The sequence below is a fragment of the Falco punctatus genome, assembly GCF_963210335.1.
Source record: "Falco punctatus genome assembly, contig: scaffold_33, whole genome shotgun sequence".
Classification (NCBI taxonomy): Eukaryota; Metazoa; Chordata; class Aves; order Falconiformes; family Falconidae; genus Falco; species Falco punctatus.
The window spans coordinates 627549-698879 of record NW_027660146.1 but is presented as its reverse complement, the minus strand read 5'-3'; the positions used below and the strand labels follow the sequence as shown (position 1 = coordinate 698879).

General features: G+C 50.3%; 1 protein-coding gene and 1 long non-coding RNA gene across 2 annotated transcripts; both read left to right on the top strand.

The window, feature by feature from the left end:
- The first annotated feature begins 11771 nt into the window (after window positions 1-11771).
- LOC308057801 (olfactory receptor 14C36-like) lies at window positions 11772-19987 on the top strand. The gene has a single exon (XM_080411846.1). It carries the CDS (start codon window positions 13952-13954, stop codon window positions 14885-14887), a length of 936 nt encoding a protein of 311 aa, XP_080267972.1. The 5' UTR covers window positions 11772-13951; the 3' UTR covers window positions 14888-19987.
- A 27531-nt stretch (window positions 19988-47518) lies between these two features.
- Window positions 47519-66486, top strand: LOC308057808. The gene is made up of 3 exons (XR_013925466.1): window positions 47519-47801; window positions 52919-53116; window positions 64670-66486. It is a non-coding gene; the product is annotated as an uncharacterized lncRNA (long non-coding RNA).
- Window positions 66487-71331: the final 4845 nt, after the last annotated feature.

Genomic DNA, 71331 nt, shown 5'->3' with positions numbered 1-71331 from the left:
GTTGTTTTGTGAGTCTGTGTATTAAGAAGAAAATTAAGAGGTATAATATTGTGTTATATGTTTGCCTTTTTTGTTGTTTTGTGAGTTTGTGTATTAAGAAGAAAATTAAGAGGTATAAAATTGTGTTATATGCTTGTTTAAAGCAACTGTGGGAAAGTGTGAGTGTGGTTGTAAGGGTGAGACGTATAATTGAAAATGAAAGCGAGTGTGGAGTGTGGATCCGCGGATCGGAGTGACAGAGTTGGATAATTGTGTATTGTACTGTGGGTAATTACACCATGGCAGCTAAGTTAACTCGGTTGTTTAAAAGTAGAAGCTTGGGTAATCTTGTGTTAAATGATAAAATCCCGAAAAATTCTCCATTGGGATGTTTGTTAGCGCATTGGGGAGATTTATATGAGGATTTGCCAAAAAGCCAGATGATTGAGTATTGTAATAATTGGTGGCCACTATATATACTAGAAGATCAGGAAAAGTGGCCCATGAACGGGACACTGAATTATAACACTATTTTGCAGTTAATGTTGTATTGTAAAAGAGAAGGGAAATGGAGTGAAATGCCGTATGTGGATTTGTTCTTTTACTTGAGACAAAGAAAGGATTGGCAGGAGGAATGTAAGTTAACTACTGGAGATAATTTAGTAATGGCTGTAACCGCTGATAATAAGAAAGTGAAAAAGTGTTGTACAACTTGTGAGATTGGGAAAGGTTGTTTGAAGAAAAGGACTGCTATTGAGAATGACGATGGACCAGAGTTAGATATATCCCCTCCTAGGAGAGAAATGAATCAGGGTCGAGAATTAAGGATACAAGAACCGGCGACTGAACCAGATAGCAGTGGAACAGGAGATGTGAGAGAGAGATTATCGGAGATTGTAATTCATACTCCTGTTTCACGGAGAACTCGGCAACAGACCCATACAATAGCTCCCCTGCGACAGGGAGTTGGCAGCGACGGACCAGTCTATGTGAAAATACCTTTTACAGCTACGGATTTGATGACTTGGAAACAGGCAGCAGGAAACTATAGAGAAGATCCTGAAAAAGTGGGCAAGGTGGTAGATACTATAATTAGAACACAGAATCCAGACTGGAGTGATTTACAGGTGATTTTGGATAATTTGTTAGATGATACAGAGAAACAAATGGTATTAAAAGCTGGCAAAACACAGGCAGAGTTGGATGTGATGAGTGGAACAACAGGTGGAACAATAGAACAGAATTTTCCATCTGGGGATCCGCAGTGGGATCCAAATAATGTGGCACATAGAGAAAGATTAAAGCGGTATCAAAAGTGGGTTTTGTATGGGATTAGACATGCCATGCCTAAATCTTTGAATTGGTCTAAATTATATGAAGTAAGACAAGATAAAAATGAATCTCCCTCAGCATTTTTGGAAAGATTAAAGGAAGCTGCTAGAAAATACACTGATTTGAGAGTGGAAACAGAGGCAGCACAGATACAATTGGCTTTGATTTTTATGGGGCAATCGGCACCAGATATAAGAAAAAAACTCCAGAAACTGGAGGGAGAGAATTCAAGAAGTTTAAATGCAATGTTGGAAGTGGCATGGAGGGTATATGAATTGTGGTGATCGGAAATTTAATACCCTCTTAGGAATAAATCAGTGTGCCTTGTGTAAAGAGGAAGGACACTGGAAAAAGGACTGCCCCAGAAACAGGAGTGCTTCTCACGACCTTGCCAAAATAATGGTTTTAGATGACTGAAGGGGACCGGAGGGGAGCCCAGCTGAACCTCTGGTTAAAATTAAGCTGGGAGATAAAGAAGTTAAATTTTTAGTAGATACAGGGGTGACACTTTCAGTATTAAATACTTGTAAAGGAAAAATTGGAACAAAGACAGCCAATATAAAAGGAGCAACAGGGAAAGAAGAAAACAGGCCATTCCTACAACCCATAGATTTGAAATTTGGAAATAAAATAATTACACATGAATTTTTATATGTACCAGAATGTCCGGTACCTTTGTTAGGGAGAGATTTGTTATCTAAATTAAATGCACAAATTGTTTTTGATGAAGGAGAATTCTTTTTGAAAATACCCGAGTCAAAAACGGGAGAAGTTTTGATGATACAAGAAAAGGTAAAGGAACAAGAAATTCCACCGGAGGTGGATTTGGCAGTGATCCCTACTGTATGGGAGACAAATATTACTGGTAAATCGAAACTAGCAGAACCAGTTAAAATAGATTTGAAGGAAGGCGCAGGAACAGTGAGAATTAAACAATATCCAATCAAACCGGAAGTGAGACAGGAATTGAAGAAATTGATTGATAAATTTTTGGAGTATAAAATTTTAGAAGAATGTGAATCTGAGTATAATACTCCTATTTACCAGTCAGAAAACCTTTGGGTGAATATAGACTGGTACAAGACTTGAGAGCAGTAAATCAAATAGTTAAGGACATTTATCCTGTGGTAGCAAACCCTTATACACTGTTAACAGCATTAAGGGAGACTTATCAGTGGTTTACAGTGCTTGATTTAAAAGATGCTTTCTTTTGTATACCTTTGGAAAAGGAAAGCAGAAAACTGTTTGCTTTTGAATGGGAAAATCCACAAACTGGGCGAAAGATGCAGCTGACATGGACTAGATTACCCCAAGGATTTAAAAACAGTCCAACTATTTTTGGAAATCAATTAGCAAAGGAACTTGAAATCTGGAAACAGGATAAATCAAGGCCTGGACATTTACTCCTACAGTATGTAGATGACATACTGATTGCTACAGAAGAAAGACTTACCTGTATACAGGTGACTATTGACCTCTTAAATTTTCTGGGACTAAATGGATACAAAGTGTCCAGGAAGAAAGCCCAAATAGCCTGCCAGACTGTGATATATCTGGGCTTTGAGATTTTAAAAGGACAACGACAATTAGGAAGAAATTGCAAAGAAGCTATTTGTGGTATACCTGAGCCGAGAAATATTCATGAACTCAGAGCATTTCTGGGAATGACTGGGTGGTGTCGCCTTTGGATCATGAACTATGGGCTAATAGCTAAACCGCTGTACGAGGCCCAGAAGAACTCTCCCTTTGTGTGGGGCCCACAACAGCAAAAGGCTTTTGTAGAATTGAAACGTGCCTTAATGTCTGCACCTGCCTTGGGACTGCCGGATCTAACCAAAGATTTCCAGTTGTTCGTACATGAAAGACAACACCTGGCACTGGGCGTGTTAACCCAGAGGATAGGAAGCTGGAAACGACCAGTCAGATATTTCTCTAAACAACTGGATACAGTGAGTAAAGGGTGGCCAAACTGCCTTCGAGCAGTGACAGCAACAGTGATGCTCATACAAGAAGCTCGGAAATTGACTTTGGGAAGAACAATAACAGTCTATGTCCCACACATGGTGATAGCTGTCCTAGAACAGAAGGGGGGACATTGGCTGTCCCCCAGCCGGATGATGAAATACCAGGTGGTATTGACTGAACAAGATGATGTGATTCTAAAAACAACTAACCTGGTAAATCCTGCAGTGTTTTTAAATTCCATACAGGAAGAAGGATGACTGGAACATGACTGCTTGGCTACTATCAAGTATGTTTATTCCAGTCGTGAAGATCTGAAGGATGTGACATTGGAGCGACCAGACTGGGAATTGTATACTAATGGAAGCAGCTTTATGGAAGAAGGAGTCCGATATGCCGGATATGCGGTAACAACAGAGACTACAGCTATAGAAGCCAGAGCATTGGCGAGTACCACATCAGCCCAAAAGGCAGAACTCATCGCTTTAATTCGAGCCTTGGAATTAAACAAAGACAAGAGAGTAAATATCTGGACTGATTCAAAATATGCCTTTGGGGCAGTGCATGTCCATGGAGCTTTGTGGAAAGAGAGGGGGCTATTGTCCTCTCAAGGATCAAACATTAAGCATCAAACAGAAATATTACGATTATTACAAGCAGTTCAAAAGCCAGATCAAGTAACAATCATGCACTGTAAGGCACACCAGATTGGGAATATAAAAATAATAGCTGGGAATAATTTAGCTGATAGAACAAAAAAAAAAACAAAAAAACAAAACCCAAAAACAAACAAACAAACAAAAAGTTAGCAAAGAAACAAGCATTGCAAATGGCAATAATTCCTTCTAAAACAGTAACCCTTCCTAGGGAAAAACCGAGATATTCAGAGGAAGATGACAAATTGGGTCAGTTATTAAATGCTAAGAAAAACTTAGCGGGATGGTGGGTAACTCCTAATGGGCAAGTAGTTATTCCACCTCTTTTGATGAGAGAGATAATTCAAATGAGACACCAAGAATGTCATTGGGGAGCAGAAGCCTTAGTAACATCTTTACGAAAGCAAATAGTATCAGTTAAGATGTTGGGAATAGCTAAAATGGTAACTGCAAAGTGTGAAGTATGTTTGAAAAATAATCCAGTGATTAAGAAAAAGGTTCAAATGGGTAGACTGAAATCTGGTACAGAACCTGGAGATTATTGGCAAGTAGATTTTTCAGAGTTACCTAGACAAAATGGGTACCGGTACATCCTGGTAAGGGTTGATACTTGTACAGGATGGCCAGAAGCCCTTCCCTGTCGCACCACACAAACAAAAGAAGTTGTAAAGTGGTTATTACAAGAAATAATTCCAAGATTTGGAGTTCCTATTGGAATTTCCTCTGACAGAGGTCTACACTTTGTGGCTGAAGTAGTCCAAAGTGTTAGCAAAGCATTGGGTATTAATTGGGATTTACATTCATCTTGGAGGCCACAATCTAGTGGGAAAGTGGAAAGGATGAATCAAACGTTAAAACGACAAATAAGTAAAATTTGTCAAGAAACCAGTCCAAAGTGGCCTCAGGCACTTTCATCGGCATTATTATGAATCAGGGTACAGCCAAAGAGTGGAACCTCAGTCAGTCCTTATGAATTATTATATGGAAAACCATATGAGTCTCTAGAACCAAATCTAAACATACATGTAAAAGGAAAACAAGATGTGTATAACTATTTGTTTTTTTCCAAGGAAAACTTTGGCTGTGATTTGAGGTGTAGTAATTTGGAATAGACCTTTATCCCTGGAAAATTCAGTGCATGATTTCCAACTAGGAGACTATGTCTATGTGAAGACTTGGACCTCTGAACCGTTGCAGGAGCACTGGAGAGGACCTTTCCAGATACTGCTAACCATTTTACAGCTATCAAAATTGCAGAATCGGATGCTTGGATACATTATACTCGAGTGAAGAAAGCACCGTGAAGAAAGCATCTACTCCGTGGAATATTGCTAATCGTGACCCAGAGACTTAAAAATTGACTTTGAAACATGTCTAATTTTTTTTATCAGGTTATGATTGGGTTTTGGATTTTTTTTTCTTTTGGTTGGTAATGTTGGTGGGATCATGGGCTGGCTTGGTGGACAGGAACAAAAGACAAATAGAAACAGAACAAGTGATTGACATTCCTAAACAAACGGCAGAGGAAAATTTGTTAGTAGGATTGACTAAAGAATTTGCCAATTTACAAAATGTCACGCAGATCACTGCTTGTTTGCCAATACCGAGGGCAGTAGGTGAATCTATTCCATGGGGAATTTTAACTATGAATTTGACTAACCTGGAACATAAAAATGAAACCAATTATTGTGAACAGAGGCCAGTGACTCAATGGTATGAACAAGTGAAAGTCACTAGAAAACAATGGAAAACTCCAGGTAGTCTGGCAGATTGTGAAAAATTGTTAAATCATGTTTTTACCAAAATAGGGAGATTTAAGAATGTAGGATGGTGTTCTTATGATGAACAATTTAAAACCAATGTGAGCAAAAGTGTTATGGAATGGAAGTGTAACGAAACTGGCCAAAGCACCCAATTAGTAGACCAGTGGGACTCTATATGGTCTATGTCCATATTTTCCCATTTTCAATATATAGCAAAAACTCCTTGGTGTTTTACATGGGATGGAAAAGTTTTTTTAGTATTACCCTGGGTAGATGATAGGTCAACTACATTGGGAGAGAAAGAAAATAAAATAGTGCCATGGTGGAAATGTGAAAAAAGTGTATGATTGTAGTAATGCAGACTTAGTAATCCAAAGAATTCCTCCGTTGGCTGCTGCTTTGAAATATGGTTGTTTTTGTCGAGGTATTAAGAATACTCTAAATTTAACCAGCGCTTTTACAGTCAGAAGAGGAACTTTGTTTAGTTGTAGAAAATCTACTATTCGAAGTCCAGGACATTTAGTTTGGGCATTAAGTGATGGAACCTGGACAACACACCTACCATTAGATGGTAAGGTGAAACAAATCACGTTAGGCATGCCAACATTGTGTCCAATCTGGAAGAAATCACCATTTAAAGGATCTCTAGAGAATTTAGAATTGAAACGAATAAAGAGATCAGGGATAAATAATGATGTTTGGAATGAACCATCTACAGGAGTGAAAATTGGCTGGGCACTGGAATCACTTTTAAATCCTATAGCTTCATATAGAAACAGAGCATGGCTCTATCATTTAACTGGTCAAGTGGAAAAATTGGCAAATGTTACCAAGAAGGGGTTTAAGGAATTGAATATACAACTACAGGCAACTTCCAGAATGACTTTACAAATAGAATGGCACTAGATATTGCTGCGGGCATTTCGGGCAAGCGGGAGTCAGATTCAAATACTCATGGAGTTCAAGATCTGATCCGTTTATTGTACAAACCAGGTAAACTTTTATAAGGCATTCTATAAACGTGCGATAATGTGATTGGCTATCTTACAAGCGTAAAATAATATGATTGGTTAACAATTGTTTATTGGCAAGATTTCTGTTTCTGCTCATTCTGGCACGTAGGCTCCCTTCTGCGGTTTCCTAGCTCCTCTTATCGCGTCCTGCTGGCCCTGGTTTTGTGCAAGCATCTGCAATTTGTTCCTCCCTCTTCATTCCACTGTTCTGGTCGTGACCTCGTCTTATTTCTTCAGTATTTTTCTACTTACTTCAAAGTTCAGTATAATCATTCAATACAGCAAGAGCCCCAACACCTCCCCCTTTCTTTTTAAATACAGCATTAATACTGCGTTCCACACAGCTCTGAAAACATTGTAAAAGGCAAGGCACTAAAAGTAACAAAAGAATAACAAACAACAATATAGACAGACCTTGTTTCAATAAATCCCTCAACCAAAGGAGCCCTTGCGCATGCCTCTGTCGTTTGAGTGATGGATGCCCCAGGGGGTAAGGATGCTATAAGTTGTTTACAAGTGGCATTTGCATTTTGTACAGCGATTTCTTTAGTCAAAACAATCTTGAGATCTGGAGTGACGTTAGGAGCATTATCAATGGCCTCTCTTAACCTGTCAACAAAACTAAAAAAAGATTCATTAGGTTTCTGCAAGATTTTGGTATATGGTAAGGTTGGTGTATGCAATTGAGGTAACGCCAAGAAAGCTGCTAACCCAGCTTGTTTCGATTGTTGTAAAACCCTGGTATGTAACGCTGCTTGTGCAGCTCCATCACGATAAGGACCTGTACCCATTAAGGCATCTAACGGCGCTACTCGTAAGGGATCTCCTTGTGGCAAATGAATATTATCTATAAGTTTTACCTCTAGATTCTCCTGCCACTTTGCTAACCAAAGCATGAATGTTGTTGGAGACAGGATAAGCTCCATAACTACTCTTAGGTCGGCCGGCACCAACTCAGTATACTTAATTAAGGCTGTTACTTGATTTCTCACTAATTTATTATTATGGCCATACTGCATTATAGCTTTTTGAATGCCCTGCACCAATTTCCAATCCAGGGGTTCCCATGTCGGTTGACCCTGATGCAACACTACAGGGGCAGCTAATGGGGTAAACGAAAAATCCCCTTCTATGCTACAATTCTCTACCAAGCCCCTGTATCGCCTTCGGGGGTCAAAATTAGGGTCTATAGGTACCACGCGCGCATCTTGTTCAATTTTATCCCCCAGAGCCTCTAACCCCTCAATTATAGCCTTATGGGCACTTTTATACGTCTTTTTAACATCTTTCTTTTTAGAGTCCTTGTCGAGCCTCTCCATATGATGTAGTAGGTCGGACATCTTCTTTTCCTGCTCTCGCAGCTCTTTCCGTAATGCCGAATAAGGCGTCGGTGCTGCCTCTTCATCACTACTGCAAAGACTGCCACTTTTGGGAGGTAAAGGAGGCAGATTGCCAAACGGTTCAGGCTCAGTCTCCATTTCCTCCTCTAGTGGAGCTGTGGGCTGTGTCGTTCCCATCCCAGCAGTCTTACATCTAGTACTCGTAGCTGCCGGTATTAATGTCTGTCTGCCGCTTGCCGTTTGTTCCTTTTCAGGACACCAGGGTGGCAATTCATCATCTAATCCCCACACTATTCGTTCAGCAGTAGTCACTACTGGATAAGCTTTGGATATATAATCAGGGGGATTTTCACACGGAGGTTGCCCCTCTGGCTCTTCCTCCAGCTGAGCGGTAGGATTGCCGGGAGACCGTACTGCAGCTTTAACAGCTGCAGCGACTTGCGCTTCGCCGTGTAACTGCGCGACCATACCCCGTACAGCCCGATACGTGCGAGCCAAAGTCTTTACCCCCTTAGTCCTGACTTGCACAGATTCCCATAAGTCCTCTCCCACTTTCTTCCATGTTTCATTATTATATACATCTTGCGTAGAAGCAAGGTAACCACGGCGGCAACTCCAACATAGCAGATCAACTACTGCCTGCCGTGAGACTGGCGTTTCAGTTTTTTCTGCCAGTTTCATTAAACTGTCTACGATTGCTTTTTCCACCGCTGATGCAGTGATCCCCATCCTGCTTAAATTTCCTGACTCACCGGTCAGCCGTGCACGTTCCGCCTTTCTTCGGGCGCCCAGCTCTCTCTCCGCTGGCAGCAGGATCCTCGCCGGCTCCGCAGCTTGTAACACGATCCTTAATGAATCCTCCTGACTTTTTGACCGATCCTGTCGACCCTCACCGGATCACGTCGGGGTCACCAGATGCTGCGGGCATTTTGGGCAAGCGGGAGTCAGATTCAAATACTCATGGAGTTCAAGATCTGATCCGTTTATTGTACAAACCAGGTAAACTTTTATAAGGCATTCTATAAACGTGCGATAATGTGATTGGCTATCTTACAAGCATAAAATAATATGATTGGTTAACAATTGTTTATTGGCAAGATTTCTGTTTCTGCTCATTCTGGCACGTAGGCTCCCTTCTGCGGTTTCCTAGCTCCTCTTATCACGTCCTGCTGGCCCTGGTTTTGTGCAAGCATCTGCAATTTGTTCCTCCCTCTTCATTCCACTGTTCTGGTCGTGACCTCGTCTTATTTCTTCAGTATTTTTCCACTTACTTCAAAGTTCAGTATAATCATTCAATACAGCAAGAGCCCCAACAAGATATGCTCCTGCTTAAAGAACATGGAGTGTGTGGATATCTCAAAGATAAACTGGACCACTGTTGTATCCACATTCTAAATGTCACTCAGGATGTGGAACATGATCTAGATTTATTGGGAAAAATTGAAGAAGAAACTGAAACAATTCAAAAGGATATGTCAGAAGATTGGTTTGGAAAAATTTTTAACAAACTGGGATGGAATTTGAGCTCTTGGATACAATCTATAATTAAAACTTTGTTTCTGTTACTAGTTGTCTTTTTGATGAGCATGCTAGTATATGCATGTCTGAAGAAACAGTTTACTAATAGAATTGCAGTGAATTGTATGATTATGAGAGAAGTACCAACCATTTCACCAAGATATGATCCATCACCAAAATATGTTGAAACAAAAGATATATGAATAATGTGAAAGTATTGAAATAATGATTTTCAACACTTTCAAAGGGGGGAAATGTTATCGATTTGTTAATAAGTTAAGATTGATTGATTATATTAGATTGATTGATTGATTTTATAAAATCATTTAATAGAATTAAAATATAGAAGAATAAGAAAATTTTTATGGAAAATTTACAGCTATATAGTAGAAGTAGTTATGAGATCTTTTGTACGTCTTGCACCAAGGCTAGAAGAGGGGCCTGGAACTATTGTGAAAACTTAGGTAATAACTTTAGGGTTGAAAGGTTCCTTTGTACTTAACCAGTCTTCTGTACGCAGAGGTGCATTGAAATGTCAGAGTATGAGATTAATGGGAACTGGGGAGAGTCGACTGGAACAGCTTGTAGGTGCCTGCCAAGAAACTGTGAACTTTAGTAAAAGGTAATTCCGGCAGGGGGAGATCGCGACCACCGACTCATATACCACCTACCCAAATCGTACCCTAGACCCATTTCTAGACCTTTCTAAGCTTTACTGCGCAGAATCGGATATAGGAGGAGAGTATGTAAATGATTTACGGGAAATGTTATGATTATGCATGAATAACTAATGAATATGTATGAATAAGTTCTATATATGGAATCTGAGTTTGGGACCTGGTGTGCGTTGATCGTGAGAGGACTCGCTCACGCACCCGGCCGTCAATAAAGAAGTGTCTGCTTATCTACATCACATTGGTGTCGATAAGTTCTTCATTCCGAGATTTCGGTAACAGTACGAGGTGGGGGTGGGCTCCCTGATATAACCCCAGATAGCCCATTATGCCTAATGATTCAATATTGGGATGCCTCCCTTTCTCAAAAGGGGAAGTCCAGGGAAAAAATGATCCATTATTGTATGGAAGTATGGGGAGGAAAACAAATAAGAAAGGATTTATATTGGCCTATTTTTGGATCCCTTGAGAATTGAATATATCAACAACTGAATATATATGTTAACAATAAACAGCCATTTAATAAGGAGGAGAGGGAATATGCCTTTTTATGGATCCTGGGTACAGCCCAGACCGCTAATTTGTTCCCATTAAAAGAAAAGAAAAAGGATAGGAAGAAAAGGCGGGAGGAAGACGAACTTCCATTATCTCCCCCACCCTATATTCCCCCTCCTCCGTCACCACAGGGTCCTGATCCTCCTCCAACAGCACCCCCCAACCTGAGGAAGAGGCCCTTCCTAATCGAATAATGACTAGAAGTCAAACTAGAGAAAGGAGGGAGGAAAATCTATTATATCCATTAAGGGAGACTGCTATGGGGGGACCACAACCCGCAGTCAGATTTGTATCTGTACCCCTCAACTCTGGGGATGTGAGAGAATTTAAGAAAGAAATGGGACGCTTGTTAGAAGACCCATTAGGGGTAGCAGAACGTTTTGATCAATTCCTCGGCCCTAATATTTATACTTGGGCTGAGATGGAGGCTATTTTAAAGATCTTGTTTACAAATGAAGAACGAGGGATGATCAGAACGGCAGGCATGAGACATTGGGATCAGAGACACCAACATGGCCCAGCTGGAGATTTAAAATGGCCCTTACAGCGGCCCAATTGGGACAATCAAGATCCTGCACATAGAAATAATATGGTCGATCTCCGGTATATGATAATTCAGGGAATTAGGGACTCTGTACCCAGAGGACAAAATATTAATAAAGCCTTCAGTGAACAACAGAAAAAAGATGAAACCCCCACCGAATGGCTAGAAAGACTGAGAAGGAGTTTCCAGCTGTATTCTGGACTAGACCCTGATAGTCACGTGGGTCAAGCCCTGCTGAAAACTCAAGTTTGTGGCTAAATCTTGGATCGATATAAGGAAAAAGTTAGAGAGTCAGAAGAGACAGGTGAGAATCTTGGTGGCAGCTGTAAGAGAAGGACAAAATCTGGACAGGAGAGGAGAAAGGCCCCGGAAGGGCCCAGAAAATCCTAAAAGAAAGGGAACTGGCTCACAAGGGCTTCCCTGCTGCAGCGTGGGAGGGCCAGGGCATGTGGGCTGCCTTGTGCCATGGCTGGCTGCAGGGCTGTGAAGGTGGCTGTGCAGGCAGGGGTGCCCAGGGCTGTCCTTGCCAGCAGGGTCCCTGCAGCCGCGGGGGCTGTGTGCTGGGGCAGGGGCTCTGCCGCCTGCCAGGGGCAGCTCTCAGCCTGCCGGGGAGCTTCCCACAGTTCGGTGGTGAAACCAAATGACACCCAGTAGGGAAGGATTCCTTTCCTTTTGCCTGGATGCTGCATGGTTCAGAGCTGCTCTCAGGTCTAGGTTACCCTGAGGACATGTCTCGAAGACTGATTTCATGAGGAAGGTCAGGGCAGAGATCACTATCATAATACAGAGCTCTCCTCAGTGTGCGATTTCATTTTCCTGCTCTTGGGGGCAGGAGCAGGAAGGGAGAGATGAAAAAGGAGGTTTCAAGCTGGAAGAGGTCACTTAGACTCCTAGCTGGAACTGTGAGTGATGAGGAGATCTGTCAGGAGCCTCCTGAAGTGCCCTCAGCACTCCTCTGTCTATGAACAGCAGCAGCAGCACCTTTGCTGGAGCCATCAGGGTCGTTCTGAGCTGCCCTTTTCCCCTGCGGACAGGACCCTGCGCCCAGCCAGTGCCCTGCAGAGAGGCACGTTTGTGCGGGGCCAGTGCACAGAGGCACAGAGGCTGGGATGGGGTCTATGAGCACTGACAGGGAAAGACCTGGCACAGGGAAACACCTCCCAGGAGGGAAATCCTGTGCCAGCTGGGATAATATCAGGGACTGAGAGAGCCCTTCCTCTGAGGCGTCCCCCTGGCCTGCTCTCCCCGCAGCAAAGCCTCTGCCCTCAGGGCTGGGGGTCCCGAGGCATGAGCCACCCCCTCTGCAGCCAGAGCTCCAGCAGAGCCGCGGTGCAGCTCTGCAGCCACGTGCCCCGGTCCCTCTGCAGAGCACAGGGGCTGAGAGCAGCTGCCCGGCAATGTTGGTGTGTGGGAGGTGGCGAGCAGAGCTGGGCAAGGGCAACGCTGCCCTCAGTGCCCGGCACACTCGCCCTGGCCTCTCTCAGCCGCACCGTCACTCTGTTTTGCCTCCTTTCTCCATTGTCTCTGTTATTTGTTACTGTTCCCTTGCTCTTGCTGTCAGGCTCTCTGGGGATGGGTGTTTCAGCTGCAGAGTCACACACTGATCTTGTGGGTCCATTCCTGCAGCTGTGTCCATGGGAACAAGTGTCCCAGCTTTCCTGCCACCTGGGGGTCTGTGGGCAATGCCTTCTGTGGGGATGGGCATTGAGCTGGTTGCCCCTGAATTAGATGCTATATTTAGGGTCCTTTTGTACCTCCCTGACATTTGCTTCCAAGCAGTGAGTTGCCCTCCAGAATACAAACCTGTCCCCTCCCACCCTTTGTGGTCTGAAAGCCCCACGGAGAAGCGCAGGGATGCTGTGACAGAGAAAATGCAGTTGGGTGGGTGAAATGAGCCCTGTGTGTCCTTGGCTGCAAGTGGGGTGCTGAGACCTCAAGAAAGGGTGAGGGGTCTGTGGTGGGTCAGGCTGCTCTCAGTGGTGCCTGGTGGATTTTCAGGGTGACATGGCAGTGTGGTCACCCTCCACCCTTAGGAAGGTGCAAGCCCAGAGACACTGGGAACCAGATGGACAGACCACCTCCCCACACTGGGCGCTCACCCACAGGCAATCCTCTTGCCTCACAGAGCTCGCTGTGTTCCCCCTGAGGGCAGCAGCAATGCTGAGAGTTTCTGACATCCAAGAATACTCACCAAAAGGAGAGAGGGTAGAGATTTTAAACAAGAATATTCTCAAAGTGTCTTCACCATTCCCATTCTGTAGCCCTGGCAGTGCAGGTGCTGACAGGCATTTCTACTCTGGCACAGGTTTCACATGACAAAGTTGAAATCAGGACTGGTCCCTGCCCCCCCCCCCAAATCTGCAGAGTGGGGCTGACTGATCAAGAGCCCGTGGGCACATGCCCTGCTCTTCATCACCCACAGGACCAGCACCAAGCAGGGCTCCAGCCACACAGCTGAAGGAAGGTCTGCTAGGAAGAGTAAAGGATGTCTGTGTGCGAAAAGGGGCAGGGGAATGGTCTGTGGGAAATGGCATTGATTTTGCTCAGGGAAGTCTCCCTTCACTTGTCACTGTCTTTTTTTTCCTGTGACAGGTTCCCATGCCCAGAGGCACCAGATGTCCAACAGTAGCTCCATCACCCACTTCCTCCTCCTGGCATTGGCAGACACGCGGGAGCTGCAGCTCTTATCCTTCTGGCTCTTCCTGGGCATCTACCTGGCTGCCCTCATGGCCAACGGCCTCATCATCACCGTCGTAGCCTGTTACCAAATCCTTCATACCCCCATGTACTTCTTCCTCCTCAACCTGTCTCTCCTTGACCTGGGCTCCATCTCCACCATTGTCCCCAAAGCCATGGCCAACTCCCTCTGGGACACATGGGACATCTCCTACTCAGGATGTGCTGCACAGCTCTTCTTGATTGTCTTTTTCCTTTCAGCAGAGTATTCTCTCCTCACCGTCATGTCCTATGACCGCTTTGTGGCCATCTGCCAGCCCCTGCACTACGGGACCCTGCTGGGCAGCAGAGCTTGTGTCCACATGGCAGCAGCTGCCTGGGCCAGTGGGTTTCTCTATGCTGCTCTGCACACGGCCAATACACTGTCACTGCCGCTCTGCCAAGGCAATGCCCTGGGACAGTTCTTCTGTGAAATCCCCCAGATCCTCAAGCTCTCCTGCTCACACACCTACCTCAGGGAAGTGGGGCTAATTGTGGCTAGTGCCTTCATAGCATTTGGTTGTTATGTTTCCACCATGCTGTCCTACATGCAGATCTTCAGGGCTGTGCTGAGGATCCCCTCTGAGCAGGGACAGCACAAAGCCTTTTCCACATGCCTCCCTCACTTGGCCGTGGTCTCCCTCTTTCTCAGCACTGGCATGTTTGCCTACCTGAAGCCCCCTGCCATCTCTTCCACATCCCTGGACCTGGTTGTGACAGTTCTGTACGCAGTGGTGCCTCCAGCAGTGAACCCCCTCATCTACAGCATGAGGAACCAGGAGCTCAAGGGCGCACTGAAGAAGCTGATGCAGTCAGGTGTGTCTCAGCAGCAATAAGCTGCCTGTTTTTTCACAAGGCATTTCCAATTCCTCTCTGAAATCTCCTGTGCACCTGAGATCTGTACTTGGAAACTGGATGCTTTTACTCTCAGCAGTGCCCAGTTCCTTCTCTGTGAAACATCTGGGGTGGTAGTCCTGCAGGTCAAGGAGCTGCCAGCACAGGGCACCTGGGACCAGGGCGGGTGGACAGCCTGGCTGTCCTCAGTCTGCACAAATGGACTGTCTCTTTGCCTTTCAGGATCCACATGATGGCACCTGGAGTGCAGCAGAAATGACAGTGCCAAAACCACTCCTCAGCTGTGGTGGGGCAACCAGAACAAAATACACAGAGAAAAATCCCCTAAACTCCACTCGGTGGTGGGGTGAATTGGAGGTGACAATGCTGAAAAGCCCTTCGATGCCATGAGTGGATTTAATCTTCCGTCACCCCATGTTCCTATTACCTGTTGTAATAGGGCAGGACTGACTCCTCCAGAGCCCACAGCAGAGCCCCCTGCTTCCTGTAGCTCCCTCAGTCAGAACCAACTCTTGAGATGGACCTGCCCAAGGTCTTCCAAAAAGCGGAGAGGCCATTTCAGTGGGCTTTCTCTGAGAAAGGTGTTAGGTTTTGATCAGAGAAGTCTTCCCTAACAGCTCATTATATTTTCCTTCATGGACAGTCCCCCGGCCCAGAGGCAGCAGATGCCCAACAGCAGCTCCATCACCCACTTCCTCCTCCTAGCACTGGCAGACACATGGGAGCTGCAGCTCTTGCACTTCTGGCTCTTGCTGGGCATCTACCTGGCTGCCCTCATGGCCAACGGCCTCATCATCACCACTGTAATCTGTGACCACTGCCTCCACACCCCCATGTTCTTCTTCCCCGTCAACCTGTCCCTCCTCAACGTGGGCTCCATCTCCACCACTTTCCCCAAAGCCATGGCCAACTCCCTCTGGGACACATGGGACATCTCCTACTCAGGATGTGTTGCCCAAGTCTTTCTCTTTCTCTTTTCTATTTCAGCAGCGTTTTCTCTGCTCACTGTCATGTCCTATGACCGCTACGCGGCCATCTGCCAACCCCTGCACTACGGGACCCTGCTGGGCAGCAGAGCTTGTGTCCACGTGGCAGCAGCTGCCTGGGATGGTGGTATCCTCAATTGTCTCCTGTATTCTGTGAATACACTTTCACTGCTGCTCTGCCAAGGCAATGCGCTGGACCGTCTCTGTGAAATCCCTCAGATCCTCAAGCTCTCCTGCTCACACACCTACCTTAGGGAAGTTTGGGCTTATTGAGGTTAGTGCCTGTTTATTTATTGGTTGTTTTCTTTCCATTGTTCTGTCCTATGTGCAGATCTCAGGGGCCGTGCTGGGGATCCCCTCTGAGCAGGGATGGCACAAAGCCTTTTCCACGTGCCTCCCACACCTGGCCGTCATCTCCCTTTTTGTCAGCACTGCCATATCTGCCTAACAGAAGCCCCCCTCCACCTCCTCCCCATCCCTGGACTTGAGGGTGTCAGTCCCGTACTCAGTGGTGCCTCCAGCAGTGAACCCTGTAATCTACAGCATGAGGAACCAGGAGCTCAAGGCTGCACTGAAGAAACTGAGGCAGGCAGGTGTCTCCCAGCAGACATAAACTGTTTACATATATACAGAAGGAATTTTTAATTAATGTGTGGAAACTCCTGTGCTATTAGCATTCTATCTGAGACAGTCCTGTTTGTCTCAGGATGTCTGCATCCACTCCACTTCCTGAAAGGCAGGAGCCCAGACTGTCTGACCCAGCAGCCTTTAAACATGTGTCTTCGAGGATGATGCACCTGGTTTCTGTTTCACATCTCTGTAATAAAAGGCAGTTTTCTCAGTGCCCATGTCTGGTGGTTGGGCTCTTCTTCCAAAGCTGAGCTCAGGAACAGGCTGAAGGAATTGCCCCCAGGAGCGTGCTGCTGGGCTTGGGTTCCCCATGGCTCAGGGCAGGAGGGCATGGGGCAGTGTGTTAGGGCATGGGCCTGTGTTGAGCCTTCGCGTGTGGGTGCCCAGTGCCCATGGGAATGGTGGGTGACCAAGAGGGATGTGCCTGGGACCATCTCCCTGGGCTTTCAGGCACCGCTGCCCTGCACAGCAGCACCGCCTGCTCAGGGCCATGCCTGAGACCACATCCCTGGGCAAGAGCAGGTGTCTCTGTGTATGTCCCAGCTGGGGCAGGCTGCTGTGTCCCTGGGGCAGCAGGAGGTGCCTGGGGAGCCCCCAGGCCAGCAGCCTGGTGCTGGGGACAGGGACTGGCCCCGAGGGGCTGCCAGGAGTGGGCAATCAGGGTCCCTGTGAGAGAGGAGCAGAAGACACAGGGAGACACTGGCCTCTGTGTTCTCATGCCGTGGCTGGTGCCAGCTCTGGGGCTGACTGGCAGGATGAGACCCCTCTTTGCCCACTAGCATCTGCTGTGCCCTTGTTAGGGTTATTGGGGTGAGTGCCCAGAGCTCTGCAGCCCCCTTTGGGTGGGCAATTGCATGGGGCCAGCCCAGCGTGGGCTGCTGTGTCTGCCTGGGCTGGGGAGAGGGCAGGGGAGGTGGGCAGAGCTGGGGGGGGGCTGGTCTGGGAAGGGCCTGGGAGAGGGAAACACCAGTGTAGAGCTCAGCTGTGTGAGTGTGCAGGGTGGGGGCACAGAGCAGGGTGGTCCTGGTGCATGAATGGTGAATGAAGCGAGGCACCAAAGGAGCGGGACTGAGGAGCCTGGTCTGTGCCATGTACCTTGGACACCTTGGGGAAGATGTAGCAGGGAAATTTTTCCTCAAGAAGTCCCAAACACTGCTCATTTCCATTTGTGGTCATACATCGTAGCCCCAAAAAGGGACCTTTCCTTCATCATCACCTCTGTCATCCGCTGTGACTTAGTGACATCAAACTGCATTGCCATTTTGAAATATAATGGGAGCCAGTTTCCTGCTGACACTTGTTCCACACATGTCCCATAGCTCTTGCCACAGTTGGTCTCTCAGCCAATGGTGTGGTCAGACACCTTCAGCCACATCATGTGCTCATGGCTGTGTTTTTAGAAATATTGATACAGGCCATTGAGTGAGGTCCCACCAGATGGCCTGGGTCCAGTACTCCAGTCTCTCACTCTTAACAATTTCTCAGATAAAATCCCAACTTTGAGTGTCCTTGTCCATAATGCGTTCGAGGCCCCAACCATTCTTCTGGCATCTGCAGGACTTGCCCAAATGTGTCAGGGTCTTTCTTTTGTTAGAGAGCCCCGTTCTGGGCATAGCAGTCCAGTGTGGTCCTGTGGTGGGTTAACCTTAGGCAGTGGCCAGTCAGTCCCCCGCTGTTCATCCATTCCCCTGAGTCCACAAGACAAAGGAGAAAATAAACCAGCAATTCTCATTGGTCAAGATAAAGACGGAGAGATTATTAGCTGATCACTGTCATAGCCAATGGCGTGTTGTCGTTCCAAAGATCAACTTAATTTATTGCTAATTCAACCAGATTTTGATTGTGAGAAACAAGGACCAAAATATTAAAGACGATGCCCCTCACAGTTTCTCCAGGGGCCAAATTACACCATTGTTCCCAGTTCATCTACACACCCACAGCCATGGAGGCACTAGGGGGATAGCAAAGAGGGGGTTGATGCTACAGAACGTCTCTACTGCTCCTTTCTCCTCACACTTTTGCCCTTCTCCAGATTGGTTCCTCTTCAGGGACCCCAACATCTTTGTGCTCAAAGGGTATGTGGTGTTCATTTTTTCTGTCTACTTTTCCTCTTGATACTCACAGAATTACAGAAATGTTGACATTGGAAGCGACCTCTCAAGATCATCCAGTGAAATGTGCTAGCCGAGGTACAGTCAGCTCAAGCAGGTTGTTCAAGGCCTTGGCTAGATAGGTTTGGAGTATCTCCAGGGATGGACATTCCACAAACTCTCTTGGCAACTCTTCCAGTGGCTGATCATCCTCAGAGTCAAAAAGTGTTTTCTTGGGTTCAGATGGAACTCTGTATACATTCATAAGAACCTCACAAGGATTTTTTTTCTTCTCCTGACTAAACAGTTGCAGTTCTCTCACCCTTTCTTCCTGGGAAAGATGTTCCAGTCCCTTCAAGCAGCTTGGTGGCCCTTTGCAGAACTTGCTTTAGTAGGTCAACAGATTTTTTGCCCTGGGAAGCCCAGCCCTAGGCACAGCACTCCAGATGTGGCCTTAGTAGTGCTTGCAGGAGGGGGCCTGGAAATCAGGGCCATAAGTAGCAATCAGTTAGCTGAAAGGAATGTCCTGGAGCTTGTAGGCCACAAACCCGGGGAGGACAAGGAGGGTGAATAGATAACAACCCACAGAATGCTGGCTGCTGAGTCATGCAGAGAAAAGATAAGGAGATGAGGAAAGGTGGCACCAAGGAGAAGTAACAAGTTGCTGTTAATTGATGACTGTAAAAACTTACTGAAAGTGTCCTTTGTTTGTTGTTAACCAATTAGGGATTGCCTAGTACGTAATGCTTAGCTTAAAGAACCAATCAGTTTAAAGCACGTGGCCTCTGATAACATATATAAACTCATGATTGTGTACAATAAATCAACATTTGCTTGCATCAAGCAGCGTCCCGTCTCTCCATTGCAGCAGTGCTGAGAGGAGGGGAAGGGTCACCTCCTTCCATCGGCCAGCGATGCTTTTCCTAATACCGTCCCCACAGCTGTTGGCCTTTGCCATGAGGGTGCATCGATGTCTCATGCTCAGCTGCTTGTCCTCTGGCACCCAAAGGTCCTTCTCTGCAGAGCTGCTCTCTAGCTGGCATGCCACCGGCAGGATAGCCACAGGGGGGCTGGATCACAGCCTGGCCTCCCCCAGGGACTTGCTCGGCAGCAGCAGCAGCAGCAGCTTTTCCTTCTTGGAGATGAGCTTCACCTCTGGCACAGGCCACATGGTGCTACAGAGTCACCTGGGAGAGCAAAGCCCTCTCCTGCCAGGGCTGCACAGCCCAGGCCTGTTTCCCTCTGGCTTTGGCCACTGCAGCCTTTGCTCTCGTGGTGGGAACCTCCTTCATCCTTCTGCTGCCCCCTGCCACCTGCTCCAGCATCCTCCGCTGGGAAGCAAACCCTTCCCACACAAGGGCTCCCATCCCTGGGACGCGGGCAGCAGGAGCCCTCTGTGCCACCACAGAGCTGTGACATCAGTGCCGTAAGCGCTGAGGAGGGGCAGGACAGCTAAAGAGGATCCCAGAAAGGAGTCAGCCGAGTAATGGCAATTACACCAATATGGCTACATGTTGTCCTCCTTTATTCAGCAACTTTGTCTTATTTATACTTCTAATGCACTGTTCACGCAGCAGCAATTACGTATTCATGCCATTTTTTGATTGGTTGTCAATTACGTATTCATGTTGCAAGCGCCTAATAAGGATGTGCTAGCTTAGTGGTTTTCATATCTTGCTTGGCATCTGGCCTTGTTCTTGTACAATACTCATTATTCATTATTCTGCCTATTCAAGGACAGTACAAGATTTTCAAAGTAACTTTGCAATCTGCAGGCCAGGGATGTCCAACTCCTGCAAGGGTACAGTATGTCCTTGTTCTGTCAGGAATTCCCCTATCACATCCCCCTTTTTCTTTTTGGACAAGCCAGGCTCGATCAACAACTGATTCCAAACCTTTCTTCATACAGGAGAAAATACAACAAAAGATAACAAGCACAGCAAAGATAATAACAAAAAATCGAAACCCGTCCACCAATAGGGTTTTCAACCAGCCGGTGATTCCTCACCTCTTAAGCCAACCGTCAAAAGGATTTTCAACAAGTGAGTTTCTTCGTATTATCTTGCAGTTGGAAAAGCTTTTTGTGAATGGACTCAGAATGATCAGAAAGATTCACAGAGCACATTCCCTCAAGATCCTCACAGCCGTGTCCTTGTGCTAATAACAGAAAATCAATAGCACCTCAATTTTGTATTAAAGCATGTCGTATACTGTCGTCATCAGTGGTGAGCTCATCTAATACTTTGAGGTAATGTTAATTTGTTTTCCTGTCTGACAAACTAACCGTCTCAACTGAGTGAGAGCCTTGGCAGAAGCAACTTGTGGTGTAAAGAGTGATGCTGAAATGACAGATGGACGTTCCCAGAACTCAACATCATGTTTACATTCAGGTCCCAATTGGTATACACTACGTCTGACACGTTTAAACTTGTTACTTATGTTAAGCATTTGATGGACACTAGGGGCAAATAATGTTAGTTTGCCAAAGTAGCATGGTCCTCCCTGTGCGCTTGCAGGTACGGCGGGCCAGGCACCATCTCCACAAACGAGGAATACTCCCGGAGGCAACATCTTTGCTTTCTCGTTTGTCTCACCAGACCATGAAACAGGCCAAGTCCAATTGTTACAGTAACCGGTGATGTTAGAATGCCAGGGGGACCCAGGGGCAATCCAAGTATTGTAATTTCTTGGTTTGTGACTGTGTCAAAATTACTGGAGTCAATGTCTTTCTTGTAAAACCCAAAAATCAAACAGCAGTTTCCCGGCATAGATCCTAAGATGTCAAGCTCCTGAGGTTCCATGCCGATAACATTCCGGCCCTGAGCAATTTTGAACGCTTGAGCCCCCAAGGGCCTTCTTGGAATACCAAGTGATTGGCACCAATCGGCTTGCACAGACCCACTGTTGATGGTCTAAAAGTCATTTGTTGCTTGGTCGAGGTAGTCGGAGTATATTTTACCTGTTTTCCAGTGCCCAAACTCCTTCATATGGTTTAAAGGGACCCCAGTCAAACAGGTACGAAATGGGTCAGATGGGGTAGCTAACGGTAAGCAAAATGGATCTTGCCCTGTCTTGTTGGCCCAGGTAACCCACATGGTCGTTTGTGGTTGGGCAGGAGCCCACACTGTTCTTGTGAGGGCATGTTGATTATTCCTACCAGCCCTATAATCAAAGCAGGCAATGTCATTAACTCGCAATTCTTGTTCCCAACTGACAAAACAAGCACCACAAACCAAGAGCTTGTGTTTTCTTTGTAGCTAAAACAACAGTTAAGGCTTTGGTCACGGCCCACCAAGAGATAGCTTCACTTCTGCTGTCAAAATTTTCTGGCATCCATATTTCTGGAAAATGTTGATTTGGCTTAAGGTTCAAAAATTCCCTACAAACATTTTCAAAAGTAATATTAGCAAAGCTGTTTTGACAATGAAACACAAAGCATAAGCATTACGTAAGTGGCTACAATATATAACAAAAATCTGTCTACAGTTACCACAACTTAATATTATTGCTGGTGGTTCCCTACAGTTTCTGCAAAGAGCATTTTTGGTATTACAAAATCTTTTCAACACAACATTACAAGCTCGTGGCCCAAATGATTGTCTTCTCACTGCTAACAACAGCACATCTTCTATGGTGGATGGGACTGGCTCAAGTTCTACACGGAGTTTGTTGAAGACTGGTTGGAGGTAAAGCTGTCGTCTATATTTTCTCCGTTCTTCTGGAGTTGACATGCAGGGCGAACAGATCTGCTAGGGACCCATAGAGGTCCTTTATCTTGTTTAATCACTTGGTTACATCAGTCTCCTCTGGCATCTTTTTGCCACCTTGCTGTTGTCCATGCGGCATCACACTCCATTTGATTAGTCCTGGTGTGGCGCCCACACACTGCTCTCCCCTTGTGCCGGCGTCCTGTTTTTACACACCTTTCTGTCCAGCTCCCTTATCTCTCTGCGAATACACAGTCTCTTTGTCTCCCTTGGCCTTGCATATGTCCTTCACAACACCTGCTGCTTGTTACAGCTGTGGCCTGCTCGGCCTGCTATTACAACAAAGTTACGTGGTCTGCATTGCTCATAATATGTCCGTTGTCTTTCAGCCACTCCACACTACCCGGCACTGCACCTTCCTGGTCCCTCAGGGCAACCTGGGTGCCAGTGGGGAAGCTGGGAATTGCCCTTGGCCAGGGCCTCTCCCTGGAGTTGCCAGAGGAGGAATTCCTTGTGGATGGCAGGGATGCCAAAGCTTGAGGAGTTCCCCATTGGATGGCAGAGATGGGGCGTAGAGCACCTGCCATGTGGAGCCACCATCAGCATCCCCTCAGCCATGGCCACAGTCAAGGAGAAGCTCACCGAGGAGCTCATCCGCATCGTTGACGGCACCCTCACAGTGACCAGGCAGTACCAAAAGTTCCTGCAAAAAATGATGGCCAAGTGTCGAGAGGCGGCCTGTGGTGGGACACACACCACACACACCGCCTCCCCGCAGTTGCCTCCCTCCACCCTGCCAGGAAAGAGGAGCAGCTCTAGCCGGGGCTGCTGGAGCCCAGAGGGTGGCCCCAGGGCCTTAGAGTGGAGCTGCTGAGGGCAGATGCGCACATGGAGAAGACTGCGGATGAGGACAAAGATCAAGGGGAGGACACGTGGCCAAGCAGAAACAGCCCTGTGCAGGTGGGTAGAAGGAGTCCACTGGGGGTGAGGAAGAGGAGCCCCATGACGCCAGACAGAATCATCTCCATGGGCCTGGGCAGCACCATCCACGTGGGGCCAGGCAGCAGCACCCCAGCAGAGCCCAGGCCCAGCACTGTGTGTGTGCCCGTGGGAATGGCATGTGGCCAGGTGTCCTCAGGACTGTGCTGGCCAGGACTGTGCCTGCAGGAGGGCTGCTCCCGCCTGTGCGGCTGCCCAAAGGCTTGGTGGAGATGCGACTGCCGGCACCACTGTGTCTGTTTCTGCAAGCCCCCGTGGTGGCAGCGCTGCTCCCACAAGAGCAATGGGTTCCCGTGCCAGTAAGCAGCTGGTGGGGTGCAGGCCTGGGACACCCCTGGCGTGCCCCTTCATCTGAAATGTTCAATCTTTTCTCTATCCATGGTTCTATCTATGGAACTCATCCATCCATCCCGCATCTGGGGCTGCATCACCCTCAGTGCCTGAACCCAGTGGGGATGGTCTGGCATTGGGCACCGCTGGTACCCACAAAATGGGGGGTAGGGGTGTCTGGTACCACAGTGGGTGTGCTGGCAGCTGGGGACCGAGTCTGGCTGGAGAAAGGGCGCAGCAGGGACCCCATCAGGTCCAAAAAGTGCTGAGTCCAGCCCCTGGGGAGGAACAAGCCCAGGCCCCGGCACAGGCGGGGGCTACCTTGCTGGAAAGCAGCTTAGCAGAGAAGTCTTGGTGGGCCCCTCAACCAGCTGCCTACTGGTCAGGGGATCTGGACCCCTGGCAAAGGGGGGATCCAGTATGTATTGAGACCCCATGGTGAATCCGTGCACCACAAATAGGAAGGCATGTTATCCCCAGGTTGGCATTTCAAATGCCTAACAAATGGGGTATGGCCTTGGTCCCTTGAACGTTTCTCGTCCAAACCAGATAATAGGGTTGAAACATGGCAAATCAATCCCCTACCCTATCCGAATACTCCCCTCAGGAATTGTTCATGAACAATTTGATGTGAGTCGTGAAATAGAACCACGGTATACCCCAGAAGCGCGAAGCCTTATTCCAGGCATGTGTTCTTGTTAGGGTTTTCTGGCACCAGTGTTTAAACCTGGAGATCGTATGTGTTATGCAAAAACTACCAATCCAGGAAACGCACTGAAATATGTAGTTTTGCTTACTCACAAAACAAAATGGAATTTTGTGTGGGAAGGGAAAACAAACAAGCTACCACCCATCAGCACGCTCCACCAGTCAATATCCAGCCCCTCAGGGTCCGTTCTGGGCATGTTCAGATGGGAAGATGTACTTTGCACTAACTACTTCCTAAAAGTTATTTACATATGCATAAGGCACTTGCCTATGTCCCTTTGCTCCTGGGGGGTCTTTAATGGGGTCTTTGGAGAGCGCTGGTGGTCAACAGCTTGGTGAACTTCAGATGAACTTTCCTGGGGCACCTGCACTCTACTTGTTCTTATAGAACTTCATTTCTTCTCTGTGCTCTATGCTTTGGAAGGCAACGCTCCATTACCCCACTTCCCTTGGCTACTGTTATAGCGCAGCTGCCTCAGAAGGCTTGCCACCCCTTGGTGAGCTAATTCAATAGGTGGAGTTAATCACTGCTGTAGCTGCAGCCTCTCCTAGTGATTCTTTGTAACTTCATCCCATCAGCGAGGAGAAGCACCCAGCTCTGCCGCTGAAGGGCAGAGCCCCAGCAGGGCCCCAGCCCAGCCCAGGCTGCGCCTGCCCAGCTCGACATGGCTGCTGGGAGGCTGAGGGTGGGCAATGGCAGCTCCCAGCATGCCACGGGAACAACATGGCTGCCCTGCAGCACCGGGCCTACAGCTCCCAGCATGCCCTGGGAACAACCTGGCCATGGGGCTGTCCCCGGCCTACAGCTCCCAGCATGCCCCGGGGCACGCCTTCTCCCAGCAGCCTCCCCAGGCAAGAGAGGGGAAACACCAGCCGTCCCCAGGGGCAGGGGTCAACAAAAGCCACCCAAGCGAGTTGGTGGCCAAACTGGATGCCTCAAGGTCAGGGTTTGTCTCGGCGGGTAGATGAAATTCCTTGGCAGCGGACCTGTCAGAGCCCAGGTGCTTTGCTCCACGAGTCTGACGTGCACAGTCCTGTAGCTGAGAAGAGTGGCAAAGAAACCCTGCGCAATGGACGGTGCCAGCCACAGCTGTGCACGGGCAGCTTCCAGCCCTGGGCAGGAGTTTCCTCCTCTGGCTGTGCGGCGCAGGGAAGAGGTGGGAGCTGTGCCGGCGGCCAAACAGCCCTTCGCCAGCAGCACGTGGGGAAGCCCAGCGGCAGCCACCTGCTGGCTGCAGGAGAGGTGGTGGCTGCGTGGCCACCGTGTGTCCCCGTGCAGCCTCGTGTCACAAAGGGGCAGTGATGCGGCACCCACCCGGAACTTGTGACCTCACCTGGCCAGGCCTGGACATCCTCAGCAGCGGGCCAGTTGGGCCGAGCTGTCCGTTGGGATAACTCCTTCTTGAGCTACTTGCGTGGCTACCTCTTTCTAAACATTTCTCCTTTCCTGCTGACCCCTCCTCACCTTCCACCCTCTTTCAAAGGTAAGTTGGCTTTGACTTTTGGCACAGATCCTACAGGAGGTAGATCGGGAATAAAAGTGGAGGCCGCTCTCTGCCTCCCAACCTCTAGGCTGAGCTCTTCCACCCTTCTAGGCTGGCCAGACAGGCGCTATGGGGAGCGTTCCCCTTGGCTAATTCCTATGTCTTTCCCATCGCCTAGGCTAGGGAAGTAGGGAGGTGGCAGGCCGAGGCATTGAGCTCAGCGTAGCCTGACCCGAAGCCCATCTTGACTGATGGGTCAGGAAGGGAGACCAGAAACACAGCCCAGCAATGGCAACCGTTAAAGGAGCGGCCAAAAGGCGGTCACTCCTGCAGACAGGGTGGGCAAATGTGGGCTGGAGAGCCAGAGGGCTCTGCTGCCAACAGTCGCTACAGGCAGTAAAAACGACCACTGGAACACGTTTGATGGTGACTGCTGGCCTCTGGGTTTTTTGGTGCTTGAATGATTTTCTTGAGCTCCGCTTCTTTCTTTGCAACCAGGTGACAAGATTGGAGCTGATCTTCTTTTTCTGGACTGTGTCCGGACATCCTTTGTCAGCCAAAGCTTCCCGCTGTGCTGCTGAGAGGAGCGATGGCCACAATGGGGAACAACTCCTGTGAGTAACGGTTTCACCAGCAGGCTTGGCCTTGGTGAATCCCCAAATGCAATGGGCACGGCTGGTGTTCCATCCTGCAACGTTGCTGTGGGGACAACCTCAAGGGAATTCTGGGGCTTTTCCTGAGAGTAGCCAGGCCTACCCAGGGTTTTTGTGCAACAAAACCATCATTTCCCTGCAGTCGTTGCCGAGGGAATGGCTCCACCACAAAGGATCCTCTTTCCCCCGGAGAAGATTTGCATGGGCTGGCAGCAAAGGCAGAGAGCTGGAGCAGGCCTCTACAACCTGGGCAATACGTGCTTCCTCAACTCCGTGCTGCAGTGCCTGACGTACACCCCACCTCTGGCCAACTACCTGCTCTCTTGTGAGCACAGCGACTCCTGTGAGTACTTTCTGGAAGATCTCCTTGTCAGTCTGTTGGGCACTTCCCAAGGACCCCCAGAACCTGCAACGGGATGTAGGAGAAAAGCAGCCCTTCTTTCTCAGCCACCGCCAAGGTGGTGCTCTTGGAACACTCAAGCCTACAAGCCGCTTGGCCTATCGAGGCGTGCTTGCTGTCACAAAGATGCCTCTTTCTAGTGCTGCCTGTCGTTCCCTGTTCCTACATATAACCTACATATTTGCTGGTTGCACAGAAAACTTCTGTCAGCGAGGCATCCCTCTCAAGCATGTTTTCTGTGTACTGAGATGTCGTGGGCTTGCTGGGCCATTGGCACCTGGGGACGACTAGGAGACTGTCCTAGCAGAACTCCAAGGTCTCCATGAGGTTTCCCATCACAATGGCTCTTTGACTGACCTGACCAGCTTGCTTCCTTCCCTTGCTCCTTCCCTCCCTCCCTCCCTCTTCAGGTCAGCAGGAAGGCTTCTGCATGATGTGCATCATGGAAGCGCACGTTAACGATGCCTTGTCCACCTCAGCATGTGCCATCCAGCCCAGGGCCGTCATCAATGCCCTCTCACGTAAGTCATCTCAGCTGCTTTGACTTGCTGTCCTCTGTTGGTAGAGGACTGAAGTACTACCTTCCTCTTGATTAGGAATAGGAGGGCATTTCATGCTTGGCATGCAGGAAGACGCCCACGACTTCTTACGCTGTACTGTCACTGCCATGCAGAGAGCTTGTCTGGCTGGAAGCAGCGCGTAAGCACAAGCAAACGACCTTTCAATGTTGCCCAGCGTTTTGGCCTCCTTGATGTACCCCATCAAGGAAAGCCTATGCCCAGGGCTTTCAGGCACAGGAAAACTCTTGGAGGAGATAACTCTCTGCCTTACCATTTCCTTCCAGCTGGGACATCTCTTCTCAATATACTACCATCGTCCATCAAATATTTGGGGGCTTCCTGAGGTCCAGAGGTATGTTTCCACAACTGTTGCTCTCCTTACACTTGCCTGTGCCCTGCCGTGTGTCTGTGAGAGACAGCTGAGCATGGGGCTGGCTCGAGTAGGGATGAAGAGCATAAACGGGCACGGTCAATCGACTTTGCCTGTCGCTGATCATTTCCGTTTGCCTTCCAGTCACGTGCTGCAGCTGCAAAGCAGTTTCCGATTCCTACGAGGCCTTCCTGGATGTGCCTTTGGATATCCAAGTAAGAGGGTTTCTCACTGGGCTTCAAGTCGTCCCAAGCTCCTTGTGGCTTCCCAGAATCTGCGCAGCTGGCTTTGAAAAGTGCACTGTGAACACAGAAGAGTTGTGGGGGTGGTGGGAAGTGGTATGGGTGGTGTCCTCCTGCAACGGCCGTGGCAGTGGACTCCTTGTAGATGCTGGCTTTAAAACTGGACAAGCACGCATTATCCTCTCTGCACCCCTGAAGGACTCTCAGCCACCTTCTCTTTGCCCTCCCTCAACACTCAACTGGCTCCTAGGCTGATGGCTCGTGTTGTTTTCATTCCTGATGACCCTGCACACCATCAGTATCTGAACTGAGCGGTGGCACGGTGAGGTAGCTCTTAATAGTGCCGGCCGGGAATCTCTGGGAAGGGAGGGAAATGTTCGGCATCATACCCTCTTTCTGCCTCCCTCTGGCCAAGGTTTGCAGGGTCACAGTGGATCTCCTCAGCGGCAGCTCCTTAGGTCTTGTGGGCAACTCCTCCTGAGTGCTTGGGCGAGGGCATTTCCCCCAGCTTAGAGCTCTCCTTTCTCACCCCTCCAGGCAGCCTCATCTGTCACCGCAGCTCTGGAGGACTTTGTCAAACCCGAGCAGCTGGCTGGTGAGAACAGCTTTCGATGTGACAGGTAAGAGGATGACTAACACCAGATTAAGACTTGTAGCTGTGTGGAGATGCTGCGTGTCATCGAGCCTCAGGAGGTTCGATGCACAATCAGGAGGCACAGCTTTTCTTTCTTCCAGCCTAATGGTTCTGAAGAGTCATGAAATGGTGTGAGGATGTGTGAGGTGGAAAAGGTTGTCTGGCCGCCGTGGGGCAAGCTAGGGTGCATTTCAGTGCTTTTCTCTCTGCTTGCTTTCAAGCTGTGGCAAGAAGGTTACTGCCCTCAAGAGGTTTACAATCGAGCGCGCGCCCAGGGTTCTCACGCTGTGCCTGAAACGCTTTGATTTCTCCGGCAAGAAGATCGGCAAGGTGTGTACGCAATTGGAGAGCCACTCTCTTTCTCGTCCTGGAGCAGGAGATTTCCCAAAGCAGCACGCTCTGTCACAAGCTGTTCAGGTGGAGCTTTTGGTGTTCCCTTCTGGGGAGAGGAGAGCTCCTGTGGCAAGGCAAGCACATGCTCTGCTGCGACAGAGCTGCTCTGGCCGAGAACAGTTTCCTGCCACCCAAGGCGTCACCTGCTGCTTCAGGGACAAGCGAGTGTTGATGAGCCCCAGAGATGTATTTCTACACAGCTGGGCCCCGGTCTTGCCAGGCTCTTTCACGTCGTATGCCAGGATCCCTTATGAGCCCTCTTGGTCTCTCCACAGTTTGTGCAGTATCCCCAGTACTTGGATCTCCAGCCATACATGTCTCAGGGAGCTGCAGAACCGCCCCTCTACACCTTATACGCTGTCCTGGTGCACAGCGGTGGCAGCTCCTTGGCAGGACACTATTTCTGCTACACAAAGGTAAAGAGCCACTTCCTTCATCTCGGGGACTATGTGTGCTGGGGAAGGCAAACTTTGGCGGCGCTCTTTCTGGCAACCAAGGTTCTGGGAGAGAAGGTCTCCTGACCAGCTGGATGGGATTTGCGTTGGCGGACTCTTGCTTGTGTAGTTTTCTGCCTGTGTCGTTCGGGAGGAACCATGCAGTTCATCTCCACATGTCCTTGCCTTTCTTTGACAGGCCAGCAATGGACTCTGGTACCAGATGGATGATACGTCTGTGGCTTACTGTGACCGCAACACAGCTCTCGGGCAGCAAGCCTACTTACTGTTTTATATCAGGTAACAGCCAGGACTAACAGGTGTTCAGAACACGTTTCCTTTTCAGGGTTTTGCTGTTTCTCTTCTGATCCTCCTGAGTCATTCTGTCCCAGGAGGCAATTACTACCCGCACCACTCAGGGCTCTCGAACGTGACCTACCTGCCGCCAGTCCTTCCCTTCCCTTGCTGGGCTTTAGGCTGCTGCCCCCATGTAAACTGCTATTTGTCTGCTCTCTGTAGGTGGCTGATAGAGAGCAGAGTCCCTAAAGGGGCCTACAGGGAAGCTGGGGCGGGGGGGGAGGAGGACAGGACTCCTGCTCAGGAAGAGTAGTGATAGGGTGAGGGCCATTAGTTTTCAACTTAAGGAATGTAAATTTAGATTTAATGTTAGGAAGAATTACTTTATGGCAGGGGTGGGGTGACCGTGGAAGTGGTTGCCCAGAGAAGCTGTGGATGCCCCCTCCCTGGAAGTGTTCCAGGCGAGCTTGGACAGGGCTTTGAGCAAGTCGGTCTAGTGGAAGGTGTCCCTGCCTGTGGCAAGGGACATGACCTAAATGATCGCCAAGGTCCCTTCCAACGCAAACTGTTCTGTGATTTTACGATTCCACGAAATGGAGGCCATAGCGGGTATGAAGAGGAGGTCTTGCTGTGACAGGGGCAGAGTTGGTGGGAAGACCCCAAGTGAAGTCCCCATTTGTAGCCTGACATGTCTTCTCTCTGTCATACAAACCGCTCCAAGTCAATGAGTGAAGCCCAGTGGAGGTTGCAAGAGCAGCCCTAAGTGGACATCACTCTTTTTTCTTATTTTCCCCAGATGCTCTGATGGGAAATCTGGTCAACAGGCGTCAATGTCACCAGCACCATCATATGCCCGCTCCTTCTTCGGTCAGCAGCGGGGCGGCAGGCAGCAGGCAGACCCTGTGGGACCACGGGATCAGCCTGATTGGACTAAGGTAACTCTGGGGAGGTGGGTCAGGGCAGAAGATGGACAGCGGGTTTCTTTCGGGGGTCTTGGCATTGCTCTCCTTGCCCCCACACACTGCAGCTTTCTTCAGAGCCACCACGCTGCTCCGTCTCAAAGCATCGCCCCTAGATCCAACCTACTTGTGTGCCTTTGGCCCCTCTGCCTTTGCAGCCCTCAAGGAGGGCCTCTGGGAGGTCTTTAGTTGTCGCCTCAGAGAGCTCTGGAGGTTTCCCACTGCTCCATCCCCTCCAGGAGGAAAGGACAAGACCTTTTCACAGCTCTCTTGGCAGGATATGGCGATGGGCATGGAGGACTCTGCAGAGGACAGCAGCTCCTGGCCAGGCGGGCTCAGCTTCACCTCCCATGTGGACATGCCCTTGCATCACTCCTGCGTCTGTAGGAGGCTGGAGTCCTGCACTAGAGCTGCATGCCCACACTGCCATCCACCATCTGACCATGTGCTGCACACTGCGCGAGAAGACAGCCACCAAGAGGAGCAGCGATTCAGCCCTTCTTCCCGCTGCCAGAGGAATGGTGCCAGGAAGAGAACCCGGAGCAGATCCCCGCAGCGCAGAAATAATGATCTCCACAGCTGCTTCGTGGAAACCACAGACTGCAAGCGCTCCACAGGGAGGAGGAGGAGACCTAGTCCTCCAAGTTGTCACCACACTCCCAGGGATAACACAGCTCCAGGGCCCTCCAAACGCAGCTCCCAGTATACTCCTGCACCCAGGGCTGCTCCCAGGGAGCAAACCCTGCCAATGCAGAGAGCGCGGAGCAGATCCCTGTGGCACCGCTATGATCTCCACAGGCAGTTCACAGAGTACCACCCCTCAGCAGCGGGGATGAGAACTGGTCCTCCGACACAGGACCGTGCTCCCAGCGACAACAGAACGCAATGGCCTTCCCACAGTAGCTCCCACTTGGCTCCCGCACCCAGGGCTTTTCTGGAGCAAGCCCTGCTCAGGCAGAGAGAGTGGACCAGATCCCTGCGGGCATGGCTAACATCTCCGCAACTGGTTAAAAACACACACCATTAAAACAAAACACACTCCTCAGGCCTATGCCAAGGACAAGCTGCCACCAATGAGGTTCATCTTCCACAAGGCATCACCATGCAGGAAATCTTCCAGACAAAAAGGAAATGATAAAATAAAGACATATCAAGAGCTGGCTAAAGGCTTAACTGGATGGAGTAGTGAAGGAGAGGCAAGCTTTTAACTGCCTGAATCTCCAAGAAGCAAGTGGAGTGTTGGGAGGTGTCTGAATGATCGAAGAGTAAGGGGAAGGGAAATCTAGCAGGCAAGCGCAAGGGCTTCTGTGCAGATGGGCTGCTGGAAAGGGGACTTCAGACGTGGCGTCCTTGGGCATGAATGTATCTGCACGCTTTGGTGGTCCATTCTAAGTGGGGCTAGTAAGGAGAAGGGTGACACCAGGAAAAGCCCAGGGCTGGGACCGCCAGGTGGGTAATAAATATCTCTGAACCTGTGCAGACCCAAAGCTCCACTGCAGGCTGGCCAGCAGGTCCCTAAGGAAGGGATCCATCAATCCAAGGAGCCAGTGAGCCACTCGGGTCTCCAGCCATCGGCAGCTCCAAGCCACCTCCATGGGCTTGGAGACTCCAGGGGCGATCACCCAGAGGCAGAACTGAAACCCATCGCTTGGCAATTACAGCCTGCCTCTTCAGGGGAAGCACTTCTTGTTTCCTCCAACCCTTCCTCCTCCTGACGGCATCCTGTCCCACCATGCGGAAGGGCTCTTCTTAGAGATGTCTCTTTTGGGTTGGAATGCTGGAATTCAGAGCCTGCCTTCCTTGCAAGGAAACATGCCAAACACTAGAAGGCTTCAGGCCACTTTGGAGGCTACGCTCTGGCTGCTGAGGGAAGCAGGTTGGTTTGTTAGCTTCACCTTTGCCGGGGGCTGTGATGTGCCCGGCCCCACCATCCCAGCACCAGGACCACCCAGCCACCCTCTTGAGGCTCTGGGAAGGCGGGTGATATTTCCTTTACTGCGCCAAGTAGCTGACACAGGCTTTAGTCATTCCCTCTTTCTTGGCAATGCTTAGGATGGGCTTCAAAGAGGTTTAGTAAAACATTTCCCATCAAAAACTCTTTTGACAGAAAATGGGTTTTGGGCACGATGCAAACTCCTGTGGAGAAGAAAAGTTCACATCAAACCTGCTCAGCCGATGTGAGAGACCTTCATGAGAAACCAGGAGTTGTTTTCCTCCTCCCAACATTTTTGGCAAGGTACTGCTGATGCAAAAGGTTCTGTGTTTTCAAGGTGGACACAGGTTTGTGGTGGAAGTAATGGAGACGTTTTCATGTACTCCTGGGCCAGGAATCACTTGCGAGTGCTTGAATCTGACAGCAGCAGCGCCCAGGCAGAGCTGAGAGCAGCCCCTGGCGACATCTCTTGGCTTTATGGCAGTGTTTGCAGCCCCAGCACACGTCCCCTGCCCCCTGCAGAGACCAGGCAGGAGGCTGTAGGGAAGACTCCCACCGATGGCTTTTGCCTCCAGGCTGGAGTGCACTGTCCCAAGCTCAGGAGCCGCCACCTCCGCGCTCCCTTACCCCATGCTGGGGCAATAAGGCAGCACTCCTCCTTCTACAGAACAACACCCCAAGCTTACGCTGAGGATGAAATGCCGATTTCCTCCTCATGCAGGTTTCTCCCACGGCTACAGGCTGCCACAGGGCTGTAGGGTTGACGTTCACAGGTGTCTCGAATGCCAGCACAAGTGTGGCTTTTCACAGGCAACACTGCAGGGAGATTTCTGGAAGAGTGTATCAAACCACACATATTCATTTGCCTTTCGAGTCTACTATGCCGAGGACCTGGCAAGGCCACTGGTTTTGCACAGCAGCGGAGATGCTGATGTAGCCACATGACTCCAAGGTCCAGGGGCTTGACAGGAACAAACCTCAACATCTCGGTGCTCACCAGAAAATCAAAGGAGCTGGCAGTGAAACCTTCCTTTGAGACGGCTACATGAAATTGCATGGCAGAAACGGAGAGGCAGCAAGCTTTGGACCAAGGAAGCAGCTCTCTTTGCCTGGGGGCTGTAGCAAACTGCCGTGTTTCCTCCCCAGAAGCTTCCTCCGGTCCCCGCACTGCTCAGCACTGAGCCCACAACGTTGCACTGCCAGTAGCACCAAAGGCAGACAAGGGGACAGGAGCAAGGTGTTACAGTCAGTCTGGGGTGGGAAGATAGGTGCGAGCTGACCAGGGCAGGAATCGTCACAGCCCTTGACAGGGTAAGTCTCGGCCAGCAGGGCAATGCAGAGGAGGTCCTGGAAGTGTCTCCTAGACCTGGCACATGTCACAGCTGAGAGGACCTGTCCCGATGGCTCTCCTGCATTTTCTGGTGTGGGGCAGAAGACATGCTCCAGGGCAGGACTTGCCTGCTGCACCACGGGAAGGACAGAGCATGGTGGACCCCTCCTCCCAGGGCCGGCTGCAGGGCTGTGAAGGTGGCTGTGCAGGCAGGGGTGCCCAGGGCTGTCCTTGCCAGCAGGGTCCCTGCAGCCGCAGGGGCTGTGTGCTGGGCAGTGACTATGCTGCCTGCCAGGGGCAGCTCTCAGCCTGTCGGGGGGCTCCCCACAGAGATGCGGGGAGAAGCTGTGCATCGCGTCCAGGCAGGTTTTGAATGTCTCCAGAGAAGTAGACTCCACAGCCTCTTTGGGCAGCTTGTCGCACTGCCCCAACACTGTCAAAGCACTATAAAAACTAGCTGGCTGCTACAAGGCTTTTACCATCATATGCCAGGTTAACTTCAATAAGTAGTTCCCACGCCTTGCCCCGGCACAGCCACCAGTCCCCCACAAGGTTTCAGAAGTTCATCTACGGGCCATGCTGTTTCTTCAGCCTCTTCAAGCCAGTCCACCCTGCTTCTCCCGGGGCCTCTCCTTCTCTCTCCGCCATCTTGGGAGGGGAGGGAGGGTGTGGGGTGTGGGGAGCGGGTGCAGGAAGCAGCCACAGCTGCACATTATCCACGTCAGCCGCCAACACACCACCCCTGAAGCATGCCCACAGCTGTATATTATCAATATAATTAACCTGCCTTCATTCCTCTATAATTCCTCTACAATTCTCCCCCGGTTTTTTCTTTTCTTTTTTCTTTTTCTTCTTAACATTTCATTGTATTTATTTACGTATTTAACATGTATTTAACAATCATCACAACATTTTCAAAATAAACTACTCATACAGTCCAGACAACTTGTCCCTGAACTCTTTTGTTCTTCTTTGTTGAAACATGTTTTACAAGTGTATAGGATTTGACCTGTGATGTGGTGTGCTACATTCTCAACTCTGGTGGGATCAGGAGGACTCACGGACACAGAATACTCATTTGAAACTGGTGGGAACATTGATAATGCATGTTAAGAAGAGTGATTGTTGTGTATGTACCCATTTCCCTGAATATACTCAGGCAGGAATTCCGTTTGGGACTAACGGGAATAACTTGTGGCTAAGACCAGGATACACTCATTGGAACGAGACTGACCTCCAGACTTGGACAACACTGAATCCACACTTTTCCACTGTGTTACTGCAAATGAAGCCAAGACATACGCAAATGCTCCCGCAGAGGGGGCGTGCCTAGGTGGGCAGCAGCTGAGGGCATGCGTGCTCAAGCACCTCCAAGTCCTTCCTGCCTCCAGGAGGTGGAGAGGTGGCCAGTGGTTGGCAGGCCTGGTCCTCTTGCAAGGTGGGGATGCTGGGGATGAGCAAGCACGTGGGCTGCAGCCACAGGCCATCCACGTGCCTGAAAGGCTCTCTCACTCCTCTTGCTGGTCACCTAGTCCAGCTTCAGGTTCACTAGTGAGTTGCGCGCACACACAGGGCTCCCAGCAGGAGTTGGCCCGAGACACTGGGGCTTTCCAAGCGCCGGCTGCCTATGGCCTGTGCTGCCATCAGCCTTTGCTAGCAGCCAGGCCAGGGGACCCACCGCGCAGCAGGTGCAGAGTGGGCCCACACAGGAGGGGCTTTGGCCAGCGGGTTCTGTGGTGATCAGGCACAGGGCTCAGGCAAGCAAAGCAGCCAGCACTTTGCTTCTGTGTGCCTGGCTCCTTGATCCCCCCTTCTCTCCGTTTGCCGTGCTTATACATGCCCCTCATCTTCCCTGGCTCCTCCCTTTCTCAGCCCTGCTCTCCTTGGCCAAGACAAGGCCAACCCCGCTTATTTTGCCCCACCACGCTCCCAGGTTTGCCCCATCTGTCAACACACGTGGCCTTTGGGTGCTCTTAGCTAGGTCCCCTTGCACTTGCGTGCCATTGCTGACGGGCTTGCCTGGGAACTGCTGTCCCTGCCAGAGTCCTCTCCGCAAAATGACCCCAAGCTCTTGAAGGTCAAGCAGCTGTGAAGCGTGGCCACCTCTGACGCCATTCCCCGCTAACCACCTGCCAAATGTGGTGCTGGAAGAGCAGCGTATCCCCAGCAGACAAGTCGTCTTCTCCAAGGACGCCTTCTGCCTGCTCTCCGCAGACCCATGGGAACCGGCAGCAGGTCCCTTGTCAAAACACAAAGCAGCCTTGAGCCCGCTGGCTTGGAGGCCCAGTTCTGGGGCCTAGGAAGCCCTGCTGCGCCTCAAGCGCCTTGAGAGCAGCTCTTCCACTTTCAGGCAGAGCCTGCCCGCTCCTCCTCCTTGGGACCCAGTTGCTCCCTCCGCTGTGTTCCTTATGCCTCGCCACACAAGCCAGGGTGGCAGCAGGGAGCTGCCGCACCTTTCACAAGCTTTGAGGCTGCCATGCTTCAAGCCACTGCCCTCGCCCCCCACGGACCTAGCCCTGCTGCGCTTTAAATGCAGCGCACGTGCCTGGATCCTGCTTCTCTGCTGCACTCCAGCATGTGAGTGAGCAAGGCTCCCCCAGGCAGCGGCAGAAGGCAGACTCCTGAGACAAGGCTGATGCAGGATTTACCAAAGCCATGGACAGCAATGGCACGTACGGCTAAGAGCAGGAGCATCCTTGTCTCTCGAGAGCTTCACCTTGCTTGTCCTTGCCACAAATGCCCTGCTCAGTGTGCGCCCAGAACTGCAATCAGACTCATAGATAGCAAGGAGGACACGAAGCCTGCCAGAGGGCGTTGCTGTCACTGACATAGCCAGCGAGGACTGTGCTGCACCTGCATTTCACTGTTCTTTGTGCAGCAAGGTTGACACTGCTGGGCTACGCTTGGCTTATTTGGCTTGCCCAGCACTGTTGCCGGCTGCAGCCGTAAGAGAGATTGGCTCTTGGACACCCAGGCATGCGCGTGCTGCCTGTAGTAGCCCCGTTCTCTGGCGTCTCTTTATTGGGAAGGAGCTGGTGGCATAGGGCTGCAGAGAGCAGGGCGGCGGGGAACTTCCCAAAGAGGCTGCGAGGCCATGCTCGCTTTTGTCCTGTGAGCTGTTAGAAGGCAGAGCTGGGAGCCAGGCGCCGCTGCCTGCCATGGGGCCTGCCCACCCTGATGGCGCAAGCAAGGCATTCCACAAGGCTCTGTCGGGGTTAGCGGTCCCAGCTTCTGCCTCCACTCCTGCTTGGGACCCCTCCTATTGCCTCCCCTCCCTACCCTCCCCCCCCCCCCCAAAAAAAAAAAAAAAAAAAACCACCAAAAAAACATCAGCCCCACGTCCAAGGGAACCCCGGGCAATGGGAATCCTGCGGGCAGTACATCGGCCGCCGTACTGGTGGCGACAAGCCCTCGTCCTTGCAGCTGCCACATGTCGCTGGCAGCGATGGATTTTCTGCGTCTCCTCGTTGTCCTGCTGGCCGTGTGCTGTCCTGTGCACGGCACATGGGACAGCTGTGGGTAAGTGGCCCGAGGCTCTGGGAGGGAGCTTGGGCAAGCCTTGTGGCCTTCACTGGAGGGGGCCTGCTTGTCCCCCATGGCCACCCCCCAGGTTCCTGAAAGCCATGTGGGAGGCTCAGTGCCTTGACAGACAGCCACCAGGCTGCCGGCACAACTCATCTACGGGCTGAAGCAGAAAGCGGGGCGAGGGGAGCGGGTTTTGGCCCCACGGGTTTCCTCGGCCCGTCTGGCCATGCCTTGTGGGGAGGGAAGACGGCTGGCCTTCAGCCGCAACGGCGCAAGCCATCCAGCAGCACAGTAAGGAGTTTCTGGTTACAGAGGGAGCTGCGGGCTTCGTCCCATGGCTTTGCACTACGGCATGTCACGCGTCGTGGGTGGCACAGATGCCCAGCAGGGGCCTGGCCCTGGATTGTCAGCATCCAGGCTCTCGTGGAAGGAGGCATGGCGCACATCTGCGGGGGCTCCCTCATCAGCCCACAGTGGGTCCTCACAGCAGCCCACTGCTTCATCGAGGTCAGGTAAGGAGGACCAGGGGTCGGGGCTAGCCCCACAACACTAGCAGGTGCCCTGAGCGCAGCAGCACGTGCTACTGCCGTCCCGTTGCCCTGCAGTACGCCCAGTGCCTGGGCACTCCGGAGCCCTGCCGAGAGGCTGCTCAGGAGAAGGCTGGGCTCGTGCCACTGCTTCCCAGCAGCCTCCCGTGGGACACTGCTTGAGCCCAAGGCACGCGAGGGCAGTCGCAGCCTCCCTAGCGCTGCTTGCCTCTCTCCCTTGTCGAGCAGAAGGCAGGGCAAGTGCCGGGCTGCTGCAGCACGTGGCTGTGCTCCCTCTGAGCCCTCTCTCCATCTGCCTTCCAGGGACATCACCATCTTGCGCGTGGTGCTTGGTGCTACCCAGCTGACTCAGCTGGGCCCTGAGGCTCAGGTGCGCACTGTCAGGCAGCTGCTGGTTCACCAGCACTATTGGAACGTCACACAGAGGAACAACATTGCCTTGCTGGAACTGGACCAGCCTGTCCAGTGCAACAGCTACGTACAGCTTGCCTGTGTGCCCGACGCCTCGCTGAGAGTCTCAGAGCTGACAGCCTGCTACGTCAGTGGCTGGGGTGCCAGAAAAGCAAGAGGTGAGTGGCCCAAACGCAGTGGCGGAGCCAGTGCAAGCTTGGCCAGCTTGGGGAAGCAGGATGCGCTTCCTGATGGCAGAGGCGAAAGCCAGAGTCAGGCTGTGGGGGCGTATGCCTCTCTCTTTGAGAGAGGGGCCGGAGCCATTGACCCAGAGGAAGGCAGAAAGGCAAGAGCGGTCCAGTGCCTGTCCGCACGCAAAGCCGAGCCCCGGGGGAGGGCTTCAGCCAGACGGGGGAGGAAAACTGGCAATGAGCTGCTGGTTGTTCATTCCTTTCTGTGCTCTTCACAGCTGGAGGATCGGCATACGCGCTGCAGGAGGCCCAGGTCCACCTCATTGATGCCAGGGTCTGCAACAGCAGCGGCTGGTACAGGGGGGCCATCCACACCCACAACATCTGTGCTGGCTATCCACAGGGCGGCATCGACACCTGCCAGGTAGGAGCGTGCTACAAGCCCAGCCCTGGCAGCGCAGACAGCCCTGCCACAACCGCCCAAACGTGCGCCATCACGGCCTTTTGCTGGCCACTCACTCCCATGGCTGGGTCCCCACCGCTGAGGGCCTTACCTGCCCTTCCCCATGGGCAAGCCCTTGCCCAGGGCCTGCCCGCCTTGTCCCAGAGGCCTGGCACGCTGCCCAGAAGGCCCACCCGGTGCCCTTGGCAGCCCAGAGCTCCACCATCCCAGCTGTCTGACACACCTTCACCACCACCGTGAAGAGCGGTGAGAGCGAGCCCTGCCTTACGGGCCCACCGCCCCCTGCCAGGCAAGCTTCTACAGAGCTTGGCTGGCCACTGAATGCAGCTCTGGCAGGTGCCCTGAGAGAGAAGGAGCCAGCCACCGGGCTGACGGTGGCCACCCAACAACCCCTTCATCCTCTCTCCTGTGCTGCAGGGGGACAGCGGTGGGCCTCTCGTGTGCCAAGACAAGAGCGCCGACTACTTCTGGCTTGTTGGCGTGACCAGCTGGGGAACGGGCTGTGCAAGAGCAAGGAAGCCCGGGGTCTACACTTCCACCCAGCACTTCTACGACTGGATACTGGTGCAGATGGGCCTGCGCCCAGCAGTAACCACTACTGCAAGGCCACAGCCAGTCTTCACCTACACCCCCATTCAGAGGCCAAGGCCAAGGCCAAGGCCAACAGAATCGAGCCGGTTTCCACCCTGCCCGTTTCCAGTCCAGAAGCTGCTGGACTTCTTTACTCGGCTGCAGGAGCTCCTGCAGTACCTAAGAGCGAAATAGCTTGGAGCAGCACGATGAGAAGCATCCAGGGCAGGCTGCAGCGCACGACGACCGTTTCCTGCTGGGGCAATTCTTGCTGATGAAAGGCAGCCTCAGTGACAAAGGCCTGCTCTGTCCTGCCCACGCTCCTCGCAACGGCAGAACTCAGCAGGCTGCCTTCTTGCAATAAAGTGTTTCCGTTGGCATGGCTAACCATGCGCCAGTGCACTGCAGTCTCCTGTGCGAGGCAAGGACTTCCAGAGCCGGCACCTGCCGAAGGAGGCAGGCTGCCAAGTCGGGCACAAAGGGTCACCGCAAAGGGCTGAAGCTCTGCCTGCTCCGAGAGAAGCATGAGGGAACAGTGGAAGGAAGGAAGGCAGGTCATAGGAGGGCTCAGGGCCTTGGGGGTGGCAGTTGGAAGCAGAGAATGCCTTGGGCTGGCTCCTGCTGGCATCCCCGTGGGCTTCTGTACGAGGCGCAAGCCAGCTTGAAAGTGGCCTCTCAGGGCCAGCTGGGCTTCAGGGGAAATCCACGAGCTGGGGCCTTTGCTCACGCCACGGAGTTCCTGGGCTTCCCCAGGCTGCTCTGCTTTCACAGCTGCACCATGTTTCCAAGCCCAGGCCTACGGCTGCAGTGGCTGCAGGGAGCGCCATGAGCTTTGAGTGGGAGCAAAGAGTCTGCTGCTGCTGCTGCTGCTGCTGGGCAGTTGCCCCCCTCCCTGGCTGCCTTCTGGCTGTAGTAGCGGCCATGCTAGAGGAGCAACCGGAGCCTGGGGCATACCAGACACCTATGGAGGGGTGCTGCGGGGACTCGAGTGGAATGGTCGAGACTAGGGGACCGGGCCCCCAGTCCGGTGTCTTTTTGAGGGCTTGAGGCTCTGCAGAGGGGTCTGGGGTGCAACGAAGGCCTCAGAAGGGGGCCTGAGTGGACTAGAGAGAGCCTAAGGCAGCCTCCGGGTAGCCAGGGGAAAGGGTGCCCAGTGCCAGGTGGCCTCCACAGCCATCAAGGACCTGGGCACAGGCACTGTCATGTGGGGAGGCAGGGAGCGTGGCATGGGCTTGTTGTGCTCATCATCTCCTTGCCCCTTTGCGGTGCCTTGATGTTGCAGCTAGCCCAGGCACTTCCCCCCACCAGCACAGGGACCCTTGCACAGCACTCCAGCTTAAGATCACTGGCACCGGCTGCCCAGAGAGGCTCTGGAAACATTGCAGCACCACCTGCACATGATTTTGTGCAACCTGCTCTAGCACAGCCTGCTTTTGCAGGGCATTGGACTAGATAATCTCCAGAGGTTCCCTCCAACAACGACCATTGTGTGATTCTGGGACTCGTGGCACTTTGGCTGAGGAAGAAGAGGTCAGGATCCTCAGGCCACCCGACACCTGACTGCTTTCCCAGTGCCTGTCCAAGAAACCTGCCAGTCCTCACTAACAGAAGTTGGACCTGCACACGCGGGCTTGCACATGTGCATGAGCACTGCAGGGCAACAGCCTTCTCTCTCTTCCCCGTCCTCTACTGCAGGGCGAGCGCAGATGTTCTGCCAAGGGAGCACCAGTCTGCACAGGCCCTGCTGCTGTCGCTGTCATGCAGCGGCTCTTCTACCCCGGGCTCCCTCTACTGTGTCCCACACCACTGGCCTGGTGTGATGGCAGAGCCAGTGGCACTACCCTGTTAACGCAGAAGGCTCGCACACAACTGATACGACCAATGTGATTAAGTTAGTGCCACTTTATTAAGGGATACACAGCAATTTATACTCTACAGATGCTATTAACAGACTCACAGCAATTTATACCCCCAAATAAAAATACACACTCTACACAGGCTTTGTTATGTAAAAGATGATAGGTTATAACGACTCGTTCACACGCTTCCACCTCCCCTAGGATTGGTCCCGGTGCGGTGCCCACACGCTGCTCCCCCCTTGTGCACGCATCCGGTTTTTTCTCACTTTTCTGTCCAGCTCCCTTATCTCTCTGCGAATACACAGTCTCTTTGTCTCTCTTGGCCTTGCATATGTCCTTCACAACACCTGCTGCTTGTTACAGCTGCGGCCTGCTTGGCCTGCTATTACAACAACGTTACGTGGTCTGCATTGCTCATAATATGTCCGTTGTCTTCCAGCCACTCCACAAATCCCCCTTTCTGTTTCTGAGTGATCCAGACACCTTTTATCAATCTGTTCATCATTCTCATAAAGCAATTCCACAGGCAGCCCATTATCACTAAAGATATAACAATGGCAATTAACATCGTTATCCCGTGCAGAAAGGAGTCTTTTCACCGTCCAGTAATTCCTAAACCCTGTAGCCAGTCCGTCAACCCGTTCTCAACCTTTATGGCCTGTACGTTTTTTCTCAACTCTGCAAGCTGCTTATGAATAGAGTTCGAGTGATCAGTCAAATTCATACAACACATTCCTTAGCGCTGTTCACTCTAGGTACTCTCTACTGTTCATGCTGTTTCCTTATCTTCTAGAGGTGAGATCACATTCCTCCTTTGTTTCTGTCACATCCTGGTTTCTTCTCATATTCCCTCAAAGTTATTGAACTCTTTGCTGCAGGATCTCAGCTGCACATCGCCAAAGCAAGGCCAAAACTGCACATTATCCCACTGTCTCTGTTCCGAACGATTCTACAGCTACCGGGATGCCCCCCCCCCCCCCGCCCCCGTTTGTTTTGGTTTTTTTTTTTTTAACAGCTAGTACCAGGTTTTCCATGTTCTGCAAGGCCCTTGCAAACATGACAGCAAACAAGGCAATAGCAAACAAACGATACTGCCAATTGAGTGAATGGATGCCAAAAAGGCTGACGTTTTCTCAGGTTTTGATAACATGTTGCTGCAATGGGGCACCTAAAATCCACGCAGCATGTACCATCAAAATCTTCACAGCCATGTCCTTGAGCCAACAACAAAAAGCCAATCCTTGCTCTGTTTTGTATGTAATAGTGGCCAATTTGACTCACGTTCTTAACTGCCTAACAAACAAGGCGATTTAACTCTTGAATGCTTTCCCTGCTGTTACTCCGGATAAGAGAAGAACCACTGCAATATGTTCCCGTCAGTTCCATAAATCAACTACATCATTACCTGCTTCATCCAAAGCTATATTGCATTTAAGCGCATTATGCTTATCAACATGTTCACGTGTTGATTTATGTGGGTGTCATGGTCCCATCATAGCCTCCTACTGCATTAGCATCTACATAAAGACAACTATCGACGCTCAAAGTGCAAACAATATCAGCTTTTGGTTTAACATTATACAGAGGTAATCACTTATCCCCAATATCAAGGCTTTCAGCAAGATTCTTCATTCCCCACATACATTCACTTGTTTGCAACAATGTTTGCAAGTCAGGAAGGGCACACCAAGCCAGGATGTGTTCAGTTGCTGTGCTAAGGAGACCCACACATCAGTTGTTGGGTTGACTGGCGGCAGCAGCACTCCCACGGTCCGGCACGCTAAGCTCAGGCCGCACACAGCGAGCAGGTACCCATCGCGGACCTTCATCTGTAGAAACACAAGCATCACCTCTCCCGCAAGTTAACAATCCATGCGGTCCTGCCAATGCCTGGTATGAGGGTCTTTCCCGCGTACTAAGACACCTTGGTGCTTTTGCTGCTTGTCACCAGTTGACACAAAATATCGTACAATGGGAGGCACCGCATGGTCGACAGAGATTTTCAAAAAGTTCAAAATATAGCGTGCTTTCTCTGAACGTGCCTCTGGTTCATGCCCCTCATTCCCCTTTTCTGTTTTTCAAGCAGGCATATAAGAGTATCATTCATGCATTCAACGATGGCTTGGCCCACAGGGGAATGGGGAATACCAAATTGCTGGGGATCCCCCACCGGCATTGTAATGAGTTACATCTGTTGTAACACCAGCGTTGGAAAGCTTGAAGGCCTCTGCCATTAACTCCAAAACTGGGCCCGGGGATACCGTTTGGACAGTCTGGACAGGCTGCAACAATGCTGCGTGCAGCAGCCTGAGAGAGACACTTTTGGCCAAACTGTTGATACAAGAATTGCCAATTCTGATGATAAAATTGGTGGGCTAACACAACCTGCATGTGCATGAGCACTGCAGGGCAACAGCCTTCTCTCTCTTCCCCGTCCTCTACTGCAGGGCGAGCGCAGATGTTCTGCCAAGGGAGCACCAGTCTACATAGCCCCTGCTGCTGTCGCTGTCATGCAGCGGCTCTTCTACCCTGGGCTCCCTCTACTGTGTCCCACACCACTGGCCTGGTGTGATGGCAGAGCCAGTGGCAATACCCGGCTCTGCACCTTCCTGGTCTATCACGGCAACCTGGGTGCCAGTGGGGAAGCTGGGGAAACTCTCCCTGGAGTTGCCAGAGGAGGAATTCCTTGTGGATGGCAGGGATGCCAAAGCATGAGGAATTTGCCATTGGATGGCAGGGACAGTGCGTAGAGCCCCACCGATTTGAAGCCACCCCCAGCAGCCCCTCAGCCATGGCCACGGTCCCACAGAACCTCACCGAGGAGCTCATCCATATCGTCCAGGACACCCTCATAGTAACCAGGCAGTACCAAAAGTTTCTGCAAGTAATGATGGCCAAGTGGCAAGAGGCGGTCTGTAGTGGGATACATACCATGCTCACCACCACCCCACAGTTCTCTCCCTCCCCCGCCGCCAGGAAAGAGGAGCAGCAGGAAAGAGGATCAGCTCTATCCAGGGCTGCTGGAGCCCAGAGGGTTTTTCCAGGGCCTTCGAGTAGAGCTGCTGGGGGCAGATGCGCACATGGAGAAGATGGCAGATGGGGACAAAGGCCAAGGGGAGGACACGGGGCCAAGCAGAAGCAGCCCTGTGCAGGTGGGCAGAAGGAGCCCAATGGGGATGAGGAAGAGGAGCCCCATGACACCAGACAGAATCATCTCCATGGGCCTGGGCAGCACCATCCACGTGGGGCCAGGCAGCAGCACTCCAGCAGAGCCCAGGCCCCAGCACCATGTCCCCATGGGCAGGGCACGTGGGCAGGCAGCCTCAGGACCGTGCTGGGCAGGATCGTGCCTGCAGGAGGGCTGCTCCCGCCTGTGGGGCTGCCCAAAGGCTTGGTGGAGATGTGACTGCCGGCACCACTGTGTCTGTTTCTGCAAGCCCCCATGGTGGCAGCGCTGCTCCCAGAAGAGCAGTGGGTTGCCCTGCCAGTGAGCAGCTTGCAGGGTGCAGGGCTGGGAACCCTCTGGGGTGCACCCCCATCTGAAATGTTAAATCTTTCTTCTATCCTGGTGTTGGGGCTCATCCACCCATCCCGCATCTGGGGCTGTGTCACCCTCAGTGCCTGAACCCAGTCGAGATGTGGGCACTGCTGGCACCCACAAAATGGGACATGGGGGTGTCTGGTACCACAGTGGGTGTGCTAGAATGGGGGGACCAGGCTGGGCTAGAGAACGGGGCCAGCATGAACCTCATCAGGTCCAACAAGTGCCGACTCTGGCCCCTGGGGATGAACAAGCCCAGGCCCCGGCACAGGCAGGGGCCAACTTGCTGGAAAGCAGCTTGGCAAAGAAGGTCCTGCTGGGCTCCTCAACGAGCTGCCTGCTGGGCAGGGGATCTGTGCCCCTTGCAAAGGGGGGAACTCGTATGTATTGAGACCCCACGGTGAATCCATACACCACAAACAGAAAGGCATGTTATCCCCAGGTTGGCATATTCAAATGGCTAACAAACGGGGTATGGGCTTGGTGCCTTAAACATTTTTGTCCAATCTAGATAAAAGAGTTGAAACATGGGAATAAATCCCCCACCCCATCAAAACACTCCCCTCAGGAATTGTTTGTGAACCATTTGCTGTGAATCGTGGAATAGAACAATGGAGCATGGCATACCCCAGACTTGTGAACCCTTATTCCAAGCATGTGTCCTTGTTGGGGTTTTCAGGCACCAGGGTTTAAACCTGGAGATCCCACCTGTTATGAAAAGACTACCAGTCAAGGAAACACATTGCAATACGCAGTTTTGCTTACGCACAAAACAAAATGGAATTTTGTGTGGGAAGGAAAAAAAACAAACTACGACCCATCAACACGCTCCGCTGTTCGATATCCAGCCCCTCAGGGTCCTTTCTGAGCATTTTCAGATGGGAAGATGTACTTTGTATTACCTACTTCCTCAAAACTATTTACATATGCATAAGGCACTTGGGGATGTCACTTTGATCCTGGGGGCCTTTCTTGGGGTCTTTAGAGATCGTTAGTGGTCAACAACTTGGTGAACTTCAGCTGAACTTTCCTGGAGCACCTGCACTCTACTTGTTGTTATAGAACTTCATTTCTTCTCTGTGCTCTATGGTTTTGATGGCAACACACCGTTACCCCACTACCCTCATCTATTGGTATAGCCCAGGTGCCTCAGAAAGCTTGCCACCCCTTACTGAGCTTATTCAATAGGCCGAATTAATCACTGCTTTAGTTGCAGCCTCTCCTAGTGATTCTTTATAACTTCATCCCATCAGCGAGGAGAAGCGTCCAGCTGTGCCAATGAAGGCAGCAGCCTCGAGTCAGCAGGCTGCGCCCTACAGGAAGCAATCCCGACTGCCTGGATCTCGCCGCTGAGAGGCTGTATTTAAAAAGGAAGTGTTTTTCAGCAAGGGAAACAAGGCTTGAGCACTCATACTCTGGCTGGTGACTCTCCCAGGCAGCTGCATATTCCCAGTCCCTCAGCAGGGCAGGTGTAGCCAGGGCCCTGCCGGAGTCAGCAGCAAAACACACTAGCCCTATTCCTGCAGGAACTACGAACGCCGGGGCGGCTGCGGGGGGCTCTGTGAGTCAGGGTGTCCGGTGCCTGTGCCCAGGGCACCTGCCGGCACCTCTTTCCCTCCTTAGCTCTCGGCTCACCCCCAGGGCTGCCCGGGCCGGGCCTGACTCCAGCTGCACTGGGGGCCCGGCACACCGGGGGGTTGGAGCCTCCCCACTGCACCCCCAGGCAGCCAGCAGGCAGCAGACATCCCTGTGCTGGCCTAAGGGCCTCCCTTGCCCGACAGCCGGCCACAGGCCCCCCTCAGCTGGGACACAGCCCCAGCATAGGCTGTGCCTGCCCAGACCAAAATGGCTGCCAGGAGGCTGAGGGTGGGCAACAGCAGCTCCCAGCATGCCCTGGGAACAACATGGCTGCCAGCAGCCCCAGGCCTACAGCTCCCAGTATGCCCTGGGAACAACCTGGCCATGGGGCTGCCCTGGGCCTACAGCTCCCAGCATGCCCTGGGAACAACATGGCTGTGGGATGGCCCCAGGCCTACAGCTCCCAGCATGCCCTGGGAACAACATGGCCATGGGGCAGCCCCAGGCCTACAGCTCCCAGCATGCCCCGGGAACAACCTGGCCATGGGGCAGCCCTGGGCCTACAGCTCCCAGCATGCCCTGGGAACAACATGGCCATGGGGCATCCCCAGGCCTACAGCTCCCAGCATGCCCCGGGAACAACCTGGCCATGGGGCTGCCCTGGGCCTACAGCTCCCAGCATACCCTGGGAACAACATGGCCATGGGGCAGCCCCGGGCCTACAGCTCCCAGCATGCCCTGGGAACAACCTGGCCATGGGGCTGCCCTGGGCCTACAGCTCCCAGCATGCCCTGGGAACAACATGGCTGTGGGATGGCCCGAGGCCTACAGCTCCCAGCATGCCCTGGGAACAACCTGGCCATGGGATGGCCCCAGGCCTACAGCTCCCAGCATGCCCTGGGGCACACCTTCTCCCAGCAGGCACTGGGGTGCCCCTGCCCTGCAGTTGGGCCCTGTGGGGACACCAGCCCCCATCCCTGGCCCTGGAGGCCCCACAGCCACTGCCCGGGGCTGCTTGAGCACAGGCCCAGGCCCTGGAGCCCCCGTGGGGCAGGGACGAGGGGGAGAGAGGCACCGAGCGACAGGGAGACGTGGGTCAAGGCAGAGGGGTGGCCGGAGAGGGACAGGAGGCATCCAGAGGGGCAGGGGGAGCGGGAGGGGCTGGGCAGGGATGGAGAAAGGACAGAGACTGGTGAGGAGTGGGCAGAGGGTTGGAGCGGGACAGAGACAGAGGGGCAGGGGGGTGCCGCAGGGAATGCAGGATCAGCAGCAGGAGAGAGGGACAGGGAGAGGAGCGGAGGGGCGGGAAGGGGGACAGAGGCACAGACCAGCACAGGCAGGGTGAGGGACCAGGATGAGCAGGCTGTGGCTTTGGCAGTGGGCGGCAAAGCTGCTTCTGTGGGTCTTTCTCCCTTGCGGCGAATGAAGAGACGGGATGCACGTTGATGCAAGCAAATGTCAATTTGTTGTACAGAAGCACGAGTTTTTATACACTTTCAGAAGCTGCGTGTTTTAAACTCATTGGTTCTTGAAGCTAAGCCTTGCATACAAGGCAATCCCTGATTGGTGGTTAACTACCAGCCATTAACAGCAAGGTGTTACCTTTCCTTGGCGCCATCCGTCCCCCACTCCCCTGTGCTCTGTAAACATGTCTCATCATGTTAATTGTTGTCTAGACAAGCTCGAGCACATTCCCCTCAGCCAACTGATTGCCACGCATGGTCCTAGTTTCCAGCCCGCTCCTGCATCTCCCCCTTCCTGTTGCACAAAAGAACCTTTGAAACCGAACGAGTAAAAACAAGGTATAAGTAATAGAACAATTAAAAAAGCAACTGAGACATATTATCAATGTCAAAATAACCCACTGTCTCTGTTCCGTACAATTTTACAATTTCCCCTTTTTGTTTTTGAACAGCTAGTACCAGGTTTGCCATGTTCTGCAGGCCCCTTGCAAACATGACAGCAACCAAGGTAACAGCAAACAAACAATACTGCCAATTGAGTGAATGGATGCCAAAAAGGCTGACATTTTCTCAGAGTTTGTTAGCATGTTGCTGCAATGGGGCGCCTAAAATCCGCACAGCACATACCATCAAAATCCTCACAGCCATGTCCTTGAAGCAACAACAAAAAGCAGTGGCAATTTTGACTCACATTCTTAACTGCCTACCAAACAAGGTGATTTAACTCTTTAATTCTTTCCCTGCTGTTACTCTGGATAAGAGAAGAACCGCTGCGACACGTTCCCATCATAGCCTCCTACTACATTAGCATCTACAGAAAGACAATTATTGACATTCAAAGTGTAAACAGTATCTTCTTTTGGATTAACATTATACATAGGTGGAAGGGCACACCAAACAAGAACTGGTTCAGTCAAAAAGTTCGAAACATAGCATGCCTTCTCTGAACATACCTCTGGGGTCATTCCCTTCATTCCCTCTTTTTTTTATGCAAAGAGAAACACTTTTACCATAACAGAGAAGACCCTATTTACATCTCTGAGCCCAGACACAAACCACAGCTGTATGCTCCACCAGGCTCAGGGCAGAAATCATTCATGTAGTTACATAGCTATGTATCTCTACAAGCGTGCAGACACCTATTAAACACTAGATAACCATGTTTATCTTTCCTATTCTCCTTCACAATACCCAGCTGTTCTCTCATCTCTTGTTAGGTCAAATATTCTCCAGTTTCCTCTCCTATCTCTCTCTTCAGACATTCTCTATCCTCTTTTTTGCTTGTTAATTGCGAGGAGGCAAAGGGGGTGTGTAGCTGGGTGACCATGACCTGTTTTATGTTACAATCAACTAAACACTGAATACAGGAAAAAAAAGGCATGGGAGACATAAGGCAAACCTCAATAAGGTGGTTAAAGATAATTATAATAAATCCTGTAATACTTTTGAGTCATGGCCCAAAGTTTCCCAGCCATGAGAAGAGACCAAAGGCATCCCGCCCCTGGCTCTGTTGCAGATCTTTGTTTTAAGGCTTTTGAGTTTTGTATACTTTTGTAAATTAATTCACAGTGGTCACTCAGATTCACGTAACACATCCTATCGAAGTCTTCACAATTGTGTCCCTGTGCTAATAATAAAAATCAATAGCAACTCGGTTCTGTAGCAACATATGATGGACAGAATCAACATCTGTTAATAAGCCAGAAAAAAAAGAACAGTATTTGTAGTATTACTTTGTTTAGCAAGCTAGCAGCCTAATTTACTAAGCAAGTTAAGAGCGTGTACTATTCTTACAGAAGAGATTAGAGAAGCAAAAATGTGTTATGCTGCATTCCAGAACTCAGCCTGAGAATTACTGTCTGCTGTGAGCTCTGCGTTACAATCATTTGACACATGTTGGGGTTGCGATTGTGAAAGTTGCCCGTTTACAATTTTCATTGGCATTATCATAGCTAGTTGTTTTAAAAGCAACCCTTGAGCTTCCTTATGTTCAACTTGTTGCAAAATATTCTGAAGCCAATCAATAAAGTTAGTATTACAGTTAGTGACTCCCTAGGACCCTGCAAGACTGTGGCAAGACTCCCACATCCTGACTGCCTTAATAGCCGTCTCATTCATTTGCAAACAGTTGTCCCTGGGATACCTTGCCTGAGTCACAGAATCGGCACAGTTATTTTCTCCAGCCAACTGCTCATAGTTAACAGCAATCCCCTGATTAAGGTTTTCAGTCAAGGCCACTACACATAGCTCACAAAAATCAAATAACCACATCATACACTGCACCAGCCAGCACCACACAAAGCAATGACCTCCAATCATGCAGTGTGAGTGTACAAGGCTCTGCCACCGCTTCAAGAAGGGACATAGCAAATGTATTATGAATCCTCCCTTCCCGCACTGCTTTGCTTAACTCTTTAACAGCCTCGTATTGCACAGGCTGCCACTCTGCAGGTTGATTTGTCTGACAAAATACTGAACATGCCATAGCGACTCCCAAAACCCATCACTTAAGTGTTTCCCACTTGCATTCCTGCCACCAATCCCTCAGACTCCCTTTCACCCTCCCCAAAAATACAATCAATGCATCAGGAGAGACAAGGGGGTGGGGGAAAGGTCTAGCTCCTTTTCCAGATCTATAGGACCTGGATCAAAAGGTTTATCAGTGTCAATAAAATCATTGTCCGAGTTGTCCTGTTCCCGTGCTTGGTCCTGTGTTGTGAGGGTCGCTGCAGTCAGTGACAGAAGCTTTGGGGGCAGAGGAGGTGTGGACAGAATCGCCATCGCTGACAGCATCTTGAGAAGAGTCACGCTGTCGGTGGAATTTACAGCTTCCTCTGGTTTAGCACCATTAGTAGAATTAGTCCACACTTGGCAAAGAGGAGTCAGAATTTGCCACCATGAGGTTAAATGCATTCCCGACACGGAGTTCCCCTCCGCGGCAGCATCATACCATTGGCTGCTGTATGTACACACTTTCATTCTTTCAAAGTCTCTAAAGTTTCTTGGCTGCTCACCTGTCTCGATGAATACAGGTGTTATCCTCGGGGTTTAGGTTGTCCGCCTGGTCCAGACAGCAAGACGATCATTCAGCCAAGCCATCTCCTCCAGAATGCAGCCCTCTTCCACGAGCTGTCTTTTTTCCGTCCTTATTCTTCCAAGGCTTCAGAACACCACCATAGGGGTCACCATTTGAGGAGACTGAGGCACGGACTCCCGGATCTGACTAGAAGACCCTTCATGAATCCATATACATCTCTTTCTGGGGACGAAGCCTGATTCCCTGTTACAGATTTCCCACAGCTCACCTCTCAACTCCGGAGGGATTTCTGGCTGGCTCCTGCTTCCTTTCAGCAGATCATTCAAAGTTCTGTGGGATTCGCTGCATGTCGCTCAGATAGGCCATTTGAGAGCCCTTCACGTTAGATCCTTAAACGCATCACGTCGGGGTCACCAGTTTGCAGCGAATGAAGAGACGGGACACAGCTTGATGCAAGCAAATGTCAATTTGTTGTACAGAAGCACGAGTTTCTATACACTTTCACAAGCTGCGCGTTTTAAACTCATTGGTTCTTGAAGCTAAGCCTTGCATACAAGGCAATCCCTGATTGGTGGTTAACTACCAGCCATTAACAGCAAGGTGTTACCTTTCCTTGGCGCCATCCTTGGCGCCATCCGTCTCCCACTCCCCTGTGCTCTGTAAACATGTCTCATCATGTTAATTGTTGTCTAGACAAGCTCGAGCAAATTCCCCTCAGCTAACTGATTGCCACGCATGGTCCTAGTTTCCAGCCCGCTCCTGCACTCCCTCTGCCCTTATCCCCTCCCCACCCTTCCCCTCGGTGAGGCTGTGTCTGTGGAGTGCCTGCTCTGGTGAAAGGAGCTCCTGCACCAGCCTGAGGGCAAAAGAAGAGGGGCAAGGAGCGAGCTGTCGCAGTCCTTAGTTTGCAGGTTTCATATACCGTCCCTGTTCAGAAAACACAGTGTGTATGTGTGTCATGGTGCTGGCAGATTTTTATTCTTTACAGCAATTTCTTTAAATACCAGACTTCATGCAGAAGGTGCGCACGGTGCTGTGCTTCTAGCAAACAGAATTGCTTTTGTGCATGCTGCAGTCTGGAGGTGGCAAGTGCCAGGTGAGAGATGAAGATGGAAATGAAAGCAAGTGACGCACATCAGTGGTGATCCTGCCACAAGCATGCTGTGAATTGACCTGGGAGAACGCTGCAGGGACTCACAGAAGTCAAGGTTTTCAGTGCTGTTTCTGTATTTAATACCCAAGGGATGGTTTCCCTCTGTGTGCGTTTCTGTGCAGGCATGTGCATGGAACATAGGTGTGTCTCTGTGCCATAAGTGGGACTGATGGCAGCTTTTCATTTCATTCCAACTCAAAAGTAAAGAAAGACTGTACCTGCAAAAGAATTCAAACAGCCGTCTTTCTTTCCCAGAGCAAGCATAGAAGTGTGGGGGAGCGGTTTACAGGTTCAGAACTTCAGCCAGCTCTGGATGGTAAACCCTCAGGAGAGGAAAGAGAAGCCCCACTTTTTTAACTACAGCTCTGCTTCCCTTAATGTGTCTTCTTGTTAGATTGTGTTGGTGGTCAGTTTAAAAGGACATGATTAAACTGTGCTTGTTTATCATAATATTTGAGGGTTATTTACTGTCTTAAGTCCGCTTATGAGTGGGGCACTCTGTTGCCCTGTGGGCAGTACAATGTCGTGACTGGTAATTTTCCTTTTCTTCCCTAGTGTACGGATGCATTTATGAAGGCAAGTGTTGGGTCTTATTGGCGCCGCACAAGAAACCAACGTGTGAAACCCAGACATTCACTGTTAGAAACAGGAAGAAGCTATGGGCCCTTGCTTCAGATTCTTCAAAAGATGTACCAAGGCTGAGGAAAATGGCAAAAAGGGAAGAAATGCCGTAGCATAACTTTGGGATGGCAGGTGAGGTTTTCATCAGTGTTCCTCAAATGTAGCAGCCTCATTTTGTTTGCGGATGTGGTGTTGAACTCAAACTACGAGACTAGTTTCCTTTATTGCGGGTGATAGTGTAGCGCATTCACCTTTCATGTCCCAGGTGAAGTTGCCAAGGCTCTCATTAAACTTCTGCAGAACCCCCTCAAATTTTCCTTAGTGCGTCATTTCCTTCAACAGTCAAGTCCAGGTCTGTGGCATACAATAACCCCTCCCCCATTTGGGATCTGGATGTGGCTGATTTTTAATTTAGACTTATCTGCTGTTAGAGATTTTCTTTTTTTGGTCCAAATAGGGAAATGCTGATTGTGTGCATTCTTTTGCTTTTTCATAGTGTTGTTCCATGTTTAGTCATTTGTTCCTTACAAAAAAAATGTATGGGTGTCTATGAAGCTGGAGGTGTTTACGTTCTTGTGGCTGAATGTAGCAGTGGAGCTATCTTGCTGTATTTAAATCAAGAGGAGCGTAATGTAATTTCACTTAAAATCTGGTCTTGGTAGGCAGATCCTACCCTGATAAGCATTTAAAAAATAATAATTAAAAAAAATCAAATCTGTGAAGAGGTATAGGTGGAGCACCTGAACTGGTGAAAGGCAGCAATTCTCTCGCTGGTATCCACACATTGCAGAACTGTTGCCATCATGACCTTGAAATAGTGAGCCCTTAATGTTAACTACTAGCAGCTTATGAACCTAACAGTCAAGGTAGAAAATAATTTCCCACTGCCACATTTTTTTAATTTTCTTTTATGTTTTAAAGTTTCTGATTTGATACTTTCTGATGTATTTGAAACCTGTGTCATATCCCGTGTAGTTTGTGACAAGTGTGTGGCAGATGGGACTTTTCTGCTTGGAGAGGTGGTGAGATGGAGAGTGGAGAATGGTTTTATGGCACAAGTGTAAAAGTATAAAAAGGGATTAAGAGGCTTGTGTACCTTGCTGCCAGTTCAGTGGCATGAGAATTCCTGTAATGACAAATTCCTTCTGGCTCTGAAGGAATGGACATGCCAACCTGCTGAGTTTCCATCCAGAGCAACACTAGCAATGGATGTCGTTCCCAAATGGTGAGGTAGTTATAAGCTTCATCAGTAGTAGAAGCTGTGGAGAAAGTCACAAATCATCTGCCGTTCTGCAAGTCAAGTGCTTGGCTCTTTTGTCACTAGTGTTGATTTAAGGGTATGTTGCTTATAAATAGCTCTTGACCTTTGTAATTCTTCATACTGCTAAGTTCTCGGTGCCATCAGAGAACCATTGTGCTGTGAAAGCCCTGTAAACATACGGCAATGTTTGTGTTTATCCATTTTACCTTCCCTTAGGTGATGTTATTTTGTAACTTGAAACCTTAGTGGCAGGATTTGGGGCTTTATCCTGATCAGCCATCTAAAGGCAGCTGCAGCGTTAAGTATTCAGGTAGTTTGAGCACCAAATGAAACATCCACTTGGCTGTCATTTTGGCTTTTCCCTTCCTCTTAATTTTTATATTTTAATAAAGAGTTTTAAGTATTTGGCTTCCTTACGGAAAAAAAAAAAACAAAACCCAACAGTGCTATCCTTGTCCTTTTATGATAAACCCCTTATCTAGAGGGCAGAAAGCTGAGACCACCAGGAAGACGTTGAGAGGAAGAGGAATAATGTTAGAGCCATGAGTTGGGTGTTCTTCAGCTGGCCAGATCTGAGGAGATGGAAAAGGTGCCTCCCAGATAGCTACAGGGAAGCGCAGGAGAGCAGCTGGGAGCCAGAAGTGTGGTGTGGGCATACGGAAGTGTTACGCTGTGGTGTGTCAGGCAAATTGTTTTCAGGAGGTTTCACATTTGTTGTCATTTCCCAAGCTCCTGAGGTGCAGGAATGCTGGAGGCAAGAAGCTGCCAGCATCAACTATGTGGAGAAAGAACACTTCTATCTCCATTTTACTTTCCTCACTTCTGTGTTGCGCTGGCAGGGCAGTACAGACCCAGACCCGGAACTTGGACCTGGACCCTGACCCTGACCCTGTGAGTACACAGGCAGCTTGTGTGGCCAGTGCTGGTGCGGTTCTGGCACAGAGGATCAAGCGCTTCACGCTTCAGAGCTGTCAGGCTGACACTCTTCAGCACTCAATGAAGCTCTAAATTACAGCTAAAGGAAGAGAGAAATTTTGCTTCAGAGCTTGATAATGTTGTTCTGATCCATCCTTTTGCTTGTTCAGTGGCTACAGAAGGGAGCCACTGCCTTGGTAGGAGCATCCATTGAGTTCTTCCTGTGTGATATTAGAGAATCATTGTGTCTATGCATGAGATCATTACAGTAGGTGTTTTGAGGATGTTCATGTGTGGTACATAAAACCTTTGCCAGTAAAATAGTAAATCCATGCAGTGGGGTCTAAAGCACACAGATCCAGTGCAATCCTCCAAAGAGCTTTGAAAGTGTCTCCCCAAGGGTACAGACCTGGCTGTTGGTGATTCTGTTGACCTGCCTTTTGTAGCAGGTTGCTTGGAGAAGTTGCTATGTCAGAAGTCGTCTTCTGAGGGCGGGATGCTGCAAATGGTAGGATGTTTAAGGAAGCAAATGAATAACCTTCAGAATTGTTTTTATTCTTTTAACAGATTGTACACAAATGGGAGGCCTGAGCAGGCTGCTTTTAGCAGGGGAATGTGACCTGACTGCACAGGAGGCAAGGAACTCTCTTCTTCTCACTGACCATGAGCCCTCAGTTTCAAGGCAGATCTGAAGAGGAATATTTGACCCATGGGAAATGCAACTTCAGATACGTAACTCAGGTGGGACCGCCGTGTGTGCCCTGTGATAGGAGCCGTGTATCCCAACCGTGAACGTAGAGATTGGGCCCAGTTTTTAGCTTAGTTCAATATGAACTCTGCTGACTGATTCTGTGATCAAGGGCAGGCAAGTCTGCCCCTGAGAGGATGTTGTCATGGGTGGAAGGGTAGAAGTGCAGTGACTGCGTCAACAAACAGGTGGTTTGAAAAGTCTTTTGGGCAAGGATCTGGTATGCTGGTGTAATGCCTTTTCCCTTTACAAAGGTGTCCAGTAAACACAAGTGTTCCTGCATGTGTCCAGTAGCGCAGAGACCTCTGTAATTTCTTTGGACTAATTGTTGTATAAGATCTGGGGGTTTTTGGACAGCTTTAAAAATTGTTCAAAAGGTGTCTTGTATGTTGGGTGAAATGGGTCATCACTTCCATAAACCTCTAGCCTGTAAAGAAGAGCCGTGGAAGTAAGGAGATTTTATTTTTTTTCTCTTTTTATTGTTACTGGGAGGAAAAGGAGAGATTAACTATTGACCTGTGATACCCCCAGATGCAGGCTGTGCAGTGCATTTGAGGTGGATCACTCCTGTACTGCCAAGGCTGAACCCAGACTCCTCAATGCTTCGCACACTGGCAGTGGAAGTCCTTGTGCAACTGTGGGTACTGGCTTTCTGTGCTGTAGTGTGAAAAATACAAAGCACTGGGGTTAAGGTTTACAGAGAAGTGGGAAAAAGTTGATTATTTTGTGCTAGGAAGAGAATGTCCTGTACTTTTCAAACTTTGAATGTTTCCACTTGGAATTTAAAAACTGCTTTTAACTCTGCTGCTATGTTTCAGTGGGTGGGAAGGTGTCTTCTAGTTACAGATGATCCGTTCCCTTAAGAAGGATCTTTGCCTTCTGAGCTGAGCTTTCTTGGCTTTACGTAAAAGTGCCTCTAGCTGTACGATTTCATATGGCAGTGAAGGAGTTACATCTACGTGGGGATTTAGGGACAAATCCAAAAGCATGTTGCCCTATCATTTCAATATATGAACTTTTCTAAACAGGATTTGCTGGGTTTTGAGCAGGAGACCCATTTCGCATGTGCCTACATAAACCCCGTTTTCTCGGACAGACACATGCATTATGGTTTGTGATGCAATATTTACTTGGTTCGTAAGCCGTACTGTGCTGTGCTCTTCTGGGCTTGTCGTAGTCCTTTGAAATGCAGCCCTGCGCATCAAAGGAGCAAGCTGTGTGATCTGCTTCCCCCCACAACATAGAGCAATGTAACTGTCATAAGTACAGGCAGAACAAAACTAGTTGAGGGATTTGTGGGCTGCTGTTCGAATCATGGTGGGCCAGGAATCAGCCCATGCTTACTAATAAGTTTAATTGTCCTACGCCACCTGAGGGGCAGGGCAGTGTCAGGGCATTTTCCCAGGGAATAAAACTGGACATGTCTGATTCTCTCCAAGGGTCCCCTATGTAAAAAAACATCCTTCAGCACCATCTGGGTGCTTGGTGTTCTCAAAAGGACCCAAAGGGATGAAGTTCACTCCTGCTGCCTGCATGACAGCAGGAATTATGTCTGCAGCTGTGCTTCTGTGCACTTCGAAACTGCCTCTGTTTCTTTGCTTGGCCAACCAGAAAAAAAAACCAAAAACCTACGCTGAGTTGGCAACAGTGTCTTGCTGTCCTCTCTGAAGGAAGTAAATTACCATCATCTCGCAGCTTGTCAAACGTGCACCAGGTGTGAAGAAGAACATGACGTGCACTGTCCTAAGCTCTCAGCAGGTCAGGTTTTGCTGTCCTCTGGAAACTGTCTAGCTCTTCAGTTTTTCTCCACAAAGGACACATCGTTTGGAGTAGTGATGAGGTGGCCCCCCAAATGCCCCAGCTTTGTTTCTAAGTGCTATTAAAGTATTTTGCCTCCTGAAGAGACTGTGTTCCTCATGAGGAACGGTTACTTCTCAATAAAGTGACCCCCTTTCCATCTAAAGGGATGGAGCTTGAGACTGTGGAGGTGGAGGTGCCTGGTGAGGGAGGCAGTCAGGCAGTGCCACTCTGGGGTGCCCAGCCGCGCAGGGCAGTGACGGCACCCGTGTGCCTGGCGAACGCTTCTCTCGCAGTGCTGCAGGGAGAAGGTGTGAGGGTGCTGGGAGAGAGCCGGCGCCCCTGGGAATGACAGCAGCTAAAGGTGAGGGTGGCTGCGTGGGCAGCAAAGGGTGAGCCAGCCATTCCCTTTGCAAATGCAGTGGAGAGGGAGGGAGCCCCTCCATCAGCGCAGCAACGTCTGCTGGGGCAGGGCCGGAGGCACCGGCGCCCAGGGCAGGGCTGGCAGGGGGTCTGAGAGAGCCACTCCGCCACCCCCTTGCTTACTGACCCTGTGGGGAAATCGCTTCGGGAGCAGCGATTAAAAAGTGCGTGCAAAGTTTTTAGGTCCAATTGGAACACTGAGAAGGGGTTCAGGGCCTTTCTCAGAGCGCCGCACGTTGCATGGTCATGTGTCATACACAGGTTTGGTGACTGGTTTCTCGCTTCTAATGCAAATGCGTACGCATCCTCAGTAGCACTGCTGAAGTGTTTTACGGACTACGCATGCTCCCCAAGCGGGATTTTGGCCTCTTTGGGGCAGAACTATTTCAGTTAGAGGTCACCATCTCCCACTACCACAATTATCTTTGTCCTATTTTAAACTCATTTTCTGTTGGTGTCAGTGGATCCCAAGACCTGATCAGCTTGTGTTCTCTTGCAGCCAGAACTTTCCTCATTGGAAGTCTTCTTCCTGCGCAACATAGGTAACGGTGCTCTTTCCACTGCCTGGTCTTTGTTTATCACCCCTGCCAAGGCTGCCTCCCTTGATGAGAGTCCCTTCATTTGTAAATACTCTAGAGAGTGGGTCAGCTCGGTGGAGGTGTCACCTCGACAGAGGGGAAGGTGGAGGGTCAGATCTCTGCATGTGGCAGGGGCTGCATTAACCCTCATCTCCCGCTGCGTGAATGACCGCAGGCAGAGGCACTGTGCAAGGAACGTCAAACGTTTAATGAATTAAGACAGACAGATCTGGTAGAGGGCTGGGGCTGCAGTGGGCAGGTGCAGGTCACACGTCAGAGGGATCTGTGCTCCACACCTTCTCTATCAATATATCAACGGCGACTGGGGCAGTGTGGAGCACTTTGTCTCCTGGTGTTCCTCAGGGTTCTGGCTCGCTTGGTGGGCACGTAGTCGCTATTGGATGCCCTCTGCTTGCTGCTGACCCCTGCTCCCCACTACAGCCCACCGCCGTGGCATCCCTGTCCGGCTTCCCCTCCCAGAGGGTTTTGGAGCTTTTTGCCACCGGGCACACCACCATCTTCTTCCTCTTCTTGGGTGGCATGCTGCCCCGTGGGGACGTCTCTGGCATCCCGAGGGCGTCAGCCAATGTGGGGCACTTGGCCTGTTTGCCAGCAGCGTTGCCTGATCTGGGCACCACCCGGCAGGAGGAGATGCCCGGTGGTGGTGGCAAGAGGGTCAAAATGACCCGGGGCTGCCTCCGCAGCACCTCCTCCACCAGTTGGGCCATGCAGGGCAGATGATGCGGGGGTGCAGTCGGGGGCTGGCCAGGGGACTCTTCAGCAGGATCTGCTGAGGACTCTCTGGGAGACCCTAGTGGAGACCCTCTGAGCATCCCTTCAAGGGGCTCTCCTCTGAAGTGTCCATAGGACCCTCCTGAGAGGGCTCCATGGGACTCTCTGGCAGCCGGGTGGGGAAGACCGCTGCCAGCTCACCCTGCTTGCCTTTGGCGTCCAGCAAGGGGGATGGTGCCACCCTCTGCCAGGAGGGGTTGGTGTCCTCCTGCATTGCAGCCACCACTTGGTCCTTGGGACAGTCGCCCTCCATCATGCACTCTAAGAGGTCAGGGATCCTGTTGAGGGTGGTGGTCAAGACAGGGACATCAGGGACACCACGGTCGGTGTCCTTGCTGTCCCCCAGCCCTGCCACCAGTGATTGCTCCTTGGAGCAGCCACCCTTTGCCACATACTCTGAGAGCTCCAGGAGCTTGTTGAGGAGGGTGGTCAAGCAGGAGCCGCTGAAAACTTCATGGAGCTCCAGGATGCTGTAGAGCCAGGTGAGCAGGTCACTGCTGTCCATAGTGGCCGAATGCTCATCCTGAAACTGCAGATTGTCCTCTGCCAGCTCAGGAGAGGCCTCATTGAAGGCATCTGGCCCCAGCTTGGGCAGGGCCAGGAGATTCTTTGGGCTTGGCGGGCTGAGGGGTGACAGTGGGGAGCTGGGAAGGCCGAATAGTGATCAGCAGCCCTGGGACAGAGGGCAGCACACCAGCAGTGACCAGTGGCGGCATGGTCAGAGTGGTGAAGCTTGTGCCGGGCACCTCTGATGCCGTCGGCAGCTGGAGGGGGAACCTCTCTGTGGGCAGAAGCGAAGGGGGGTGATGGGGTGAGATGCTGGCCGGCACAGCTGGTTGGGGGTTACCCGGAGGGCAGGAGCACCATGAGGAGTGTGCTGCTCTATGCCGTGGCAGTTGGCCAGCGTGGCGTTTGTTGGGGCAAACAGTGTTCTGGGGTTCCATCTCCATGGCGATCATTATGCCAGCACCTGGGTCAGCCAGCGTTGTGACAGTTTGACTTTTAATGACAGAACAACTTCCCATCTCAATGGTTTCCCATCCTGCTGATGCTTTCCTGCCCTCAGCGCTGATTTCCCACCCCCACCATAGTTTCCCATCACAACTGTTTTTTGGTTTGGGAGTTGAGTTTCATGTGAAAGGGGAGTTTTCACCTAATTTCTGTTGATGTCAGTGGATCCCAAGACCTGGTCAGCTTGTATTCTCTTGCAGCCAGAACTTCCCTCATTTGAAGGCTTCTTTCTGCCTTCTTTCAGCCAGGGCAGGGCTGGGAGGGAGTTTGAGAGAGCCACTCCTCCACTGCCTTGCTTAGGGACCCTGTGGGGAAATTGCTTTGGGGTGGGGGCAATTCAAGAAAACTGGGACCTCAGAGAAGCATAGTATTACAGGAAGGTTTTTAGGGTAAAAGACAGCTGTCGCTTTCAGGATGGCTGGCATTCACCATCCTAAATGTGTGTTGCCACGGCTCCCTAAGCAACGCAGCCTGCAACCTCAGCACGTGCTGACAGGAGTAACGGGGGCTGGAGCGGAGTGGAGACCCCGCGGCCAGGCTCTGTTATGCTCCTGCAGGAAGGGGAACTTGACGGTACCACAGAGCTGATGAGATGTCCACTGCCATGATTTTCCCTTTAATAACAAATTCTACCAGGGACGAGCAATGACAGAAAAGGCAGGAATATGGTTACGCCAGTACTTCACAGTCCCTTGAACTTGTTGTAGTTCCAGCGTACTGGATGGATTGTGCCCAGATTCTTTCTTTTCCAGTGAGTCTGGTGGAAGAGAGGCAGCTCCTGCAACCCACCAGACTCCTTGGAATTTAACTTCTCGTGCTGGCCCTTGGCACGTTGACTCTGGGACTTCCAGTCCCAACTTGATTAGTGTTGCCCAAATGTTTTTCATTGCATCTGTAACGCTTTCTGGCCCTTCTGCCCCGCTGAGGATGCCATCAATGTATCGATACACTGTGAGGCCAGGTGGAATGGTGATCTGTGCTAGGACTGTGGCCGGAGCATTGTGAGCGATAGTGGGGCAGTGTTTGTATCCTTGCAGAAAACTGTTTGAAGACATACTGAGTCCCGCTCCAGGCAAAGGCAAACTGGGCTTTTTCTTGTGCGTGGAGCAGAATCACGAGGAATGCATCTCTAACATGTAAAGCATCTAAAGCTAACCTAACATCTATGCTAACCCTAATGTCCCACAAAAATCACTGTGTAGCTAGGGTACTGACAATGAAAGGAGAGGAAACAGCACTGGGAGAATGAAAATATCCCACTAAGTCAATTTTTTGTCTACCTATACAGCAGAAGTGTTCTTTCGTGTTAAAGTCAGAGTATGTTCTGATTTGCACTGCCCCACTAAATGGTTTTATGCTGTAAAGGTTTACTAAGAAATAATTGTTAGTGTTCTTCCTGGTTATGCACCCACATCTTATAATGAAAAAATTAGATGATAACGTCTTTGCTGTGCTACACTGTTCTATAACTGAGAGTTAGGTTGTGTTTTCATTTTAAGCATTCTCAAAAAAGTACGGATAATTACAGCTGTTACTAACAGCACTGCGGCAAATGTGAATTCACTGGTGGGCTTTTAAGCCTCACCTCGGCATGTTTGATGTAGGAACAAACGTAACAAGTACTCTAGTATTTTTGCCAGTGCTTTCCTGCACAAATTGTATTAAAAGCATAGATTCTTCTGGTCTTCCATGCAGAAAGTATGGTGAGAATAAATCTGATATTAAAATGACTTCTTCAGATGTCAGAGGTTTATTTAGAAATGTCCACTACCTGTATTTTTTCTTATTTACTTGCAGTGGGTCATAACAACCTGCAGAGAAGATATGCAAAGTACGTCATCCCCATTATTTCCATTCCTGGGTTATGATAGAATTTGGCACAGAGTTTTAGATCAGTTGCAAAAAGTAATGCTGGGCCACGCATATTCAGATTGATCCATGATCCCAGGTAGCTGTATGGGATTTGGTAATTTTCTTTAATAAGTATAGGAAAACTGCATGTATTATGGAAATGAGAATTTAGTGAGACAAAGGACAGGTCCAGTTCCTTTTTCACTAATACACAGAGATGTTCTAACATATCAAACAAAAAGAATTTCTAAAGAAGTAGACCTTTCTGAGCTGGAGAAGAGGTAGGTGAAATAGAAATGATAGATCTAAAATCTGCAGCAATATATTGCCTCTAAAGGAAGATGTGTTGGGGTTTTTTTCTTTCCTGGAAACAAATGAACAATTACTCTGCGATTCTCCAAACTGGAAATTTGCAAAAAGCTGTGTAGCGTGGTTTTCAGTAGTATAAAAAGCAAAAGCTCTTCAGGGTTTCAAGTACATCTTTGCAACAGCTGTTAAAAATATGCAAACACACAGATTGTTCCATTGTATGAAAACACCTTCGTTTACTACTTAATTGTCATACAGGGAGTAAACTAGCAGTGACGACCGTTGGAAAGTTTTAGATGAATAAAAAAATCCTCCAAACCAGGAAAAATACTGTGCTATCAGGTAGCTGCAGCTTTGCTGTGTGAGCTTATTATTCACGTAGAGACTTTTTCTAAATGTGTCACTTAAGGCAGGGATGGCTTCTAATTCTAAAAAGCCATTTGCCTAGAGCAGTCGCTCATGTGCCACATACAGGATTTTCCCCCTCCTTCGAGTAAATACAACCGATGTCCCTAACTGTCTCAGTTTCCTATTCTACCATAGGTTGCTGTATTTCAAAGACAAAGTTGACCAACGGCTGGTTACTAACTGAGGGCTCAAACCAATTTTTGGAGCAGTCAGGTAGAGAGTGGCCATTTAGTCTGGACCCACTGAAGTGCCAATGTAAATATAAACAAAATAAGGTCTATCAAACTTTAGGTTCTCTAGCAAAACAATGGAAAGAATATGAAGAACTACATCTTGTCTACTGTCTGTTTCCCATATGTGTGGTGATCGGCTCCCTGGAAAACAAGAGGCTGGGCTGGTCCTGTCTGTGCCCATGAATATGCCAGCTGAGTGCTAGGTGGTAGCAAGGAGAGCACTAGAGAAAAGCACAGACCCATTGACCCAGCACCACCGTTCTCATGTTCTTCATGCATGTGAGGCCTGTTAGCCATTGTACATGTATTTATTCTAACATGGGACATCAGTCAACAGTCACAACGCCGGTGGATTACCAGCACTTCATCATATGCTTCACATATAGAGTTAAAGGAGAAATTTACACAGACGTGGGTACCACTAGGTTTGCTTTAATCGCCACTCAGAGCTGGGCCACCACCCCAAGCAAGTGGCAGAGAGCAAAGGGATACAGCGCAGCTTATATACGCTTATCAAATCATTATTTTGTCAATGCCCGAGGTTTTTAGAAGTTTCCTTTGGTCTTGCCTGTTCTGCAAATCCATCACCTGACCCTGTCCCTGTTGATTCATCTATTTGCTTCCAGTCTCTGCCTCGGTTCCAAGCTCCTCCTCGGATCGTGATCTTTCTGCCTGCTTTAACTCACACACTCCTTCAAGCACACTTAGTCTTTGAACAAGCAATTCCTATTCACATATACTGATTTTTTTTTCTCAAAACACCTGTGTTTCTGCGAGCACCTGTGTGCACAGTTGATCATCTGTTGTTTCTCTGCTCTCCCACTGATCAACTGGACTGGGTGTTAAACCAGCCTTGGATTAGGGCTACACTAGGGACAGGGCCTGGTTCTGCCACTTAGCTGCTTTAGCACTTTAAATTTCTGAATTCAACACACATTTTCTTTAACAAGCAATACCAGAACAATGGAGAACAATTAACAATGGTTTGGTCACTGCTGTGACAAAATAATGACAATCATTATTTCTGGTGTAGGTTGCTGTATGTCCTATTTATGAAACTAGGATTTGCCGGAAGAAAAATGTTCTATTTCACACCCACAGATGAGCTCCCTGAGATAGGCATCCACGTTTTAACAAGCCTTTACATCAAAGGCTGTAAACGAGCGTCAGTCTGCACAACCAGCTGGGAATCTTGTGTTGTTCCAGGCACATATTTTTGTCCCATTCAATACCTTGTCTCTGTGATTTGCCTTTTTGTCTGTCTTGTGCTCTCCTGCTAAAGACTTTATAGGCTTCAGTTTTCTGATACTGCTCCAGCTCCTGCATCTAATGCTCCTTATCTCTATCTGCTCCATCAAGGTATTGCTGAAACAAAGAAGTCCAAGAGTACCAGGGAGTTGCCTCCCCTTCAGGAGGAAGGGAAGAGAAACAACTTGCCCGATGAAGTGCTGGTCCGTTTCACCTATGCAAACAGGAAAGGAGTGAAGAAACAATGAGAATGTACGTGAGATGCAAAGACACAGGATTTCTGGATAATATTACTGTATTCTGGTGTCTGTCGTGTCCGTGTCTCCCCCCCACCCCCTTTTCCCCTTTTTTTTTTAATTCAAATCACTATTCTATTAACTCTTTTTTTTTTTTTTTTTTTTTTTTTTTCAGATCAAGCTTTAACGTTCAGACCCGTAACTGCAGGGTTCCAATAAGCCCTTGTTTTTGTGCCCCACGGACAAAAATGCACTACCATTCTACAACCACACACTTTTCCCATCTGAGAGGCAAACAAAACATCATGGCTATTGGAAAAGAGCAGCATAAATATCAAAGAGCCTAGGTGATATCAATTTAAGCTAGCTACGTTTAGGTTAAAAGAAAACCTCAGGCTAGGAAGAAAAAAATATTTCACATGTGCATAATAGAATGAGCTTAACTGGAGAATTTTTTAGGGGGACCGATGAACTGAAAACCATTTAAGAAGGGGTCACAACACTTGCTAAAGGGATCCTTTCCAGAAAAAAAAAAAAAAGTTGTTGAGCAAGTTTTTCACCCAGTGAGTTTAAAATTCAATGGAAATAAGTATTTAAATCAGAGTGAACATTAGTCACTGGATATGCCTTTTATTTTCATTGCGTCATCACAACAATACATGCAATAGTTATAAATTTCATGCATTTGCAAACCTGTTTTGATGCTGCTGAGGAAACAGTTAACATTCTAGATTGGGGTGCAAATTTAGTGATGCTGGGTTTGCATTTCTTTTGGACACTGTATTCTTCCAGAAGACATTAATTCTTCTCTTCTGTCTCCAGCAATGCGCTGCTGACAGAGTACAGTAACCGAGTGAAAAACAGCAGAAGTTTTTCCTCCGATTGTGTCTTGGATGAATTGTTTTGATCAGTAAGAAGGAGTTCTACTGTACTACGTGTAAGTAGATGTCCTGGGTTTTCTAGCGCAGATCTATACAGTTCTTTAATATTTCTTTATTATTTATTTTTTTTTCTTACACAACTTAAACAAGAAGAATGATTTTTAGGGTGTTTGCTGTATGACTATAGGAATGGTCTTTTTCTAGAGGAGACTCACTATTTGGTCAGCTCAACCAGTCCTTATTTCAGTCAATTCCAGTCAGCTCAGCGGTCCTTATGCTCACCACACAAAAGAAGTAGCAGGACTACCAGGCTGGAACAGGGGAAGCGTGAGACTTTCCCTCCAATTGTTGTATCGGACAACTAGTTCACTAGTTGCTGCAGCTCAGACAGACCGGGACCCCGGGGACTGGGACCCCCGCGGCCTGGGACCACGACCAGGACCCCGGGGACTGGGACCCCCACGGCTTGCGACTGGGACGCCCGGGACCAAGACCAAGACCCCAGGGACTGGACCCCTGTAGCTTGGGACCGAGATCCCCGTGGCTCGGACCCGGACTGGGATCAAGACCCCCGGGACTGGACCCCCATGGCTCAGACCAATCAAGACCCCCGGGACTGGACCCCTGCGGCTCAGACCAGGGCCCAGGTCAGAGACCCCTGGGGACTGGGACCCCAGCGGCTCGGGACTGGTGCCCCCGTGGCTCGGGACTGGGACTGAGACGGCTGGGCCTGGGACCCCCACGGCTTGGGCCGGGCCGGGGACCCCAAGGACTGGGACCCCCACAGTTCGGGACCGGGACACCTGCGACTCGAGACCTGGACCAGGACCGGGCCCCCCTGGACCATGATGCTTGCAGCTAGGGACTGGGACAGGGACCGAGACTCCCGGGACCGGAAACCCCACGGCTCGGACCAGGGACCGGGTCTGGGACTCCCGGGACTGAGACCCCCGTGGCTCAGGACTGGGACAGGGACAGTTATCCCCATGGCTCGGACCGGGACTGGGGCCAAGACCCTGGGACCAGACCCCTGCGGCTCGGACCAGGGACTGGGACCGGGAGCCCCACAGCTGGGGACCGAGACCGGGACCCTGACCCCCAGGACTGGGACTCCCGCAGCTCAGATGGGACAGGGACTGGGATTCTCACAGCTCAGGACTGGGACCTGGACCACTGGGATCCGTGACCCCAGCAGCTCGGGACCGAACTGGGCCCCGGACCCCTGCAGCTAGGGACCGGGACCCCGTGGACCAGGACCCTAGCGATTTGAGACCAGGACCGCCACCCCCGGGACCTTGACCCCCGCAGCTAGAGACCGGGACCAGGACCCCCACAGCTCGGACTGGGACCAGTTCTAAGACCTCCGGGGCTGGGACACCCGCAGCTTGGGACCGGGACCGGGATCCCCGGGCTGGGACCCCCACGGCTCGGATCAGGGACCGAGACTGGGACCCTCGTGGCTCAAACAGGGACCAGGACTGGGATGGCCGGAACCGGGACCCCCATGGCTCAGATCAGGGACCAGGACCCTCTGTGTCTTGCACCAAGACCAAGACCTGGGGACCAGGACCCCTGCGGCTCAGACTGGGACGGGGACCGGGACCGCCAGGACCGGTGCCCCCGCGGCTCGGGACCACAACTGGGACGAGGACCTCTGAGGTCGGGACCGGGACCAGGGCCAGGACCCCCACGGCTCGGGACTGAAACTGGGACCGGGACGCCCATGGCTTGGGATTTGGATGACCAGGACCGGGACCCCCACCGCTCGGACCAGGACCGTGACCCCCAGGACCGGGACCCCTGCGGCTCGGTACCGGGAGCGGGACAGGGACTGCCGGGCTCGGACCAGGAACCCTGGGATAATGACCCTTGCGGCTCGGACCGGGCCGGGACCAGGAACCACAGGGCTCGGACCGGGACCGGGACTGGGACCCCGGGACCGGGACCCCCGCGGCTTTGATAAATGAATTGTAAAGGCAAACCAGCTCGTTTTGTCATGACTTGTGGAAATGCATCTTTATCCTGTGCTGACATGCTATTTTGTTTTGCTGCAAACCACACAAGTCTGCATCTAGAGAGGACAACGTATTAGTCATCACCAGTGTCCTTACACAGCCTCTTTACAGCCTCACTGCCTGAAACTGCAGGCGTGCTCTTGCCTTTTCCAGGCATCCGAGTGATGAGTTTTGCCTCAATATTGCCTCCACAATATTTTATTTTTCTTCAGTATTTTCAGATGACTCCTAATATAGTTTCATATACAAAGCACTTTACCCACTTGTGTAGACCATTAAAAAAAACAAACCACCCACCATGAATAGTGTATCTATGTATTTTGCCACAATGCAGGTATGTTTTTTAATTATAATTTCTAGTTCAGTACCAGGGTTACTTGAAATAATTTAATTCTTCTTCTAAATGCTTTACCAAAACACATAACAAATTCTCCCCCTATGAATGCTCTACCAGTGCATGCTATGAGCTTGGCAACTTGATTGCTTGCTCGAAGTGATGATATATTGAGCTGCTTTTGCTTCACAAAAGTATTTTCCTGAGTTGTCAGTCCATGTTTCAGTCTTAGTATTTTATCTTTTCTCACTTGTCCGACCAAAGAATCATATTTATCTTTATGTTGAGTTTCGTAGTGACGATGCAAATTGTATTCCTTGAAGGCAGACACTGAATTCTGGCATATCAGACAAACAGCTCTTTCTTTGTACTCCATGAAGAAATAATCAGAAGTCCACTTTTCTTGGAACAACCCACACTCGGAGTCAATTTTTCTTTTTTTTTTGACATGATGGTGCGTGCGCTTCCCACTGGTGCTGGCTTGCTTGTCCTGCCCAGGAGCTGGAGGGAGGGAGCGAGGGAGAGATGGGGCATCCACCCCCCTCGCTGATGCCACCACCCCCCTCCTCAGCCCGGCTGCGCAGTCTGGACAGGGTGGCCAGAAGGGACTGAAGGGACTTTGCCGCGCCGGAGCTCTGGCAATTCGCCCAAGTTGGCTGGACCTCGCAGTGCAGAGGCTGCCGACTGAGCTTGCCCAGCAGAGGAGATGGCCATGCCTCTCGCCCACCGCGCACGGCAGAGGAGGAGGAGGAGGAGGAGAAGGAAAGGAAAAAGCTCCTTTCTTGAAACTGGAATGGCAGAAGGTGCCATAGTGTTTTAACGTATGTGGACAAAATTATTCTTTAGAGAGGCTCAGTTTACTTTTAATGACTCAAGAGCCCAAAGCCAGAGTATGCGGTACATTTGTAGTTTATCAGTTGAGCTTTTACTCCCAGTTCGTTTGGGGCACAAGGCTAAAGTGCATCTGATACCATCAGTACATGCCATTTAGCCCATAACAATCATCCAGAAAGCATCAAGTAACCTTTCTGTTACTTTCTGGCCAAAGTGCTTATCCACAATGCAAAGTCAAACAGCTTAGCTTGAAACAAGAAAAAGCCGAGAGAGGGTTTACATAGCTGTCACCTAAAGGTTCCCAGCTGAGAGGCACATCTACAAGTGCTTTCATTTCTCAAGTCTCAGCTAAACTCCTGGCTCGCTCTGGCATGATCTGAAGAGCCCGAGACTGAGCACTCAGCCAGGGTGCTGGAGCAACGCCCACTGGTTTCCCGCTGCTGCCCTGACAGCCACTGCAGCATGAACAAGCCAAGGTGATGCTGACTGTCTGTGAGGAGCTCTCTAACATAGTCCCAAGGTCTTAAGGTGGCTGTGTAGACAGAGAGGAATAACGAGGAGCGGCTGGCATACAATGCCCATCTGCCTCTGCAGTCAGCTAAATAGTTAATTGCATCCTTGGCTTTGTTTTACACAATTCACTATTGTGCCTGGAGGCTCCTGCATCTCTGCTGTACATCTCCACTGAGGACCCAGAGATGGAGACCTGAACTTCTGCTTTGCCTAACAGCTAAATTATACTTTGTATAGAAAACTGATCACGTGGTACCTTTGGTGTCATGTTGTATAGATCTGTGACCCAATGAATTCAGAGCTCTCCAAAAGCTCTGAAGTCTACCAGTCTTACAGTTACAGAGTCCCCTACAGGGATGCACACACTCCAGCTGGGTTCTCCACTCTCTCCTGAACTATGAGCGAGGAGGAGGAGGAACTGAGTGTAGGGCTTTTCATTTCTTCCCCTTTCATGCAGCACAAGACACTCCAGAAGCAGCCATGACCCTCAGGGAGCCTCCTGGCCAACAGACTTCAGTCTTGAGGGCAAAGGCTGAAGAGTGCATGAAAGTGAGAGAGACACAGGGGCAAGCACTTGTCCCACCTTGTAACATCACTTGTCGGCATCTTCTCATCTGACCCCAGGCTGCAAAGGGTTGCAGCTCCGCTTGTAAATTACTGGGTACCATTACAGCAGTATTATCAAGCAAGGAACAACGTTAGAGTAGCAAAAAGACACGGCTTTGCCCTCGGCTGGGGAGGCACACTGGGACAGCCTCCAGCGCCAGACCATTTTTAGCAAAACAATCACAAATACAATTAACTTCTTAGCTGACTTGTCTACAAAGAGGGAAAGGCTCCATACGATAAGCAGCACTCATTATTACTCTGCTGCAGAATTTAGTTCTTCCAGAAGTAATACACTCTGTTTTGCCAGCATCTAACAGCAAACCATGTAACACGAAGATGCGGAGTTAAGGTACCTGTAAATGCACTGGTTTTGTTTCCTGGCTTTTGTGCTTCCCAGGGCTGTCCTTTGTTGTGCAGCTCTGATATTTTCCAATGTTTTTATATTTGGATATAGTAATTGCTAACACAGAGCCTAAGGCTAGCAATCATAGCATCTATTTACAACATGCACACTGGCTGTGTGCACCTGTTCCACCAGCCTCCCATTTGCTTCAAACATGTCAGTCTCCCTGAGGACACGTTTAATGAGAAACCACCCCCCTACCCTGCAGAGCCCTGCTTTACTTGCTGCCAAGCCTCCTGCATCCCCCTGGGCAGATTACTTTTGGAAGGCTGACCAGGGAATATTTACCAGCTATTGAATCAACAGAGTTCAGCGACATGCCAACATTTCATGCTGTTACCTAAAGGGTGTCAGAACTCTCAGAACTCCATCAAAATAGAAGTGGTTTACACTTTGGTATTAAGTTATGTCCAGGCCTGAACACCTCGTTGGGAGCTGGGCCACACAGCAGGCTCCTCTGGGCAAAGATTTCTTTTCTAAGCAGCCGTTATGCAAGTACCAATCCGTGAAAAAATTTGAAACTCAAAGAGAGAGAACCTTGATTTGACATAGTGCTCTTGCTGCACGTTCGGTAGAAGGAAAGTCACCCACATCTCTAGATCTAATGGAAAGTAGGAAAGAAGCACCAAGTGCCAGGTTCTGCGTGTGGGCTGGGGCAATACCAAGCACAAGCACAGGCTGGGCAGAGAATGGATGGAGATGGAGAGCAGCCCTGAGGAGAAGGACTGTGGGGTGTTGGTGGATGAGAAGCTCAACTTGGCCCATCCCAGAAAGCCCAGGGCCGGGGCGGGTGGAAACTGGGCTGTAAATCCTGGGCCAAAGTTATTTCCTGCAGCTTAAGAAAACTGCGTGGGTCTGGTGATGTCTGGTCACGGTCTTTAAAAAAAAACCGCACCCACCCACCCCCCCGTCGGTATTTCTAATAACAAAGGGTTAAAAGCCAGCAGG

Coding starts and splice junctions, on each gene's coding strand:
- LOC308057801 (XM_080411846.1), top strand. CDS start 13,952: ATGTCCAACAGTAGCTCCATCACCCACTTCCTCCTCCTGGCATTGGCA.